Source organism: Phaseolus vulgaris, chromosome 8 (genome assembly GCF_051622355.1).
Source record: "Phaseolus vulgaris cultivar YP4 chromosome 8, ASM5162235v1, whole genome shotgun sequence".
Lineage (NCBI taxonomy): Eukaryota > Viridiplantae > Streptophyta > Magnoliopsida > Fabales > Fabaceae > Phaseolus > Phaseolus vulgaris.
This window is the reverse complement of record NC_143505.1, coordinates 54,322,842-54,394,930: the sequence shown is the minus strand read 5'-3', so window position 1 is coordinate 54,394,930 and position 72,089 is coordinate 54,322,842. Positions and strand designations below refer to the sequence as shown.

Sequence of the window (72,089 nt, the reverse complement as noted above, 5' to 3'; positions counted from 1 at the left end):
GACGCCGAAGAAGTGAATAATGCGACTGCGTTTGTGAAGATGAAGACAATGAACCAGTTATTGTTCTTGTCACCAGGAACAGTGAGAGCAGCTGCAAATGCTACGGTAGCAACAAGCGTTGCCACAATCATCCCAGAATCGGCTATTCCTTTGGCTGCTTCTTTGATATCTTTAGATAACTGATTGTGTGCATCATAAAATACATCAATTGGTCTCATCCCCTTCTTGTTTCTCACACTCCTTAATTCACGAGGAACGCTTTCCTCAGCTTTCTATTTATCAACAAAAAGTATTGTGAAGATTTGTGGAACTGATGTCTTAGAATACAATAGTAATAAAGAATGATTGAATAAGAATAGGGAAATGAATGAATTGACCTTGAACCATTTGAGCTCTCTTTGCATTTGAATGTATGGACTTAAACCTGAGAATGATTGGAATTGATTTGGAAAAAGCGCAGCAAAGTGTAGAACGTTGTTACCTTCATTGTCCACTGCTCGTAGTAACTGCTCTTTACTATTACGTACAAGCGTAATAAAGATTTGATAACGTCGATGTAGAAAAAGCAAGTGCAGTGCGTTCCGTCCATTAGGGTCCTTTACGGTCGTGAGTATTTCAGTACACTCCAAGAAAGTGTTTATTACTTCCTTATCGCTTTCTGAATTTATTGCATCAAACAACGCTACCGAGGGTTCAGTAGTCATTTTAATCAAAAGTAGTGTTGACAATTTTCGAAGTTCAGCCCATATCCTTCTCAGCAATACAATACCCGATCCTCTACTATCTTTGTCGTCCTCTGATTCGATGCCTAAAGAAAGAAAAAAGTTAAATTAAAAACCATTTTTTTGTATTTCTATTTGGAAACTTCTATATTTTACTCCTCACTTCAAATTAAAAGTGTAAATATTTGCTCATAAGTTGCTATACGTTTGTATTTATGAGACTAATAATTTAATAAATATCTAATCCATTACCATTATAACACTGAATATCGACAATTAAGGAGTAATTCTTGCTTCTTTATGCATAAATTTCTAAATGAATTAAGAACCAAAATGGAAATGAAGCTTACGTAGTAGAACTGTTGAAGGCTTCCGCGCCAGCATATGCAATGCTGTTAGCTTCTCTTCATTTCTTGAAAAGCAGAAGTCACTGGGACGGGTTTCAAATATTTTCATGGCCGCATCTGTCAAATGCACAAATTTAATAGCGATGATGAACATGTAAAAGGCTGTCATGTCAGAAATAGTAATTACAAAATGATGGTTACGAGAAAATGAAAAGATGAGATCAAGGGTATTTTACTTTGTGAGATACTTTACTTTGTTACCTAATGAATGAGAAAGAGAGTTTACCAAACATGTCGTTGCCAATGGTCATGTAAAAGAGTTTGTCAAGAATATCGGAATTCATTTTCTTAAGCAGATGCTGCTGAGAGCAGAAATGTTACACTATTCTGTGGTGGTCAGATAAAGCAGCCAAGTGAACTGGAAGCATCCCTTGGAAGTTTCGTATTAGCTGGTCTTCTGGCTTCATAAGCTTAGTCAACTCTTCAACAAAACTAGTATTCCCTGCACGTGCTGCTACATGAAGAGCTGTATCGCCTGTTTCAGCCACTGTAAAGCGTACACTATCTGGATTATTTCTAACAATGGCTTCCATTTCGCTCCAGTCACCCCGTAGTGCACACCGGTAGATATCTGCAATCCTTTCAAACTTAATTTTAGTCATTGTAATTTTAATCACTCTATATATATGTATATATATATATATATATATATATATATATATATATATATATATATATACAAATATTATTGTATGAAAAAACCTGGTCGTGTGAAATCATGTGAAGTAGCAACAGGGGGATGAGTTTGGTCATGGCTCAGATAATCTCGTGATATCATAATCTCAATGTTCGACTCATCAGAAACTTTCACATCAGGATTCATCATTTTCTAACCCAAAAGAAAGACTCAAACTTTAATTTACATCAGAGAATAGCACAAGTAATAGTAGAAGCTAAAGAGTAGAGAGAATAAAGAAGATGAAGGGAAAGTGATGAGAAGTATACGAGTGGTGATCGTTGAAGGAAGATAGATGTGTGTTGATGGAGAAGAAAATATTATTGTTGCAGTGCAAGAGACCCCTCTTTCTACCACTATTCTATTCTTTTCTGTTCTTCAAACTTCCTCTTGCTGTTTAAACATTGCTCCTGCATGCTCTTTTATTGTTGCACAAAATTGGTTATTTTTATGTATTTTGTTTGGCCTTAGGATTCTTTTCTTTTCTGTAAGTAAAAAAGTTTTTTTTTTTTGAAATATATTAAAACTGAAATTTTGAATGGTTAAATGTACCGAAAAAATTAGTGATAATATAAATGGAAGTTAGAAATTTAATGGTGAAGTAAAAAAATAAAAAAATGTAAAATAATAATAATTGATTGGTTAATTAATAATGTATAAACTTTTTTTCTGATATCAAAGGACCTATAATATTATATATATTTTTTCTCATTTATTGGAACCAAAAGTAACAAGGGAAAAGCAAGAGAATGGTATTCCAAAATTAAAACCGAAGGACTGTTAAATTCCTAAAGTAAAGGAGAGGGAGAGGTAGTTCCAAATGTAAAGGTACACAATTCTCTCAAAATTCTTAAATTCATCTATTTCCATATCTAGAAGCTGCTGGAAGGTAACAACAACAAAAGTACAACAAGGGTCAATTACAAGCATTTGAGAAAGAAACAACTTTCTTAAATTAACACAATAAATATATATCACTTGTTAAAATAAATTTAATTACAATCATATCATTATCTTAATAAATACAATATTTTATCTGTGGTAATACAATTGTTGTAATATATTTGGGAAAACTAAAGATATTAATCTTTTGTTGAATACATCAATTTTTTTAAAGACTAAATAAAATTCTAATAATTTAGAATAGGGAAAATATAATTTTGAGACATATTTAACGTTACCAACTGAAATAACCGTTTTTTTAAAAAATCTTAATGATTAGTTGATCAGGTTTTATAAAAGGGATCGCAGATGAGTATTTTGAAAATATATTGTTTTAACGACTGACTCTAGGAAATTATAGTTTTATGTTTTGATGTATTATTTGAATTGTTTAAATATTTTTAACAATAAAAACTATAACAAATATATGAAATTATTGGTAAGGGTTGGTTTATATTCAATTAAAATGACAAAGAAAAAGTCATCTAGAAAAATGAAATGCCAACCTATAATTATAAATTAAAAACATTTTCCTTATTTTGAAATGGATTCAAAATCTTTTACAACTTACTTAAGTTTATATACTAGTGAGAATGAGGTTGTTTTAATAAATAACATATATATATATATATATATATATATATATATTAAACTATCATTATTTTATATAAAACACACGTAAATAATCAATAATTAAATAATTCTCATGATCACATTATTATTTTTGTAGGAACAAACTTTGAAGTATATAATACTTCATATAAAACGCATGCAAATATACAATACTTTTTAGAATACCTCTCTTAATCCGGTTAAAATCTTTACAGTGACACAACTAAAATTTATTTTTTTTATCAAAAAAAATAATAAAACCAAAAGGAAACATTTTTCAACCCTTATACAAATACAACGTCCACCTAACCCTAATTTAGAAACGTCCACCTAACTTACATTCCTCTAGGACTAATATAGAGAAAAAAGCCTAGGCTTCCCATCAAAATATTACAACAAATCAAGCATGAACTCTGCAGAGGTACCTCACCACCACACCTTATAAAACTCAACTAAGCAGTTGCTACACTACACTAGATGCTTAACCCTTCTCATACATCAGCACCAGCCACTTAATTAAGATTTCTGCATTGGTTATTCTGCATAATACCATGCCAGTATCTGCTCTATACCTTCCCAGCATCATCAGAATTGTTCTTTTTCCTTGGTTTGCTCCCTCCCGCTTGTACATTTTCTTCACTGGGCTTTTTACCGATTCAAACTTCTTACCAACTCAGCCATCTAACTGATCCCAACACTCTGAACCCAAACTCCAATGCCTAGGCACCACAATTATGCTTCCTTTATGTAGCAAATAGTTTATGCATCAATAATATCTGGAATTACATACTGTCAAAATCTGTATGTAACTTTCTGGTGTATTATATACGGAAAAATTCGTATGTAACTTTCTGATGTATTATAAATTTAATTTAAAAAACACTCAACTTTACTAGAGTGAACTCGCTTAAACAAGCCTTGGACAAGTTTTTATGGAGTGATCTTGCTTGGACGAGGTTGGGTGAGCTTTCAATGCTCCAATTTTGTCTTTTCATCTTGTCTTTAACTTGTATATTCTCCTTTAACCCTTTTATCTCCATCTTTCCCTAAATTTATGAAATTAACACAAATTTGAGAATAAATTGTTTTTATTCATCTCTTAATCCAAAAATATGTAAAAATGTTCAAATTCCTAAATTAGGGGTTGAATTATAACTTTATTAAAAATTAAAGTCCATAAGTGCCTATCATATTTTAATGAAATGTTACTGAATTATGAAACTTATCAACTCCCTCAACCTAGAATCTAATCGTTCTTATTCATCTCATAATCCAAAAATATGTAAAAAATTTCAAATTCATAAATTAGAGGTTGAATTATAACTTTATTAAAAATTAAAGCCCATAAGTGCCTATCCTTTATTCTTTGCTGATAAAAAGAAAGTGTCTTGTTACAAAGTGAACTTTAAGCCTAACTCAACTCCATAAAACCGGCTTATGAGACGAGGTTTGCACCCACTTATATACAATGAAAGGCTCTAATCTCTAGTCGATGTGGAATCTCCAACATGCCTATCCTTTTTTCATGAAATGTTACTTGATTATGACATCAACTCCCCCAACATAGAATCTAAAAATAAAATAAAATTAGAAAATTATGGTGCTTTCAACTTCAAATACAACAAGATATAGATACAACCCATTTCCAGAATAACAACCGAGACAAAGAAATGATAATTTATCAAGTAATATCTTCGCACACTCTCATAGGTAAGTGTTTTTCTCAATTTCCATTGAATCCTAACAACTCATAGTTCATTTTCATTTCACCTTCATATCAATCACATTAGAAACATGAATCTTAAGGTCTTTTTCAGGTTTATAATGAGGTTAAGTCTCCAAAAAAAATATTGGTTTTTCAGATAACAAAATGCACACTTAAAAGAAGAAAAACATACCTACAATCGAAATACAATACATATGTGCTATCTAATCGCCAATTTTTTTCACTTATTCATGATTTCAACATGAACTTTTTTATTTTCTTTTCTTCTCTTCTTTCTTTTTCAATAAAAAATAAAAGAAATAGATTTTTCCTATTTCCAACTAAATAAATTATTTAAACTTAATTTATTCAAACAACTCAAATCAACCATTCCTTTTTTCTATGTATAAATTGAATTTATGTTCTCCTTCCTTAAACATACCAACAGGTAGGAAAATATATTAGTTAAGGTTTAGGGTGCAATAATTGTATTCATAATTTCTTCAAAATTTGTAAAATTAGAGTTTAAGTTTAAAGCCTATTTAAATATAAGGTCTAATTCGGTTGAAAATAAGGAAAAAAAATCATTTCACAACTTTTTAGTATTTTAGTTTCTCTTATTTTTTAATCTATTTTTATTTTTTTCTATTTTTTTATTCTTCTATTATGCACTACAAGAAAAATAAGTTTTAACGGAGGTTATTTAACGGATGTTGATGTAACTCTAAGAATTGATTTAATTAATGAAGGTTTTTTTAACCTTCGTTAAGTTCCAAAGGTTATTCAAAAACTTCAACAAAATAGCGGAGATGTTTTTAACCTTCGTTAAATTCAAAGGTTTATTTAAAAATCTCAGCAAAATAACGGAGGATTTTTAACTTTCGTTAAATTACGAAGATTTATCGTAAAACCTCAGCAAAATAACAGAGTTTTTTTAACCTTCGTTAAATTTCAAAGGTTTATTATAAAATCTTATCAAAATAATGGATGTTTTTTTAACCTTCATTAAATTTCAAAGGTTTTTTTCTTTTTTCTAAAAGATCAACAAAATAACAGAGTTTTTTTAAAGTTTGTTAAATTCCAAAGATTTATGGTAGAACCTCAATAAAACACTCCAAATTTTTTAAACTTCAATAAATAAATATAATTAAATCTATTTATAAATAAATAACTAAAAACTAAACAATTTAATATATTTTATAACTAAATTCTCTAAAATTTTAAAAGTATAACTTTATATTACAAATAAGTTTTCTAAAGTTTCAAAAATTTATTTTAAAAACTCAGCAAAATAACCTTGGATAATAAGTATTTCAACAACTAATCTTGGATAATAAGTATTTCAACAATATTTGCGTATTTTTTTATGATTGATGGTAGTTGGTTTATATAATTCCTAGTTTTTTTGTTATGAGCTCATACTTAAAAAAAAACTTGACTTATTTTGTTTTAACATGTACGTATATTTTATGTGCAATTTTAGTTATAATTGTTAATATTTAATTCTCATAATTTTGAAATATTTTAAATTAAGATATTTATTTTAAAATACATCTAATAATTAATTCACTGTGAAAGTGAGAAGTGATAAAGTTAATTTCTCCTCGCAATATGTTCTTCCAATCTTTAGCCAAGAACAATTGAAGCCCACATCTAAGAGATAATACAATTATTTAGGATATATAAAGCAGTGATAAACACTAGTTGTTGTTGAGTTAGGTAAGAGTGGTTTGTGACCCAAGTTGGGGCAGTAAGGTGATAAAAGAAGCAAGTAAGAAGAAGATAATGTCATATTTAGTGTTTCTTCTCTCTAGATATAATAGACATAAGTGTGGCTGAATTGCGATTTCTTGCTAGGACTGTCGTCGGCGGCTATTGAGCCTGTGCCGGAGAACAATGTGTCTACTCTTAATGAGAGAATGTATTATACGGAAGTTAATAATCGGGTTGAAGGTTATTTTGAAACTCATGGTATTTTCCAGAGGTTTTTAAACCCATGATATTTAACAGGGGTTCTGAAAGACTTTTCCTGAAAACCCCAAAAATGGTTTAGCGGGAAAAACTACAACCCTGAATAAATGACTTAATAGAAATTTTAATCCTAAATAATCTAAAAATAAATTCCGTTAAAATCATTTTTTCCTATAATAATTTATGTTATTTTTTAATAGAAAATTAAATATCCAACGATCATGTTATTGAATCAACATCAAGCAATACAGATTGAGTATTGTATTGATAGTTTGTTAAATTTTTTTTCTTCTCTAATTTTGGTTTTATTTTTAATATGAATTAAATTATAATTTAAATTAAAAATCGATTGAATTTTAATTTAATAATTAAATACAGATTAAATTAAATGATATTAATATTTAATTTGTATAAATGAGTTTTGTTGATTAATTGAATCGGTTAACTATTTAAATTTGAATATAATCTTTAGATAATTATATTTTTGGATTGTTTGATTGTTGAATACGGGAATTGATTTTTTTTTAATATCCTAATTTTTTGTTTTGATATTTATTTATTTTTACTATGTTTTGTGGTTTTAAATCCCTTAACCTTTAATTTCTATTTCACTCTATACATTCAATCCAATATTTGAAGATGCTATAAATATTCAACTCAATCTATCATGTCTTGTCTAAAAATCGACTTAGATAGTGTGAAATTTAGAAAAATCTCATATTTTTTCACCTAGTACATTAGAAATCAAATAGTCACACGTATAATTGTTCAAGTTCTTCCCTATTTTTCTTTTAGTTTTAATTTTATTTTATACTAAAATAAAAAAATTATTTAATTCAAAAATATTCATTCTTACAAGAAATACAAATTTTGAATTTGAAAAAAAATAAAAAAATAAAATTAATTTCGGTTTTAGTTTGAATTCTGTTTTTAGTTTTATAAATTTGAAAAAAACAGAATTCCAAAAAATATATAATATTATCATATCCTATTTTATTTCATTTCTTTATCTTATTTAATCGTTTTTTGATTAATCATATCTTATCTTCTTTTATTTAGTTTCTGTTTTAACTGATGATTCTGTTTTTTCAATTTTGCTATTTCTCTTTACAAATTTTTAATTTTGCTGTTTCTCTTTACTTTAAGTCATTAGGGAAGTTTACTAGTGGCTTATGAATGCAACTACATTTAGTCTTTAAAACCATCTGGAAAGTTATGGTGAAAAGTGTTGTTGTAATTGTGCAAACTATAGAATTGGCGCTAGCACCTTATGTGGAAGTTCTAGCTAAGAGACGCAGCATTCTAAAGAACAGCTGTTTGATGTTAAATGTTATCTGAATAATGATTTTTTTTTCATGATTTGAGCAGGCAGAGCCTGGACATACCAGGGGCAGAGGTAGGGGTCGTGGCCGTGGAATTAGAAATGTAGATCAAGAGATGAGTTCACATGCCAAGTGTGAGGAAGATTCTTCTGATGCATTGAAGCAAAATGAAAAGCAGACTCAAAGCAATGAAAGCATGGAGCATGTGTCATCACCTGAAGAAGTTAAGCAGACTTTTCCGGTGAGGAAGCCGCCTCAAGTGTCCATTCCGGTGATGGCAGGTTCGTTCTGGTGACTGGGAAATGGCGAATTCTTATCACATTGAAGAATGATGATCACAGGTACATCTATGATATTTTCTATGTACTTGATGCACATAGTTGAAAATAAATTCTCACTTTTTGATAAAAAAAGTAATTTGATTCTTAAAACCTTTTTATCAAAAAACCGCATGTTTTGTTTCCAGTAGATACTCATATAGGTGATTTCAAGTGCTTGAATGCAATAGTGAATAATGAATCGTGGTTATGGCATTTACGCTTTGGGCACTTAAATTTTCAGAGTTTGGAAAATCTTTCCAAAAGAAATTTAGTGAATTGTTTACCCATATTCATCACCCTGATCAATTGTGTGAGACTTGCATTTTTTTGAAAGAATCATAGGATATCATTTGTTAAGGAGCCTTGGCGTGCAAAATTTCCTTTGGAGCTTGTTCATACAGATGTTTGTAGCCCGATGAACATATCATCAGTTGGAGGTAATAAGTATTTTTTAACCTTTATTGATGATTTTTCAAGGAAAACCTGGATTTATGTGGATTTATGTATTGGAAAGCTAGGATGAGGTATTCCACTGTTTTAAAATATTTAAAGCATTTGTTGAAAGAGAGAGTGACAAACAAATTAAGATGGTGCGTAGTGATGGAGGACGTGAGTACAAGTCTAATCAATTCAAGAGGCACTGTGAAGAACTTGGGTGAACATAACATAACTTGCCCCTACACACCTCAACACAACGGAGTTGCTGAGAGAAAGAATAGAACAATCATGGACATGGTGAGGAACATGCTTAAAGAGAAAGGTATGCCAAATTATTTTTGGGCTGAGGCCGTAACATGTGCGGTATATTTGATAAACAGATCACCCACTCGGAGTGTTCCTAACACAACTCCGATTGAGGCATGGAGTGGATTCAAACACAATGTGCAACACTTGAAGGTATTTGGGTCAATTACTTATGCTCATGTTCCCAAGGCAGCAAGATCGAAGTTGGATGATAAGGCAGTGAAGACCATTTGCATTGGATATAAGCACGAGGGATACAAACTGTACAATCCAATGACAAAGAAGGTGATTGTTAGTCGTGATGTTACATTTGTCGAAGATGAGGAATGACAATGAAATGCAACAGTTGAAATGGATTCAAAAAAACGATATATTTACATTTTGAACGATGATGCGGAAGATTGAGTCACTTTTGAAGCACCTACAGTTCAACCTGAAGTTGTAATTCAACCTAAAGTTGCAACTCCAATTGTAACTATGATGGAGCGACCAAGAAGGCAACAACGACAACCTGTACATCTTCAAGATTGCGAAGTAAATCTTGATGATGAAGTTGATGACAATGGAGATTTGGTTCACTATGCTTTTCTTGCAGAATTAGAACCTGTGAGACTTGCCGATGTCATTCAACACCCTAAATGGCAAAAGGCTATGAACGAAGAATTCATGATTGAGAAAAACAATATCATGACTCAAATTGGGAAGGTTGTTCCAAATCATAATTAAGGGATGATGTTGGTTATTAATTCATATTTTATTATTATTAATTCTGATTTTATTACCCTTAAATTATTTTACCGTTATTATTACAGCCCGTTAGTATTCCTATTTTATTCCTATTCTTAAGATCAGTTTTGCAATTTTGTGCAATTACGTTCAATCAGTTGTCACAAACTTTTATCTTCTTTTATTTCCCTCCATTAGTTCTTACACTTCTCACCACCTAATGTCTTAGATTATATGATTTAGACCATCAATGAAGTTAATGATCTCTTTCATAAATTGTGATACTTAATAAACAATATCATATCATATCACAATTCACAATTCACAAATCTTTCCCAAGATATGTATACATCACAATTTAATTTAATTAAAAGAATAAACCATTCAAGCATAAAATTCAAATTTTTTTACATATAAACATACATATAAATAGTCTAAATATCCAAAAGAAAACTAGAAAATTCATTTGAATATGTACATCAAACGATATTTCTACTTGGACGAATATAATTTTATCTAGCGAGTGTATCATATAAACATTCAGAAGAACGATTCAAACGATAAACACTTCTGCTTTCCCTGAGGACATCATACAAAATACTTTCTGGATTGATTGATTAGTTTCATTCATGAAATCAAAGATACATTATTTCTCTATATTTTGCAATATAAAATATAAATAATAATACTAAAAATAATTTAATAATTTTATAAATATATAACTTTTTATTTTATTTATTATATCAATCAAATTGTTCAATAAAAATTTCAAACTTTTTTCTTTTAAATTTAAATCACATCATTTCTGACTTTTTTTTTTCTTAGTTCACTTCATAATCTAATCATGTCCTAATTGAAAAACTTTCTCAGTATCTCTCACTTATTCCACTTATCTTCACCCTTCTAATAAGGTCAACACCGACAGTTGTTGCTGGCATTCCTTTGTTTATCTTCTCTTCCTCATTCTCTCTCTTATCACTCTTCATACCAAATAATGTGTAAAACGTGTAATGAGTAGTACAAAATAAATGAAAGGCTGCAAGACTGTAGGCTGAAAGGTTGGGGTACCTTAGAGACGGTTTCGCTAAGGGATGCAAAGGCGCTGGAGCCTAGGACTTGTAATAGGGAGGAGCATCACCCACGAAGACTCAGAATTGGAGAAGAGCAATCCTGGAAAATCCTGCTGCTGGTGCATAATCAAGAGGAGGAATTTATCTCTTTTCATGTTGTATTGTCTTAGGAACAAATCTTTTGTCTTTGGTTGAGTAATTGAAAGTTTCTCTATGCTTTTTAGTTATATGTATATTCTTAAATATTCCGTTTTTTATTCATTAATTCATTGTTGATAAGAAAAAAAATAAAAGTGTAAGAGACAGACAGTTTGAATGCAAATAAATATGATTGTTGATTGGTTCAGTTCCATATGTCGTATTAATAACTTAGTAAATGTGCTTACTTGTAACAACATCTTAACATTATTTTCACAACCAATCTCGTACTTTGTGTAGGTGGCGGCCATGACTTCTCATTCATTTTTAATTCCAAGGACAAACAGAACAAATCAAAGTTATATATTTACAGGGTTGGGGGACCTTTACTTAGTGACCTTGACTTCTAATTAAACAAAAAATAATAATAAAAAATATAAATAAATCATGCTAAATGCTTTTTAAGCACTTGGAACACGTTTTTTCCATATACTTTTCAAGAAGATCATGTTTAGTATTGTGACTTTTTTTTAGTAAAGTGAAACTTTCAACTACAATCTATTATTTGTTTAATTCTTTTAAAAAAATTTACTATAAATTTGGATAAAAATTATAGCACTTTGATGTATTACTCCTCTGACCGATCAAATTATTCTTTTATTATTTAGGAGTGCTCGTGTTTTAGTTTAATTTTTTTAAATAAATGAATCATTTTAATTAAACCTAAACAATCATAACAGTACTTCTTTTTAACCTGTTTTTTTACCAGAAAAAAATTAATAAAATAGAAGGTTTCTCCAATCTATTTAAAAAAAAATTTGTTCAGTTCCATTTACATTTGGCCGTTACCCAATTTAATATTTACCCTGCTTTTTAATATGGACTGATACAAAATAAGATTTTGATATAAAATTATAGAGCTTTCTGGTCACTCCAAGTGCTTCCTAATAGCATAATATATCTAAGAATTAAGATATATTGTACATATAAATAACTCCCCAATAAAAGTAAAACTTATGTTGTAGAATTTGTGTGCCAAATAGACATATTTTAAGGTCAATCAATATATATCATTATAATGAAATAAATTTTCATTTTCTTTATTTTGGAGACTTCAAATATTTGGACACCTCTTCACAGTCATAAATTAAAAAAGGGGTAGCAAGCAAAAGTTAAAAAAATGTCTTTATAACCAAAGTATGGGTAAAGGATAGACCTCATTGGATATGTGAATACATTTTCGTTAATTTTTAAAACTATTGATAAACTAAAACGTTCAAGGATAGAATTTGCTTCACATTATGAAATCCCAATTGCTTCAACAAAGTAACTACTCTGGTTGCCATATATCCATATCCATATATCAAACAACGTTGAACTATGAGATCTTGGAATATTTAGAGACATAATTATTAAAAGATAAATATATGGTAGATAAGTCCGTTAAAAACTAGTTATAAAAAAATCATAACAATTAAGATTTCATGAATTTTAGTACAAAAGAGCATGATATAAGGAATACTATACTATAAAACTAATATTTCACTATCAAGTGGGACAAGAGAAATAGCAGCGTTTAAGTTCTTAAGGTTAATGCTTGAAATCATTATTTTTGGTATTCTACTGTTTGAACAAGTATTTTTTTTAACCATTAAAAATAGGGAGATTGTTGAGATCATGAACAATCTAAACGATTTATCTACACCGTTCTGTTAAGTTTTTTTTATCGGCAAAAATAAATAAATATATGAAAATCACTTTAGGAGTGGTTCAACCATTATATAAATCATAACACAATAAATCCCCACACCCCTTCCAAACAACCTAACCCTCACAACTAAAGGAGTAAACCTTACAAAAGCTCACTTAATTGAAAACATACAAGCCACTTATTTAAACCTTACACATGTGAAGTTTATGTTCTTATATTTTTATGAAACATAAACTAACAAAAAAGTTAAATCTAGTCCAGATAACATGTATTGCATTTGTTGAAACCTTGGACGGTCTAAAACTTTATAGATGATCTGATAAACACTAGACGACCTATGAGTTCATGTCTTTATGTTTGATGATAACAAAATTTGTTTGAATGACTTACTTGTATATTTGAAAGATATAAACAATGTTTCTACGGTGACAATATCTACAACATAAGTTCTTGATAAACGGTTTAAGCGTCTATTATATATCTTCATTAGTTATTTATGTTAGTAGTGATCTAGTGATGCTTTGTACAACTGCAGTAAGTAGTAAACACTCTAAGCAACTACAACTTTTTGTTCATGACAGACAATTTGATAGAATTGTTCATGATAGGCGATATGATAAGACTTATTGATTACATAACTCAATTTAGAATGAATGTTATATTTGTGCTATGAACGATATGTTTTATCTGTGATTTAAACGATCTAATAATGATTAGAGAAAGTTATAGTTTAGAAAAGGCCCTTCGACCATGTATAGTTTTATTCATCTAACGTGTTAGAATAAGTAATAGGTTTTGATTATAACTATTAATGAAATCTTCATAACTCATATATATATATATATATGAAAAACGTTAATCATGGTGGTGGAAGGATGTACGTATGGTATGCGGGAGAGATAAGGAGGGCGTTTGAGGAGAATAGGACTTGGAGGGTAGGATATAGAGGGCATAATGTGTCTTGTTGCAGCTAACTTCTTGTTGCAGCTAACTTCTTGTTGCTGATGTTGATCACTGTTATATTCACTTCTAAAGCCATAAGTTGACTAACTGCTACGAAAGGTCATGTAAAAATATATTTTTTGATATTTTTTGGTATTGGTGTTTGGTTCATTTGGGAGCTTTTTAGTTTTGAAGGTTTCTATACTAGTCCTGGAGTCATCTCTACAATACATATACCTTTGTAAGTTGTAGTTTCATTAGGAGAGGTATGTAAGCATTGTAAATTATTCCTGTAGAATCACCTGTATAAGCTCCCCCTTTTAATTTTTATTTATTTATTTATTTGATAAAAAAAAATAATGAGAGCATAGAGGGGAATATTTAGAGATATATAATTTGTTTTGAAAAGGGAAGGCGTTACCTTCAACACAACATTTTGCATAGAGGGTCAATGTTTTTTAGTTGTAAAATAGTAGAACTCGTGTGAAATGTCTGTAATAAATGGTCAGAGACAAGCTTTGCTCTTCACATTAAGCTAAGTTGAACTTCCAACAAGTTAGTCTAATGGAAATGAATACCAAAGAAAACTGAGCATGAAAGTGCATGCGGATAACAATAGTTAAGAACATATGGAACCACATAAATAGTGTTCTCTTTAAGAGTGGGAGGGTAGATACAAAAGATATTTATTTATTTTTTTTGTATATTTTGATGTTTTGGGTTGGTTGGGCTTGAGTTTATTTGGTTAAGTTTTAGTTTAGTACAATAGTTTTTTTCTTTCCACACATCATGTATCCTTATAAGGTTGTTATGCTACGTTACAATAATACACACAAATTGTTTTCTCTTACTATATGTCCTTCATTCATACCCACAACACAGTCTCTCTGCCACATCTTCTTCTTCCTTGAGCCTCTGGACTGTTCATGCTTATGGAGAAAGTCAATATGGTATCAGAGCGGGTCTAACCCGCTCTGCTCCGCTGCCACTGGTTCTCTTCTTCCCCTTCATTCCTTTAATTTTCCTATTTTGTTTCTTGATTTTCCTTGCCCCTTTTCATGGTTGCGACCCAACAGAAAGATCAATCCGCGACCCAACAAAATGATCAACAAAACCCTATCAGTGCCTACTACCTTCATCCAGGAGAAAACCCAGGTGTGGTTCTTGTTACGCCACAGCTTGACGGATCCAATTATCACTCCTGGAGTCGGTCTATGAAACGAGCCTTGCTTTCAAAGAACAAGTACAAGTTCGTCAATGGTGATATCTCGGAACCAACCCGTGATGATGAAAATTATGAAGCCTGGGAAAGATGCAACGTCATGGTGGTTTCATGGATCACACACACACACACTGACAACTCAGATAGTGCAAAGCACCGTGTATATTGATAATGCAAAGGAGTTGTGGGAAGATCTTAAAGAACGATTCTCAAAAAGAAATCATTTTCGTGCCTTAGATCTCTTACAAGAAATCAATTTTGTTAAGCAGGGTGAGAGGAACATCACAGATTACTTCACAGACTCGAAGATTTTATAGGAAGAATTGGATTCTTTGTGACCATTACCTGTTTGCACTTGCAAAGTTAAATGAAGTTGCGATGTGATGAAGGCAATGGCAAGCTACAGAGACTCGGAGCGGGTTATGTGTTTCTTGAAAGGATTGGGAGAAAATTATAACACTGTCAAAATACAAGTCCTTCTCATGGAACCCCTACAAATATCAATTGCGTCTTCTCACTTGTTATGCAACAAGAAACGGATCTGAATGAGAATATAGGCATGGATACAAAGATCTTGCTCAATAGAGTTAACCATCAGAGCCAAAGAACGAACAACAAGGTTAACCATGGATGGTGGAACCAAGGAAGAGGAAGAGGAAAGAACTATGGGAAGCAATGCTCTTTCTGTAACAAGATGAACCACACCGCTGAAACACGGTTTTCCACCATGGATGAAGCAGAAAACTAACTACACTGCGAATGCCATTGAGAGAAACAAGGATTGTGATGGTGAGAATGAAGAGCCTTCACAAGGTAAGACCCACAATGAGAAAATCTTTGAATCCCTCGGTCCTGAGCAACTGCAACAGCTCGTTGACATGATCCAAAATTCAAAATTCAAAGAAAGGGCAGTAAACAATACAATGGGTGAAACTTCAAAATGAAATCCAAGTAAAGAGGGTAAGTGTTTTTGGATTCTTGACACGGGTGCCACTGATCACGTAGCTTGTTCTATTTCTCTTTTCATAAGCTATCACAAAATAAAATCAGTAAGGGTCAAGCTACCTAACAATTAGTATGTGTGTGTTACTCATGCTGGAACTGTTTTTCTTTCCAAAAACATTACTTGTATAATGTCCTGTATATTCCAGATTTTACTCTAAATATCATATCTGTTCAACGCCTTATATATTCTTTAAAATGTCAACTTGTCTTTACTCACAATATTTGTCAAATTCAGGAGAAGAATTCCTTGAGGATGATTGGTCAAGATGAAATTCAAAATGGACTCTATCATTTGTATGCTGATGAAGAAAATAATTATGTTTACACTTTACATGTTGACTCTTTTGATACTGTACACAATCTGGATATTTGGCATTGTAGGATGGGTCATCCTTCAAATAGAATATTAGATTGTTTAGCTACACAATATTCTGATAGACATTACAATAATAAGAATATTTGTGCTCCCTGTCATCTTGCAAAACAACATAAATTGCCTTTTCCTCTTAGCAAAACCAATAGCCAAAACGTTTTTTTATCTTATTCATATAGACATATGGGGACCTCTAGGTATTCCTTCTTTGCACGGTCATAAATATTTTTTAACTATTGTGAATGATTTTAGCAGACATACTTGGGTTCATCTGATGAAAAATAAAAGTGAAACTAGAGACCTTTTACAAAGTTTTATTGTTTATATTAAAATCAGTTTTGCAAGAATGTGAAAATTATTAGAACTAACAATGGTAAAGAGTTCTATTGGAAAGATTTTTATGAAAAGCATGACATAATTCATCAAACCTCTTGTAATGAAACCCCTCAACAAAACTCCATTGTTGAAAGGAAACATCAACATATTCTTAATATCACTCGGTGCCTTATATTTCAGTCCAGATTGCCCAAAGTTTTTTGGTGTTATGCTGTTTTGCATTATGTTTTTTTTATTAATCGACTTCCTTCCCCTGTTATTCATAACAAATCTCCTTATGGGCTCTTATATAGTACTGCACCTTGTCTTTCTGATATTAAAGTTTTTGGTTGTCTCTGCTTTGCATCCACTCTTGAACAAAATAGACATAAGCTTGATCCTAAGGCACGTAAGTGTATTTTTCTTGGTTTTAAACAAGGTACAAAGGGTTATGTTGTTATGGATATTCAAACTAGAAAAGTTTTTATATCTAGAAATGTTATTTTCTATGAATCCTCTTTTTGCAAGCCTCATAATGAAATTGATCAAGCTGTCATACAAGAAAATGATGACTTCACAGGAATTGTATATGATGATACTCATATACAAAGGGAGACAGAAAATCGGACTGAACAAACGAAAACCATGATACATGATGATCTCTCTATACAAAATGAAGCTGAAAATTTCACATAACAAGAACAACTGAGGTCCACCAGAACCAGGAGAACTCCAACATTTCTTGAAGACTATCATCATCAGCTCATGATATCACCATGTGAAGAAAAATCGAAAGACAAGGTACGTTATCCTCTTGATTTGGTTATGTCCTATAAAAGATTATCTGAAAAATAACTAAAGTATACTTTGTCTATCTCCTCCAAAACTGAGCCAAAATGTTATGAGGAGGCAAAATTCTACCCTGAATGGATGGAGGCTATGAGAGCTGAAATAGAAGCACTTGAAGCAAATAAAACATGGGATATTGTAGACCTTCCTCACAACAAGATTCCCATTGGCTGGAAATGGGTGTATAAGACCAAACACAAAGCATATGGTCAAATCGAACGATACAAAGCAAGACTTGTAGCAAAAGGCTACACACAACGTGAAGGCATTGACTACATGGACACTTACTCACCCGTAGCAAGACTCACAATTATACGCACCATCTTGGTTGTAGTTGCTGTTATGGATTGGCACTTGGAACAACTGGATGTGAACAATGCCTTTCTGCATGGAGATCTATAAGAGGAAGTTTATATGAGCTTGCCTCCTGGTATCACCACAGTGAGAAGTAATCAGGTTTGCAAGTTAACCAAAGCTTTGTATGGTCTGAAACAGGCCAACAAACAATGGTATGATAAGTTAAGTTCTTTTCTTTACAGCATTAATTTTGTTCAATCCAAAGCTGATAATTCTCTTTTCATCAGAAAATCTAAGACTTCCTTTATTGCTTTACTTATATATGTGGATGATATATTGATTGCTGGAAATGATATAAAAGATATAGATATTGTCAAAAATTCTTTAAATTTTGTTTTCAAAATAAAAGACTTGGGTCATCTCAAGTTTTTCTTGGGTCTGGAAATCTCTAAAACACGTAAGGGTATACATATATGCCAAAGGAAATATGCTCTCGATATTTTGACTAATGCAAGTATGCTTGGTGCAAAACCTGCAAACACTCCTATGACAGAAAAGAATGACAAGCTTTTTTATCAAAGTTTGCCAGTACACAACATAACTCTATATCAAAGAATCATTGGAAGATTATTATATCTTGTGAACACCAGACCAGATATTAGCTTTTCTGTTCAATTCCTCAGCTAGTTTGTCCAGGCCCCATCAAAGTTTCACCATCAAGCCATTCAGAGAATTTTAAGATACATCAAATTCTCTCCAGCTTAAGGTATATTCTTTCCTAAAAATACTGATATTCAACTTAAAGCTTTTAGTGACTCTGATTAGGCTTCTTGTATAACCACACATCGCTCAACACACTGGTTTTTGCATCTTCCTTGGAGACTCTTTGATATCATGGAAAACCAAGAAGCAAAGCACCATTTCTAGATCATCCCCCGAAGTTGAATACTGTGCTCTAGCCACTACATGTTGTGAAATACAATGGCTTGTATATCTACTCAAAGACCTCTGCATCAAAGTCAACAATGCTACAAGCCTCTTTTGTGATAGTTAATCAGCAAGACATATAGCTCACAACAACGAATTTCATGAGAGAATCAAGCATCTTGACATTGACTGCAATGTTGTAAGAGAGAAATTGCAGCGTGGGCTCTTTCATCTTCTTCCCATAAGGTCTCAAGAACAACCAGCAAACATTCTTACAAAGTCCGTCAACTATGCAATTTTTCATAAACTTGTTACCAAGCTTGGTGTTCTGAATATACATCCACCAGCTTGAAGGGGGGGGTTGATGTTTTGGGTTGGTTGGGCTTGAGTTTATTTGGTTAAGTTTTAGTTCAACCCAATAGTTTTTTTTCTTTCCACACATCATGTATCCTTAAAAGGTTGTTATGTTACGTTACAATAATACACACAAATTATTTTATCTTACTATGTGTCCTTCATTTATACCCATAGCACAGTCTATCTGCCACATCTTCTTTTTCCTTGAGCCTCTGGACTATTCATGCTTACGGAGAAAGTCAATAGTATAGAACAAATAAAAGTTTGGACATGGTTGAGAAATATGTTTCCAAAGTCGAGCTTCACAAACTCATATGTGATAGGACAATTGCAAGTATGAGTGTTGTGACAATAAAGGTTCCGGGTGGTGGGGAGTGAGCTTGTACGCATAACGGTGAGATTCAAAATAGAGTAGTTATAGGTCTGCAACTATGAAATTGATCTTGTATGGGTTGGGAAGGTCTTTTTGCTACGGTGCGAATATTCTCTTATGCGTTTCTCCTATATGAATTTGGTCTTCGATCGTCTCTCCTAGGTCTCAGTCTTCGGTCTCTCCCAGGTCTCGATCTTCGGCCTTGGTCAAAGTGGATGGTACTTGTATCTAACACTTAAGTTAGGATTCAATATTGAATTGTTGGAGTAATAAATGGTATATAATGGGTACCTTTTCCTTGTCTTAAAGTAATAAAATAGTTTATTCCAATTTAATATGTTTTCATAAAAAAAATTCACAAAAAAATGGTGTTAACATAGGTTAAACTACTTACTCAATCCTTATAATCGAATGAACATTATAAGAAAAAGCATGGATTAGTCTCTTAAACTATTGAGATTCTAAAAAGTTCAAAGAGAAATCAGTCCAAAATAAATTGAATAGGTCATCGACTCGAGGTGGGACATTGCACTCTACTGGCCATAAATCACACCTTGACATTGCATTGGGCCTAGTAAGTATCTATATTTCGGTACATAAGCCTGAATTCAGTAAATCTAATGTTGATAACTTTTCCATTTATTTTAGGAACGTAAATTTGGTCGACCGGTTGAACCCGATGAGTTATCCATGGCCACACACTAAGAATGATGGACTTTGGGTAGATAGTCGTGCCCGACAGACTTATGTAAGCTATTGTTCTAATTTTGTGTACACGATTTATATTTCTAATTTAGTATTGTCCCACTTAGAATTTCCACAATGCACTAGGAAACCTACCATGAGCGGTTGAAATCCCTCCAATTTGACAACTCTAAAGGATCAATTTCTAACCTCCAAGAGATCAATCCAACAACAAAACTTCAATGCTAGAAGGATGTTGTCGGAGGCAAGAGTAGAGGTCGATGTTATGGCACTGCAGATTTGGCTACCAACATTCGCCCTGGAGTGTCTTCCTGACTCAACCTTCATTATGGGCTCCTTCCAGTGATTACTTATCTCATAATGAACAACTTCATCAACAAGTACTGCAAGCAAATGAAAGAGTTGATCAAGCAAATGAAAGAGCAAATCAAGCAAATCAAATAGCTGATCAAGCAAATCAAAAGTATGCAATGTTGGAAGATAAAATAAAGTCCATGGAGCAAAAATTAGTTATGATGATGGAGTGGCAACAGGGTGACACCTCAATAGACACGACTCATGTTCACCCTCACTATGCTCAGAACTTTGGTGATCAACTCCTGCCTTGAGTTCATCATTTTGTAATTAAAATTAACTAATATGCATGTCTTCAATTTAATTGACTAATTCAAAATTTTATGTTTCAATTTTAGTATACTTTTGGTATAGGTATTATTCTATTCATTAATCCCATACCAATACTCAATTCATTTTCATAGATTTTTCTATTTTACAATCCACTGTCATCTTTGTAGCAACCATTTTAGGTCATATTATCTTTATGTCCACTTACATTACATTTCCTATTACATTCCAGTTTGAGATGACATTTTCCTTTGATTTGGAACTTGAAACCAATTGCAGGTGTTATAATTGAACTTCCATATTGATTGCAAATTTAAATTTGGATTTCCTATTAAAAAGCATTGCAAGTGTTAGGAAATCAATTGTGCAAGTACATTGAAATTCAATTGTTTTTTATTTGGAACTTGAAACCAATTGCAGGTGTTATAATTAAACTTTCATATTGATTGCAAATTTAAACTTGGACTACCTATTAAAAAGCATTGCAGGTCTTAGGAAATTGTTCTCACCGAGAAGAGGTCGGTTGAAATCCGGATGGGCTTCGAGTGGTCTCCCTTCAAACTCTAGTGATTCAGCTCCCAAGGAATGAGGGGGCTTCACCTGCAGAAAATACTCAAACTCTCAAGTTAGTAAGAGCATTAAATTATGTGTATATAGTGAATATAGGGTCAAAATTCGAGTTGAGATTACTCCTCATGGGTTTGGATTTTTTTACGTTGGTTTCTCTAGTTTTAATGTGACATATCGTAGTATTCTTTCATAAAATCAGAATATCCTATATATAAATCGGGGTATTCTGTCATATAATCAAAACATTTTTATAATATAATAAGGGATATTACGCAAGTAAATCAGAACATTAAAAAAGATCGAGATATTGTATATCAAAATCACGTGCATTAATAAGATTAATTCTATATTATCTTTAGTAAGGCGTTAAGTGTCTTTTTTAATGTATGACATGTAGGACATTTAATTTTCCAGATTCTTTCTTTTCCTTGGATAATATTGGAAATATTGCCTAAACCCATCTCTTCTTGATTGGGCTTGCTCGGTTGGTACTGATCCGAGCAGAGCTTTTGCATCAGCGCGTTATATGATAATGCTGTCATCGGGCCATCTAATGGGTCGGTCTGTTCGGAACAGGACAATATAAAAATCAATTTTGCAAGTACATTGAAAATCAATTCTTATTCATTTTGATTTGTAACTTGTAAATTTAAATTTGGATTTCCTATTAAAAACATTGCAGGTGTTATACTTAAAATTCTAGTTTAATTGCAAATTGATATTTGGATTGACTGTTCAAAATAAATTGAAGTGTTATAATTGAAATTTGGATTGGAGGTTGAAAAAAATTTGAAATTGAGATTTTAATTGACTGTTGAAAAATATTGCATGTTTTGTAATTGAAATCACCTATTTTAAATTGAAAATGTTTTTTAATTAAAAAGTGGAATGTAACTTTAAAACAATTTACAAGTAGTATAATTCTTACCTAGTGATTTTATAAATTTAATTATAATTTCAATCTAGGTGATATGACTTTAATAATATTAAATTAAATAATAAAATATTTGTCTACAAAAATATAGATGCTAGCTGTGGGTTTATCAATGTGTGACCATATTTTGAAGAGAAAGAAAACGCTACAAAGATGGTCATTTTATTTATTACTTTAATATATGTGTGGGTTAAGTTGCCTTTAAATGTTTACTTTTTCATTATTCCGTTCATATAGTGTTCCCATATGCGACACTAAATTTAATAATTTAATTTTATATTTATTATAGTGTTAACAAATTGACACTAACTTTATTATTTTTAATTTTGTGTCTACTTTATGTTGGCTAAACTCACACTATAGTTTAAATAATAAATAATTTATTTTACTTTATGTAGGCTTAAGGGACACTAAGTTACAAATAATTATGTCCCCTCATAGTCCTCCCTAATGCATTAACCACCTTTAAATTAGAGTCAATTTCTAATGGGACACTAAATTCACGCTAATATTAATTATCATTTAGTGTCTTCCTTTAATTTTTGTGTGAAATTTTTAGGAAGGATAACACCACTATTTCCTGTAGTGGAATTTTACTTTTTAATGTGTAAACTTCATAGATATATTCATTTAATTATATAGTAAGGTCAAAAAAATAATTAAAAGTCATATGTGTATGGACTAAAATAAATAAAATAATATGCTAAAGGATTAAAAAATGGTGGAAAAAATTAAAATCAATCTATTTTTATAATTTTAAGTTTAATACAGAAGATGTTTTAGGTAATAAGCATGATATGTTTTAAATTTTTGTGTTTTCTCCAAATCACTTTCATCACATCTTATTTACTTAGAGACATCATAGTTTTGTAATTTTGATAAGCATAAAAGAAAATTTAGGCGAAATTATTTGGAAATGTATAATTTAGGCAAAGGCATGGAGGGTTTAAACAGGAAGCATAGTTGAAGCTAAAAAATATATAGAGAAGAAAGTGAATAATTGAATTTACCTGGGAAAATGAAGTGGCAAGTAGAGTATGGTGACTGTTGTATTGTAGGCGATGACAGAGACTTATAAGATGAGGCATAAAAATTTATATAGAATGAACAAGGTAATAAGGGAACCCTACGTGGTAGAACGCTTCAATTCTGATATGATGGAGAATGAAGAGTGAACACCACTCTTATATTCTATTCTATTTACAGATCTCTTTCTACTCACAAAACTTCTGTTCCTTTCCAACTTTTGCTTTCCTTTCTATTTTTGCACAAATACTTTTTTCTGTATTTTGCTAAGCCTTAATTAAAGTTGAAAATTTAACTGTAAATGTGTAATTACTATTTTTATTTTTCTAATATGAAAGGACCTGTGTTGATTTTGTCATTGATTGGAATCAATAGTAAGGGGAAGAAAAACGAAGGAGAATTAGATTCCAAAGCACCTTACTTGATGAGCTCGATTTGGTAAGTTAGTGTTGGATGGGAGAATATATAAAGTTGAAGCTTCACACTTTTTCAATGGCGTGGACACAATTTTCCCAACGTTTATCACCATCTGTTTGTGATTTGTCAATTTATGAAGGAATTTATGTGGATTATCACACAAAGTTGAATCGAAGCGGGTAAAACAACAAAGAGGGGACCGATACCACTTCATACAACAAATTGCTGAGAACCTAATGGTGTTGATCAAAACAACTCTAGACCCACACATTATATTCAAGAGAAGAAAACTGGAACAAGTAGGAGTAACAATGATAAACAACAAGAATAGTTCTTGAAAGCTTCACATACAACATCTATTACAAAAGCTAAACACCAAGGTCACTCGAGGTTAACAGATTCTGTCACCAGAGATGGGTATTTGGAATAATAATAATTGAGAATGACAAATGAAATGGAGGAGAGAATGTTTTGAGCGGAAATACCTATGATCACAACATTCTTAATATCAAAACACACACCAAAGCATGAGGGACTAGATTTCTGGGAGTGAAAAGGAGATATATCTAACCTGTTTACTATAAAGTCTGCAGATTATGTTATACAAGGTAACAATAGTACGGAACATAATGAATTTTTTGGTTCAATTTAGAAAGTAAAAGAATTTCCAAATGCACTGCAGTTTGTATATATAATGGGGATGAATGCAGTGGCCACAAAGGATAACCTAAAACTTAGAGTGAAATACAAATACCAAGCACTTGTGTGATACAGCTGAAGAATCAGTACAATATTTATTCTATGAATGTATGATGGTGAATCATGTATGGAACTTTTGTAATAAATTGTTAGGATTAGGTTCTGCTTTTTTTAAGGGTAGACATCCCAATTAATTCTTTTTTTTTTTAGAAAAAAAAATAACCAAAGCAAACAACATTATGATCAATTATTTATATTTAGTTTTAAAAAGAAAGAAAATAAGGATTTTGTCCATAAGTAAATCCGTTTTTTTTTACTGGTTATTGGGAGGGTGACGATCTTTTGTTTCCATGAATTTATGTATATGTTATTTGTGGTAAAAGTGGATAGGTCAAGGTTTTTTGTGGTGATGTACTAATTAAATATTAATATTTCTTCATATATAAATACAAAAAATAAGCATTTCTTACATAGAAGTAGGTATCATATAGGTTGGAACATCAAGTGTTCTATATATATAAATAAAAGACTTTTTGCTTCATAAAAAGAACTTTTCATGAATTGTGAGATGAAACAGTTAAGTTGTTGCGAGAACTCAATGCCCAGGGTTCCTTAAAATAAAGAAAATTTTACTCTTATGAATTATAAAAGAGAAATATAGAAATGAGTCTGTTCCAATGCTATCGTGTGAAAAAATGCGTATTTTGAAGCATGCATCAAATGTTGGAATGATTCTGTTCCACCAGCTTACTTGATGCTCACTATTTGTTTCATCCATGTTACGATCATTGAAGTTGATGCAGGTTAAATTTGAAGCGAAAGATTGCGATATTAACAGATTTGAGTTGTGTTGTGATGCATTTTTAATAATCTCATCAAATTCAACCACAAACTTTATTGTTTCACAAACAAATGATACAATGAGGTGGATACAGCAGCCATGGAGTAATTAAAACACGGATAAAAAACACTTAATGAAGGTAATGTAGGTGCCTAAGTAATAAGTTACTCAAGTTTGGGACGATAGTATCTGGACCAAAAGAGGTCGTCGCAGAACTTAGATTGAAAGAGAAGAAACAAAAGTAATGCGAAAACCCCCATTGGAGCCACTGTATAAGAAACCCACTTGGTTTTGTGAGCAAATATCAGAAAGGATGCTGCAATGAAAGCCAGAACCATAGCAGCAACGGAGATGATTAGTAACACAGGTCCAAAAGTCAAGCTGGGATGTAGTGATACGACAAATTCACTTTGTGCGAATCTTGAAGAAGTGAAATTTGACAAGAAAGAGAGTATGGACGCAGAAGAAGTGAATAATGCGACAGCGTTTGTGAAAATGAAGACAATGAACCAGGTATTGTTCTTGTCACCAGGAACAGTGAGAGCAGCTGCAAATGCTACGGTAGCAACAAGCGTTGCCACAATCATTCCAGAATCCGCTATTCCTTTGGCTGTTTCTTTGATATCTTTAGATAACTGATTGTGTTCATCATAAAATACATCAACTGGTCTCTTCCCCTCCTTGTTTCTGGAACTCCTGAATTCAACAGGAATGTTTCTCTCCACATTCTGTTTATGAACAAAAAGTATGTGAAGATTTGTGGAACTGATGTCTTACAATACAATACTGATAAAGAATGAGTGAATAAGAATATAGGAAAATGAATGAATTGACCTTGAACCATTTGACCTCAATCAGCATTTGGTTGCTTGCTTTTAAACCGGAGAATGATTGGAGTTGAGGTGGCAGATGCGCAGCCAAGTGTAGAACATTGTTACCTCCACTGTCTACTGCTCGTAACTGCTCTTTCCATTCATTTTCATGCCACTTAAAGATTTCATAACGTCGATGTAGAAAAAGCAAGTGCAGTGGGTTTCGTCCTTTAGGGTCCTTTACGGTCGTGAATATACCAATACGCTCCAAAAAAGTGTTTATTACTTGGTTATCGTTTTCTGAATTTATTGCATCAAACAACGCTACCGAGGGTTCAGTAATCAACGTAGAAATCTCTTCCCTTCTCAATTTTCCAACTTCAGCCCATATCTCTCTCAGCAATACAATACCCGATCCTCCACTAACTTTGTCGTCCTCTAATTCCATGCCTAAGGGCAAATATTTTCTCATCAGTTGCTATACGTTTGTATTTATGAGACTAATAATTTAATAAATACCTAATCCATTACCATTATAACACTCAATATCGACAATTAAGGAGTCATTCTTGCTTTTTTTATGCATAAATTTCTAAATTAATTAACAACCAAAATGGAAATGAAGCTTACTTAGAACTGTTGAAGGCTTCCGCGCCAGCATATGCAATGCTGTTAGCTGTTCTTCATCTCTTGCAGTTCTCAATTCAAGGGGACATGCTTTAAATACACAAAGGGCCACATCTGTCAAATGCACAAATTAAATAGTGATGATGAACATGTACAAGAATGATGAGTTTGAATGCATTAAGGGTATTTTACTTTGTGAGAAACTTTACTTTGTTACCTAATGAATGAGAAAGAGAGTTTACCAAAAATGAAGAAGCCTTAATAACCACTACTTATAACCATTAAGATTAGATGAGTTATGTTTGAGATAGTGTTGAATGCATCCACCTCCAAACAAGTTTGGGAGATTTTGAAGAACACCCTTAAAGGAATTAAGAAGGTAAAAAAGTTTGTGAAGACTTTGAATCTTGTGTGCTATGGATTACGAGTCAATTTTAGATTGACAGTGGAGTAATAATCATTGTGAATCAAATAATGAAGCTTTCTAAAATTGTCATGAAAAAATGTGGAAATTTATGTTGACACACAAGTTGCAAAATGTTTTCACTAATCCTTTAAATTTGAAGAATGTAGAAGATTGAGAGTAAGACATGCAAAATTTGTTTGAGAATTTTCTGATTAGGGAGAGAAGTTATAAATCATAAATAAAAAAAATAAGTAAGTCAATATGCATGAGTATTACTTTTATTCAAGTATTTGAAGACATACCTATTATGACTATTTAATTTGATAAATGAAAAGTCTCTATGAATTACTATAACATTTAATGTTAAACCAAATGATATAGAATCATATCAGTTGAATTAAGTAGTAAAAGATAATTAGATAAGAAGAAGGGGTAAAGAAGGATGTTTAATGAGTTGTAGATGCACTTACCAAACATGTCGTTGCCAATGGTCATGAAAAAGAGTTTTTGAATATCCTTGTAAGCCATTTTGTCAAGCAGATGTTGCTGAGAGCAGAAATGTTTGACTATTCTGTGGTGGCCAGATAAAGCAGCCAAGTGAACTGCAAGCATCTTCTTCAGTCACCCCATAATGCACACCAGTAGATATCTGCAATCCTTTCAAACTTAATTTTAGTCACTCTAATTTTAATCACTATATATATATCATCTTCTTCAGAACTCAAATCTATCTACCAATATTATTGTATGAAAAAACCTGATATTGGAATTTCGTCTCCTGATATTGGAATTTCGTCTCCTGGTATTGTAATCTCAATGTTGGACTCATCCGAAATTTCCACACCAGGATTCATCATTTTCTAACCAAAATGAAAGGGTCAAACTTTAATTTACATCAGAGAATGGCACAAGTAATAGTAGAAGGTAAAGAGTAGAGAGAATAAAGAAGTGATGAGAAGTTTACGAGTGGTGATCTTTGAAGGAAGATAGATGTGTGTTGATGGAGAATGAAATATTAGTGTTGCACTGCAAGAGAGAGAGAAAACTATTTCTACTCACAAAACATTTCTACCACTATTCTATTCTTTTCTTTTCTTCAAACTTCCTCTTGCTGTTTAAACTTTGCTCCACATGCCCTTTTATTGGTGCACAAAATTGTTTTTTTTTATGTATTTTGTTTGGCCTTAGATTCTTTTCTGTAAATAAAAGTAATTTTTTTTAAATATATGAAAACTCAAAATTTGAATGGTTAAATGTAGGGAAAAAATTAGTGATAATATAAATGGAAGTTGGAAATTTAATGGTAAAGTAAATAAAAAATTAAAAAATGTAAAATAATAATAATTGATTGGTTAGTAATGTATAAAAAAAAATTGATATCAAAGGACCTATAATATCATTTTTTTCTTATTTATTGGATCGAAAAGTAACGAGGGAAAAGCAAGAGAATAGTATTCCAAAAATTAAAACCGAAGGACTTGTTAAATTGCTAAAGTAAAATAGAATGAGAGTCGGGTTCCAAATGTAAAAGGTACACCATTAGTTAGTGCTTTGATGTTCCACTCACATCAAAATGAAGCATCCTTTATTGGCACCCCATTCATTCATGTAGGGTTTCTTTCAGTTGTCTTCTTTATTTTTCTGGTTTGGCTACCTTGACTGGCTACCTTGACTTACATGTGGATCTTGGATAAGGGTTGAGACATCTTTGAAATGTCTCTCTTAATTGATTATATTCTTTGTTGATAAAAAAAAAGAAAAAAAAAGTTAAATTAAAAATTGATCTTGTATTAAGCACCATTTTTTTTCCTATTTAGAAAGTTCTATATTTTACTCCTGACTTAATATTAAAAGTGTAAATATTTGCTCATCATTTTTATAACAGTGAATATCGACAATTGAGGAGTAATTCTTGCTTTTTGTATAAAGATATAGATGCATAAATTTCTAAATTAATTAAGAACCAAAATGGAAATGAAGCTTACGTAGAACTTCTGAAGGCTTTCGCGCCAGCATATGCAATGCTGTTAGGTTCTGTTCATCTCTTGCAGTGCTGAATTCACGGGGATGTTTTTCAAATATTTGCATGGCCACATCTGTCAAATGCACAAATTATATAGCGATGATGAACTGCATATGTAGAAGGCAAGGCAAATAGCGATGGTGAACATGTACAAGGTTGTCAGAAATAGTAATTACAAAATGATGGTTGCGAGAAAATGAAAAGACGAGTTTGTATGCATTAAGGGTATTATTCTAATTGTAGTTATATACATTATGTATTTGATGAGATGGTGAAAATAGATTTGGGATAGAATTGCGTCATCCATGTCCAAATGTTTCTTTGAGCGGTATAAAAAATATATATATATATATGTTGTATCCAGATTAGCATTATTGAAAACTACAACATTTCTTTGTTTGCATAACGCAAACCATACCCTTTCCAAACGAGATTGTTTTTCTTAGATAAACCAAAAAGATTGAAGTTGATAATTGATTATTGTGTATAACATTTCACATACCAGTCCAATTTTCACACAAGTGTCAAACTTTTTAGCAACCTTGCATAGGAAAAAAAAGATGTTACAAACGTGCACATGAGTCACGAGACATCATTAATTACTTTCTAAACTCACCTTAGTTGCAACTTTTGTTTAAAGAGGAGCCAAACAAATAACTTTGTAGACGGTAAAGCTTTTAACACCCCATATTTGTGAGTAACATCCCTCCCATTCTTCCAACCCCTTCTCTTTTATGATTTCATAAGCAGATTTGACAGTAAAATTATAATCCTCATATTTACACCATTTCCAATTATCATCCTTATGATTAAGGATTTTAGCTAATTCAATAAAGCTTATAACATTTTCTACCATATCTAATATATATATATATATATATATATATATATATATATATATTATTGCACTGAATAGACCATGAGCATATGAATTGATACTCTTTCTATTATCTATCCATAGGAAAGGTATTCTATGTGAATCTATTGGTTTAGTTTTCGATCCGTATGTATGTATATAGGTGCAAAATCCAGCATGTCTTTTTGTGAAGGAAAAAAACTATCCTCGATCAAGCCTCAAAAGGGTTGATAATCAATTATAGAAAATCAATGAATTCATGATAAAACCCTTCTGCATTTTTCCATTTACAAATTTTTTGGTTTTTCCCACTCAAACCAAAGTCTTCTGCATTCTAGCCTCCACACCCATATTCCATTGTTGATCCATTCATTTGGAAAAGCAATCTCATTTCCAACTTCCCAATATAAATTATCCCAAAACAGAATCCCATACGTAGATGTTCCTATCACTTTAATGTCTTTCCATCATCTAGATTCCTTACTAGATTTATAATCCACTACATTCCTCCAACTCTCGTATTTAGATTCTAAAATATCTTTCTACTTTTCAAAGATTCTAACCTCAAACACCATATCCATTTAGCTAACAAAGCTAGATTAAACATTTTCAAATCTTTATCACCCAACCCCCCTAAATTCTTTTTCTAACATATATCTGACCACTTTACCTAATATATTTTCCTACTTTCAGAAGCCCAATCCCAAAGGAATTTCAATTGTATTTTCCTAGAAGGACAAATAATTGAGGGGTATAACAGATAGAAAAGACTTAATCAGACATACCCTGCCAGCAAAAGATAGGAATTTTCCTCTCCATACATCTAACTTAATCTTAATCTTATTAATCACAAATTCTCAAAAAGCATATCTATATTGATTTCCCCCTACCTAAACACCCAAATACTTAAAGAGTAAGATCATGGATGCACAATTAAGCATCCTAGAGTAACTATTAAGCTCAAAATTCTGCACCCCAATACCACCAATTCTACTTTTCCTAAAATTCACTTCAACCCTGACATAAGTTGTAAGCATCTTAGAATGTTTTTTATTGCAACAACACACCCCATAAATGAACAACGTGCCATTTGATGAAAACCCAACTTCAATACCTTTAATGATATCATTTTCCATAGCTTGCCTAACAACCCTAGCCAGACCTTCTCTAATTATAAGAAACAAAAAAGGTGTCAGGGGATCACCTTGTCAGACCTTTTTGTGGTTTAAACTCCTTAGTTGGACTACCATTGACTAAAACCGAGATAGATGCAGATTTAAGGCAACTTATCATCCACCTTATCCAAGTACTATAGAAACCAAGTCTAGACATCATATATTCCAAAAAATCTCATCTCACCATGTCATAAGCCTTTTCGAAGTCAACCTTCACAATGATGCACTTCTTACCCTTACTTTTTACCTCATCAATTGTCTCATTTGCCACCAGAACACTAACAATATTCAGATTGGTGCTTCAATCCCATCCTTTATGTTAAAACTTTGGAATAGTTTATGAGCCACAACATATGACACTTTTGCATATTTAGTGTTGGTGCAAAGGAGGAATGTTATGCAGGATGTAGAGGTTTCTTATCTTGATAGGACTATAATTATATGTTATATCATGATGGCTGGAGAAGGTGGTATTTTTGTTTTGCTAATGCAAGTTTTTATCGAAAGGCACATGACTTACATGTGTTATGTGGACTCATAAAAGGGTGTTAGTGCTGAAAAGTTTTCGTAGAGGCTATTGCTAAGAAATTGTGCAACCATAAATCATACCATGTCTTAGAACAAGTGATGAAGTTGATGACGGACCAGCTTCACAGTATTACACTCCTAGCTCCCTTCCTTGTAATTCTATCCATAATCCACATCCCCCCTTACCATTGCTACATTTCAGAACCAACTACACCATGCTATAAATACTACTTCACATTAGCACACAAAATTGGCCTGTGCTGCATAAAAAAATGGCAGCAAAAGCATTGAATTGGCCCACATAGAGAAGCAATTATCTGCATAACATTGAAGGATTAACTCAAAATTCTACAATCACTACAAGAAAAACATGAAATAGAAACCAATTTTAGAAGAAAAAAAAATTAGTTGTTATAGTAATTAAATTAGAGACCATTTTAGAAACTAAAAAAAATTAGTTTCTAAATTAGTTTCTATTATTGTTAAATAGTTTCTAAATTGGTATCTAATTAGGAACCAATGTTTTAACTACCAATTATTTAGTTTTTAAATTTGGTAGTAAAAACTTTGGTTGCTAATTAGATGTCAATTTAGAAATCATTTAACAATAATAGAAACTAATTTAGAAACAAAAAAAATAGTTTCTAAAATGGTCTCTAATTTAGTCACTATAACAACTAATTATTTTTTGTCACTAACAAATTAGTTTCTATTTCATAATTTTTCTTGTAGTGAATGACTCTGACTCGGCACAGAAGCCAAAACCATGATTCCATTATTGGAGCTCCATAAGCTATATAACAACAACTCCCACACCTGCTGCTCCTCACCAAAACTGCAACGCCCTTTGTAAATATGCCGCATCAGTTTTGCAGTGGCTCGGCAACTATTATGCAGCATAGTTACCTTGAAAGACCACCTGTTCTTACAAGGTCGGGTACCTCTCAGAATGACTCATGTAGCTTTCGTCTTCTCTTTGCAACTCCTGTATTCGGCATCTCCGTCTGACAAGTCCTTCCAAAACGGCGGGTTGGGGTACCTGCGAAGGTGCTTCGATGCTCAAGTCAGTCCGGGTATAATATGTGGGTATGCTAGGGATTAGAAGATTACCTTTGGCACAAGGTCCCTTATGATATTTATAGCCTTGTGTTGGGCTTCAGCTCTTATGGGCCTTCTTTTTTAGCTCAGGCGAAGGTCTATTTGTGTTTTAATCTTGGTTTATGATTAAACTGACTTAATTATGGTTAATCGCGGTTTATCATCTGTTTTCACGATCGTTCGGTTTTATCGACTATTCGACCTTTCGGCCTCCCGGTAGTACACCACCTACAGTATGCTACAACATGCTCTAGCTTCCATAAGCACCCAGAAATGGCACAATCATGACCTGTGTTGCACCAAACATAGGCATAAAAGACACTGGAATGGTAAGGTCAATTGAGCAAATAAGGAGCTGCACTTGGAACTCAAAAAGATGGATTCATCACTGAGTCTAACTAAGCACATAATCCAAAACCCTTTGTGAATTTGCAACAACATCTGCGGCTTCAAAAATTCATTGACTAGGCAAGAATTCTGCAACATATCCAGAACCAACATATTCCCCAACTCACCACTTACAAATTGCTCTGCATTTGCAATTCTTGAGATTTCCTCTGCCAATACTAGAGTCCTGTGTGTGCTCAATAATATGGGTCACTCACATCTTCAATCAGAAGACTTGGATTTGCCACCATCATCTCATAGACTAGAGAGCCAAGACACCACAAAGCCTTACGGACACATCAGTCCAATTAGCATCACCCCCCTCCATGCCTGCTGCAGTAGACTTACCAGCTATAGGTTGTGCATAAATACTAATCCACAAGACACAGATTACATCAGCTAAACAGATTCCTTGCTTACCCTGCATCTTCTCGCTCAGGTTCCTTGAACACCAGCATTTCTTACACCAACTGAGACTGCTACTGCACATCTCAACTTAGTGATTGTCTAAACCATGACTCCTCCCCAATGAGAAACTGTGCTAGGGTATTAGGGTATATGGAATAAAGGGACCATGAGCTAAAGAACAAGAGTGTGGGGAGGGAGATACAAGTTTTAATTAATTTAGAATTATAAGTATTAACATTAGAGGTTTAGGGGATACTAAAATGAGATACCTGAAAGGGTTCATAAGTAGAGAGGATGCAAATATAATGTGTATCCAGGACATGAAAACTAAGGAATTGTCTTAGTCTAAATGATTTTCCTTTTGGGGGATAATCAAATAGGATGGATTCATAATGAAACCGAAAATGGAAGGGGACGGGTTCTATTTATGTGGCACAACAAGTCTTCAACTATGAAAGGTATACACAAGAAAAAGGTTTTATTGTGATCTTTGGACAATATACAAAGTTAAATATTCATGTAGTTGTGGTTAATGTTTACTCATCATGTGAATTAGGAGAAAAAATAGAAATATGGAGGAAAATTAGAACAGTAAAAGAGACAAAATCACTAAGTGGTGCAATTATTGGAGATTTTAATGCGGTAACAGAAGTAAGTGACAACAAAAGGAGACTCAAGAGATTAGAGGGTTTAATGAGTTTATTGAAAATAATAATCTGTTAGATATTTCAATTGTAGGAAGAATGTTCACATAGTATAGACCGAATGGTAAAGCGAAAAGTAGAATAGATTGGGTTAGTGTTGATTTTAAGGATATGATTAAAAGGTGATGGGATTCGTATAATGTAAGTGGGAATGGTTTGGTAAGGTTTACAAGGAAAATGAAAAATCTGAAAAATAGACATTAAAGTTTGGAATAAAAGTCTTTGGGCGTATGAATACTGCGAAATTGGAAATAAAAATAGAGTTAGAAAAGCTGTATAATAAAGATGATGATAGGGACATAAAAGACAATTTGAGAATGAATAGAATAGAATTACTAAGCCAGCTAAAAGTTCTCAATAGAAAACTAGACTCAATGTTAAAGACAAAAAGTGAGGGTGAATTAGACAATGTTAGGAGATAAAAATTCCAAGTGTTATCACTCTGTCATAAGATGGAGGAAGTTGAGGAATGAGGTTAAAGGGGTTACAATTAATGAAAATTGGATTGAGGAGCCAGAGCTAGTTAGGAAATAGGCAAATGCGGTATTTCAAAGGAGATTTACATCAACAGTAGACTATGGGGTCAGACATGGGAATGTAGAATTCAAAGCAATAATGATGTATGATAACTTAAGTTATCCAGTAAAATCAATGAGCAAGAAGTTAAAAATGTTGTATGGCAGTGTGAGGGTCAAGGAGCCCAGGACCAGGTGGGCTTAATTTTAGCTTTATTAAGAATAACCGGAAGATCTAAAGGAAGAGGTTTTATAGATTCTGTTCTGTTTTGAGGCAACAAGAAAAATTCCTTTGGTCTGTAACACATCCTTTATAGTCTTAGTTCCCAAAGTTAGGGACCTAATAAAACCGGAATAATACGTGCCAATTTCTCTCGTGGGTACAATATATAAGATAATCTCTAAAATTAAAGTTAGTATTGTCTTCTGTTATTGATTTTGCATAATCTGATTTCTTTATAAAGGGAAGAGGCCTCTTAGATAGTGTGTTGATTGTTAATGAGGTGGTTGAGGATGTCAGGAGGAAAAAAATACATTAAGATTGATTATGAGAAAGTCTATGATTCAGTAAGTTAGTAAGTTGGGAGTTCTTGTATCATATGATAATAGACTCGGGTTTAAGGAGAGATAGATTAATTGGATAATTAAGGTTTTGAAATCTTGCCTATATTAGTAAATTGAAGCCTAGCATTGAAAGTTAGAACATCTAGAGGGTTAAGACAAAGGAATCCCTTGGTACTTATATAGTGGCTAAAGGTTTGATGAGGCTAGCTAGACAAGTAATAAAGGAAAATGTGTTACTACAAGTAAACCAAGAAATAGAAACTAATTTTAAAGACAAAAAATAATAATTGTTATAGTTACTAAATTAGATATCATTTTAAAAACTAAAAAGAAAGGTTTCTAAATTAGTTTATATTATTGTTAAATAGTTTCTAAATTAGTATCTAATTAGCTACTAAGGTTTTAACTACCAATTATTTAGATCCTAAATTAGAAAGAATATATTTTGCTTCAAGACAGTAATGTTATTTTTTCTTAAAAAAAAGACAATTTTACTCTTACCAGTTATAAAAGAGAAATATAGAAATGAGTCCGTTCCAATGCTATAGTGTGAAAAAATGAATGTCTTGAAGTATGTATCAAATGTTGGAATGATTCTGTTCCACCAGTTTACTTGATCCTCACTGTCTATTTCCTCCATGTTACGATCATTGAGGATGATGCAACAATAATTTTGATTACAAGTAAATGGTCTAAAAAAAATACATCTGCAGGTTAAATTTGTAGCGAAAGATTGCGATATTAACGGATTTGAGTTGTGTTGTGATGCATTTTTAATAATCTCTTCAAATTCAAACACAAACTTTACTGTTTCACAAACAAATGATACAATGAGGTGGTGACAGCTACATGGAGTAATTAAAACACAGAAAAATTGGATAAAAAATGTAGGTGCGTAAGTAACAAGTTACTCAAGTTTGGGACGATAGTATCTGGACCAAAAGTGGTCGTCACAGAACTTAGATTGAAAGAGAAGAAACAAAAGTAATGCGAAAACCCCCAGTGGAGCCACTATATAAGAAACCCACTTGGTTGTGTGAGCAAATACGAGAAAGGATGCTGCAATGAAAGCCAGAACCATAGCAGCAACGGAGATGATTAGTAACACACGTCCAAAAGTCAAGCTGGGATGTAATGATATGACAAATTCACTTTGTGCGAATCTTGAAGAAGTGAAATTTGACAAGAAAGAGAGTATGGACGCGGAAGAAGTGAATAATGCGACTGCGTTTGTGAAGATGAAGACAATGAACCAGGTATTGTTCTTGTCACCAGGAACAGTGAGAGCAGCTGCAAATGCTACGGTAGCAACAAGCGTTGCCACAATCATCCCAGAATCCGCTATTCCTTTGGCTGTTTCTTTGATATCTTTAGATAACTGATTGTGTTCATCATAAAATACATCAATGGGTGTCATCCCCTTCTCGTTTTTCACACTCCTTAATTCACGAGGAACGCTTTCCTGAGCTTTCTATTTATGAACAAAAAGTATGTGAAGAGTGGTGGAACTGATGTCTTAGAATACAATAGTAATAAAGAATGATTGAATAATAATAGGGAAATGAATGAACTCACCTTGAACCAGGCGACCTCTCTTTGCATTTGGATGTATGGACTTAAACCTGAGAATGATTGGAATTGAATTGGAAAAAGCGCAGCCAAGTGTAGAACGTTGTTACCTTCATCGTCCCCTACTAGTAGTAAGTTCTCTATCCTATTACTTAGAAACTTAATAAAGATTTCATTAAAGATTTGATAACGTCGATGTAGAAAAAGCAAGTGCAGTAGGTTCCGTCCATTAGGGCTCCGTTCTTTAAGCTTCGGTCCATAGGGAATCCATGCATCACGGGGATCTATGTTCATGACCATCTCCAAAAAAGTGTTTATTACTTCGTGGTGATAGCTTTCTGATTTTATTGCATCAGACAACAATACCGAGGGTCGAGTAATAAACGCAAAAAGATCTTCTATTTCTAATCTTTCAACTTCACTCCATATCCTTTCCAGCAATGCAATACCCCTACCCTTGTTCACCCCTAAAAGAAAAAAATTTAAATTAAAAACCATTTTTTTTATTTCTATTTAGAAAGTTCTATATTTTACTCTTGAGTTAAAATTAAAAGCGCAAATATTTGCTCGTCAGTTGCTATACGTTTGTATTTATGAGACTAACAATTTAATAAATATCTAATCCATTATCACTATAACACTGAATATCGACAATTAAGAAGTAATTGCTGTTTTCCATTTTCTGGTTTGGTTGCCTTCATATACATGTGCTTATAGCTACATGTGGTGAATGATTCTTAATTTAATTTTATTCCTTACTGATAAAAAAAATGTAAAATTCTTGCTTATGGTATGGATAAATTTCTAAATGAATTAAGAACCAAAATGGAAATGAAGCTTACTTAGAACTTCTGAAGGCTTCCGCGCCAGCATATGCAATGCTGTTAGCTCCTCTTCATTTCTTGCAGTGCTCAACCTGGGATATTCTCCAATAATTTCAGAGGCCAAATCTGTCAAATTACAAGGCTGTCTGTCAGAAATAGTTATTTATGTACACACAGAAGTTGCAAAATGTTTTCACTAATCCTTAAAATTTGAAGAATGTAGAAGATTGAGAGTAAGACATGCAAATTTGTTTGAGAATTTTCTAATTAGGGAGAGAAGTTATAAATCATAATTAAAAACAAATAAGTTAATATGCATGAGTATTACTTTTATTCAAGTATTTGAAGACATTTATTTAATTTGATAACTGAAAAATCTCTATGAATTACTAAATTACTTAATGGTATCCTTTTGTGGTAAAGTTGTCTCGTAAATAGAAGTTTATGACTTCAAATCTAGAACAAAATGTATCATTTTTAATTTTCTCTAGTCTCCTCTCTATTTTTCTAATAAAGGAAAGCAAAAGTCTAACTAAATTCAAAATTATATATTGAATATGATCAGGGTTTCGATCAAAATAATTTGAACTGATCATTAAATTTGTTATTGTGTTCTAGTTAATTAAACCGAATAGCTGAATTGGTTAAGTTTAACAAGTAAAAGATAATTAGATAAGAAGAAGGGGTAAACAAGGATGTTTAATTAGTTGTAGATGCACTTACCAAACATGTCGTTGTCAATGGTCATGAAAAAGAGTTTTTCAACATCCTTGTAAGCCATTCCGTGAAGCAGACGATATGAGCAGAAATGTTTGACTATTGTGTGGTGGCGAGATAAAGCAGCCAAGTGAACTGCAAGCATCCCTTCGGAGTTTGGTATTAGCTGCTCTTCTGTCTTCATAAGATTAGTCAACTCTTTAACAAAATTAGTGTTCCCTGCACCTGCTGCTACATGAAGAGCTGTGTCCCCTGTTTCAGTCAATTTAATGCGTACACTATCTGGATCATTTCTAACAATGGCTTCCATTTCACTCCAGTCACCCCGTAATGCACACCGGTAGATATCTGCAATCCTTTCAAACTTAATTTTAATCACTCTCTATATATGTATATATATCTTCAAATATTATTGTATGAAAAAACCTGATGATGGTGTGACAGCATGTGAAGTAGCAACAGGGGGATGAGTTTGGTCATGGCTCAGATCATCTCGTGGTATTATAATCTCAATGTTAGACTCATCCCTAGCTTCCACATCAGGATTCATCATTTTCTAACCAAAATGAAAGGCTCAAACTTTAATTTACCTAAGAGAATAGCACAAGTAATAGTAGAAGCTAAAGAGTAGAGAGAATAAAGAAGATGAAGTGAAAGTGATGAGAAGTTTACGAGTGGTGATCCTGGAAGGAAAATAGATGTGGATGTGTGTTGATGGAGAATCAAATATTATTGTTGAAGTGCAAGAGAGACCTCTTTCTACTCACAAAACATTTCTACCACATTCTATTCTTTTATGTTCTGCTCTTCAAACTTCCTGTTGCACAAAATTGTTTTTTTTTATGTATTTTGTTTGGCCTTAGATTCTTTTCTGTAAATAAAAGTAACTTTTTTTTAAATATATGAAAACTGAATATTTGAATGGTTAAATGTACCGAAAAAATTAGTGATAATATAAATGGAAGTTAGAAATGTAAAATAATAATAATTGATTGGTTAATAATGTATAATAATGTATAATGTCAAGCAGATGTTGCTGAGAGCAGAAATGTTTGACTATTCTGTGGTGGCCAGATAAAGCAGCCAAGTGAACTGCAAGCATCTTCTTCAGTCACCCCATAATGCACACCAGTAGATATCTGCAATCCTTTCAAACTTAATTTTAGTCACTCTAATTTTAATCACTATATATATATCATCTTCTTTAGAACTCAAATCTATCTACCCATATTATTGTATGAAAAAACCTGATATTGGTGTGACAGCATGTGAAGTAGCAACAGGGGGATCAGTTTGTTCATAGCTCAGATAATCTCGTGATATTATAATCTCAATGTTAGAATCATCCGAAACTTCCACATCAGGATTCATCATTTCTAACCAAAATGAAAGACTCAAACTTTAATTTACATCAGAGAATACCACAAGTAATAGTAGAACCTAAAGAGTTAAAGAATATGAAGTGAAAGTGGTGATCGTTGAAGGAAGATAGATGAGTGTTGATGGAGAATGAAATATTATTGATGGAGTGCAAGAGAGACAGAGAGAACTATTTCTACTCACAAAACATTTCTACCACTATTCTATTTTTTTTCTGTTCTTCAAACTTCCTCTTGCTGTTTAAACCTTGCTCCGCATGCCCTTTTATTGTTGCACAAAATTGGTTTTCTTTATGTATTTTGTTAGGCCTTAGGATTCTTTTCTGTAATAAAAGTAATTTTTTTTAAATATATGAAAACTGAAAATTTGAATTGTTAAATGTACGGAAAAAATTAGTGATAATAAAAATGGAAGTTGGAAATTTAATGGTAAAGTAAAAAAAAATTAAAAAAATGTAAAATAATAATAATTGATTGGTTAATAATGTATAAATTCTTTTTCTGATATCAAAGGACCTATAATATTTTTTTTTTCTCATTTATTGGAACCAAAAGTAACAAGGGAAAAGCAAGAGAATGGTATTCCAAAATTAAAACCGAAGGACTATTAAATTCCTAAAGTAAAGGAGAGGGAGAGGTGGTTCCAAATGTAAAGGTACACCATTCTCTCCAAATTCTTAAATTCATCTATTTCCATATCTAGAAGCTCGTGGAAGGTAACAAGGGTCAATTACAAGCATATGAGAAAAACTAGGGAAAAAAAAACAACTTTCTTGAATTAAAAATTTACTACAAACATTGAAAATTATGCATCCAAGCTCATCGCCAAACTTTTACATTATGATGATGGCCAACACTACGAGAAAAGTAACAATTAGCTTCCAAAATCTTGCGTGGGTCAATAGCGGACGCTACTCTCGTCGGTCAAAATGGGTAAAAGCCCACACAAGAATCACATTGGACGCATAATGAAGAATTAGCTTCCAAATTCTTGCGTGGGCCACTTGCAGACGCTACTCTTGTCGACCAAAATGACTAAAAGCCCACGCAAGAATGACCTTGGACGCAAAAGGGATGCACAAATGGATTTAATTTATTTTTTTTAAGAAAAAATCAGTTTGCGTCGGCCGCGGCCCACGCATATGCGTCGGCCAAAAGCCCACGCATATGCGTCCGCAATGGCCCACGCATTTTTAGGATTTTAAAATTTAAATTTATTTAATGTCTAATAAATATTTTAATATTTAATTCTTTATTATATTTATTTTAAAATTATTTCTTTAATATTATAATAAATTATTTAATTTATCAATTTTGAATATAAATTAGTTAAATTAAATTTATTAAATTAAATAAGTGTTTGATTTAAAATTAATTGAGTAAAAGAAAATATATATTTAAATTATGTAAATGTTATATAAAATATTTTATTATTTCAAAAATTATTTATTTTAAATTTATTTTATTTATATATTGTTATAACTATTTTATTTTTGAAATTATGATATAAATTAGTTAAATTACATTTATTAAATTGATGAAGTGTTTAATTTTAAAATTATTTAAAAGAAGTTATCTTAAAAAGTTTATAAAGATTTGAAAACATGTAGAAAAATAATAATTAATTAAAAATTAGTAAAAAAAATAAAAATAAAATGCTTATTTAAATTTTGTAAATATTATATAAAATATACATAAACTTAAAGAATATAAATTCAAGATGAAGTAATTAATTAATGCAAAATGGTAATGGATGTATTTAAAAATAGAGAATAAATTTGATCTAAAAATGTTTTATTTAGTTTAAGAAAAAAAAAGTTAGATAAAACTTTTGATTAGTAACTTAAATAAATTTAAATGTTATATGTGTGCAATGGATGAATGAATTAGGATTTTTGTTTTGATATCCATTATAGTTTTGAAGATGTTATTTCTCATAAATGAATCATAAGATCGTCTTAATGAATTAGCGAAAATGTATATGATACAAACATATTAAGATTAAGTGCGTGAGTAAGTAACTTATTCTTAATTGTTAGATTGATACAATATCCAAAGTGTTCCAAAGTTGACTATATGCTCTATAAATGTCATTGTTATAGTTATTGAGTATGATTTCGAAAAGAAATTAATGTTTTCCAACTGAAGCACATAATAATGTAGTAAGTAACAAGATGATACATATGCAATATTCCTTATAAGTGTGTTAATATAGTTTCCCAACATACTAAATAATAGGTCTTTGACATAGTAAATTTAGTAGACTTAGTTTTTAATAAATGTAACATAAATAAGTAAGTTTCGATTGGGTGTGATATAAAATGAACTTTAAATCATGGAATAGAGTTTATGATTACATTTTGGATTATAAGTTATGTGCCGGTATGGGCAAGACCGACACTTGGTCTCCTTGACCGAGACCCACCTGGCTGTCCGAGACCTGGTGTACCTGACCGAGACCAAGGGGAACCTGGCTGAGACCTGAGAGACTTGACTGAGGCAACCGAGACCTAAGAGACTTGGTCGAGACCATGGAAGGTTGGCCGAGACGAGTGGAATCATCACGGTTGGCCGACCCATACTACCGTTAACGCTGAAACTAAGGTCACTGAAGCTAATTCGTCATTTCGTGATAGTTATAGAATTAAGTTAGAATCATGGAATATAGTTGATTATTAAATTTTGGATTATAAGTTAGAGGGGATTATAAATTAGATTTAACCACTACAAATTCTTTAGTATTATTATGATTCTAATTATACTTATTATTATTAACAATACTAATAATATTAACAATATTAATTTTAATAATATGAATATAATATTAATTATAATATTAATAATAATGTTAATTATAATATTAATTATAATATTAATTATAATGTTAATTATAACGTTAATTATAATGTTAATTATAACGTTAATTATAATGTTAATTATAACGTTAATTATAATGTTAATTATAACGTTAATAATAATATTAATAATAATATTATTAATAATATTAGTATAATTTATTTTATTATTATTATTAATAATAATTATATTAATATGTATAAATTATATTAATAATAATAAGTATAATAAAAATGATAATATGACCAAAGAACTTGTCTGGTCTAGTGGTTAATGCTTTCCTGGTCACGGGAAGGACTTGAGTTCGAGTAATCCACAAAATTTGATAATTATGCGTCGGATAGGCCCACGCAAAAGCTGCCACATGTGGCATGTTGCGTTCGTTTTGCCTGGGCTTGGTCCACGCAAGATGCGTCCAATTTTCTGGCCCACGCTAATTTGTATTTGCTTCCATGCTTTTTTCGTCGGATGCGGAACGGACGATACTCCGACGCATAAGCGTCCGTTTTTGGCTCACGCAAAATGGTTGTTTTCTTGTAATGCAAGTAAATCGTTAGCCTAAAAAACTTGTTGTAATTCTTTGATATAATTTATTTGAGGTTGTAATATTAATTGTACATGTATTTCTATCTCATCAAACTATATCTATATTTGGATTTCTATTTCATCAATGATATGTATGTAGGACTAAACCTTAAATCCTAAACTCTTAATCATAAACCCAAACATTGAAAATTATCCATCCAAGCTCGTTGCCAAACTTTTACATTATGATAATGACCAGGTAATTCGTTAGCCTAAAAAGCTTGTTATAATTTGTTTGAGGTTGTAACATTAATTGTACATGTATTTCTATCTCATCAAACTATATGTATATTTGGATTTCTATTACATCAATGATGTGTTGAAAAAGATTGCGAATCTTTAGAGGAATTTCTTATGGGGTTGGGGTTCGGAAGGGAGAAAGATCGTGTGGGTCTCTTGGGACAAGGTGTATGAGCCTCGGGAAGCAGGGTTGGTATTATTAGCATCAAACTTTTTAATTTGGCCTTGTTAAGTGAATGGATTTGGCGGTTGGGTTCTAACAAAAGTGGTTTGTGGAAGGAGATATTAGAGTCTAAATACGGAAGGTGGAGAAGCTTGAAAAAGGTTGGGTTAAACAACAAAGACTCCCTTTGATGGAGAGATTTGAAGGTGATCTGGAAGTTGGAGGGATGGGGTAGGAGTTTCGAAGACCGCTTTGTTTGGGAAGTTGGTAATGGGAAGTCTATTAAGTTTTGGGAGGACATATGAGTGGGTAATGAAGACCTAAAGAATAAATTCCGAAGACTTTTCTCTCTTAGTGTTTCTAAAGAAGCTTCGTTGGATTGTTGCGAAACCTGGGTTAATAGTGGGTGGGAGTGAGATTTGGTTTGGAGAATGAGCCTTTTTGTCTGGGAGAAGAATCAGGTCAATCAAGTCTTGGAGGTGGTGCAAGACTCTTTGCTTGATTTGGAAAAAGTTGATATCTGGGCTTGAAAAGATGTCACAAGTTTAGAGTTTTCAGTTAAGTCTGCCTATGTTGTTTTAAAAGAAGTATCTTAAGGAGAACATCTGCAATTATTTAAGGCTTTTTGGAGGATTAAAGCTCTGCCTTCAGCCCATTTTGTTGCTTGAAGGGTATTGGAAGACAAGATCGCATCCAAAGTTAATTGGTCTGACGAGGGATTGTGGTTGAAAATATTATGTGTAGCTTGTGCGGGAAAAAATGGGAGACTTCTTTTCATCTGTTTTTTGGTTTTCGATTCGTTTGGTTAATGTGGAGTCTCTGTTATGCATGGCTAGGGTTGAAATCAGTTGATTCTTTTAACCTTAATTCCCATTGCAGTTTAACCTGTGTAATGCACCTTATTATGTTAATTTGGTCTAGGGGAATGTCAGGATTGCGGTGGCTACTGAGTTTTGGTGTGTTAGGAACAAGGTCATCTTTCAGAGACTTTCTCCTTGATTCAATTGAAGGTGGTCTTGGATTTTCTCTAAAATTTCATCTACTTGTTTTTCTTATTCAGATTAATGTCTTGAACCTTTGGTTTGCCTAAATTCGATTTAGATTTGGTTCAAGCTTGTTGGTTTTCTGGTTTTAGGGATTCTTTCTTTAGAGTAGTTTGGTTGGTGTTAGAGTAGTATAGTTAGTATTTTGTTGGTTGGTTGTATTTGGTGTGTTGTATAAGGGTTGGTTTACCCCTGAAGTGATCCATATTTATTTATTTATTATTGCTGATAAAAAAAAGGACTCTGATAAGTGGATTTTTGAAGTTGTGCAAAGTAAACTTATCTTTATGCCCTAAGTTCCATTCTAATGCATTTTGTATGGACTAGTCATAATTAGTTGTAGAAATTTAAGATAGGGTGGAAATTTTGTAAAAGATAAAGATAAGGAAGATTAATAAGATATAAGTAGTGTTAATCACGAGCATTGACAGAGCATTGCGAGTCAAAAGTGCATTTTTTGAGTTTTAAGATTAGTGGGATGAATAAAAGCATTAATCAGATTTGGGGTTGCGTGTGGGTAGCGGTGGTAGCTAAGTTGTGGAAACATAGGAATAAGAAGATTTTTAAAAGCGGTAGGATAAATCATATTGAAATTTTTACCATGGTGCAAGTGAATGTATGGTCGTGGGTGAATTCCAAAGCCTGGGAGGTAAGTTTTTCGTATTCTGACTGATGTCTTGAACTTTTGGTATGCATGAGATCTCTTAGAAAATGGTAGGGGTTTATGTTGAATTGTGGGGTTGTTTACGTTTGTCAGCTATGATCCTCTGTTTCATGCGTTTTAGTATGTGTAAGGATTTTTTAAGATTGGTTCTGGTTGGTTTTGTATAAGGGTTGAGATATCTTTGAAATACCTCAATTTAATTTATTTGTTTTTTGTCGATAAAAAAATAATATTCAAGTAAAAAAAATTTAAATTTATTTATTATCTTAAGATTTTGAGTTAAAAATATTTATTTATTATTTATTGATGTTAAATCTTTTGCTTTTTTATATATCATATTTGTTTAAGTAATTTTAAACGATAAAAAAATTATCTAAAAAAATACCAAGTTGCATAATAATACCTAACATGAAAATTTTTATTGAAAAAATAAATAAAAATATCTCAAGACCCATTTAATATTTGTTATTGGAGAAAAGAAATAAAAAAAATTTAAGCTCGAAAAGAATATATATATATATATATATATATATATATATATATATGAAAGAAGTACTTTTTTTGCCAAAGTAAATGTAAATTAACACAATAAATATATCACTTGTTAAAATAAAAATAAATTTATTTACAATAATATCATTATCTTAATAAATACAATATTTTATCTGTGTTGAAATTATTATTTGGAATAACTAACATACAATATTAATCTTTTGTTTTGAATACATCAATTTTTTTAAAGACTAAATACAATTCTAATAATTTAGAATAGAGAAAATATAATTTTGAGACATATTTAACGTTACCAACTGAAAATAACCGTTTTTTTTATTTTAATAATTAGTTGATCAGGTGTTAGGATTAAGGTTTAGAGTTAAAATTAATTAAAAATCTCTTACAACTTACTTAGATTTATATACTCGACAGAAGGAGGTTATTTTAATAAATAATATATGTATTTTTAATATACATCTTAAATTATAATTATTTTATACAAAACACACATACATAATGAGAAATTAAATTATTCTCATGATAACGTTATGATAACGTTATTGTTCTTGTAGGAACAAACTTTTAATTATATAATATTTCATATAGAACACATGCAAATACACAATTAATTACATAGTTTTTAATGACACCTCTTTTTTATCCAGTTGAAATCTTTACACTTGACACAATTTAGTTATGGATAACATGTAAAATCAAAATATCAATTTCTCTTATATCGAATGATGTATTGATCCAGTAACTTGTTTAAAATTTGTTAAAAATTATAGATGTAGGATGCCCAATCCACAATGTTTTTTTTTTATAATATTTACATGACAATTCTCACTTAATTTTGATGCATTTTTTTATATAAGGTGTTATTTGACTGCATAGTGGGACAGAACGTTTTGAATGAAGCCAAAAAGAGGACAACACTTTAATGAGATAGTTGTTCGGATGGAGTTGATGTCAAATATCAGATAACAAGTTTAAAGCTTCTCCGAATGGAATCGTAAACAATAATGTAACATTTTTACAAAGACCTCATATAAGTTTCTATTTATTCATGTGCATATAGAATGTGTTTCATTAACATATTTTACAAAAATATATTAATGGTCAATGTACTAGCTCGACTAAGGTTATTATGAGCCTTTCTGATGTAATGATTTTGTTTTAGATGAACTTTTTGACTCTTAAAGTTGATATGTGGAGGAGGTCCACATTTAAACTAGGTAGTAGAATTTTATTAATTTTTTTTAAAAGGGTTAGAGTGTCCTTAACACTCTAATTTATTTAATTTTTCTTACCCATAAAAACAATCAATTACAATTATATGTAATAGTTATGCTGAAATAGGATTCATTAACCTCCACACCCTTTTGAAAAACAATCACATATTGAATACATATGGACAATCTTGTGGCCAAGCTAAGAACATACAATGTTCTGTAACCTGAAAAAACATGAAAAACATATCCAAGAAATCTAACATACAATAAAACTAGGCATATATAAAAAGGCTTATAATATTTGAAATCAAGAAATTAATCCATTTTTGTGATGTATAATCCACCAAAACAATTTAGTAAAATAGTAGTTGTTGTACTAGTGTAATAAAAAAATTATCTTCACAACTATCTTATTTTATACAACTATTTTATAATTGATGTTATATTTTAATTAAATATCTTACTTTAACATTTTACTATTAAATAGAGTTTTCAACTGGTTGTGAAAAAAAATTTATTAAATAATCTTTTGAACCGTTACAGTTTGTACGACCAATCAAATTAGACAACTTTAATATATACAAGTTTGAAAAATGTTAATCCGACAACACAGTGAAATACATTAGTGTACAGGTCACGCAATTTCAAAATTATTTCATCTATTTACATAGGTTCACATTTTAACAAAATACTATTTCTCTTTTAAATTCATATTTTAACAAAATATTATTTTTATTTGGTGTAAAATTCTCAACATATAAGTACTTATAAAATTTAAGATGCAATAAACGTATTTTTACTATTTCGTTGACCAATATTAATTCATAAGATCTATATTTTGTTCCAATGAAATTACCAAATTATTCAATAGTTACTATGTAGCATAAACACTCAAATGCACACTTATACGACACGGATATAGACACAAAAATACATATAATCTTTAAAATGTAGGATACGGGGATACGAATCTATATATTATATAATTATGAATTATATAAATTGACAATAAAAATTTATGTGCACAAGTATGTTTTACATTTTTTTTTGAAGCAAAAAGATATTTTTTCATGGCTAGTTCAAAAGGATTTGTTCCTTATTTCTATAATCATAATAAAAAATTATATAATAAATTTGAATTTTTAGAAAATTAGTGTATTTCTCCTTTTTAAAATTGTGTTAGAACCGTGCTAGAATTATCATAAATTTAATAAATATTTTTTGAATTGGACACTTAACCGATACGTGTCATACGATTGTCTTACGAGTATCGGTGTCTGATACGAGTGTCCAACACGGACACAACATTTGAGAGGAGTGTCTGAGTATGTTAAAGATGAAAGAAACTGAGGGTGAAAGAAAAAGATCGGAAGAAACTATGAAAGAAATATTGTTTGGTGAGAAAAAACTTAATGGAAAGTGATATTCTTTGATGGGAAACAAAATGTCTACGTATACGAATTCAAACTAATATAACATTATAAACGAAAATTTAAAAATGGTTTTAGATTATATTATTTTTCATATGATAATTTATTTCTTTCTATCAACACCATGTGTTTTTACAAGGGTCTAGAAACAAACTTCTTTCTTACTTGGAACTCGTTAACTTCTAGGTCTTCACTTTCGGACTTCCTTCTCAACTTAAGCTTTTGGACTGCTATTCCTTTACTTGGACTTGGTTTGTGAACTCCCTGTAAGTTTGATCAATTGGATTTCACGGTATATGGTCTCGGTCTCCTCTCTCGATTGGGTGTGTGTACTTACATGATGCTCCGATGTCAAAGTCAAATTTAGTATCGGTTAATTATCAGATAAATTTACTATACTTACCTCTTAAGTCGACCTTCTATTTATACTACTCTTTTATTGGGTCCTTTGCACTTGATATTTTCTACACACACCTCTACATTTGAGCTTTGTTTCATGGGCCTTTTCTTTTCTTTTTTATTTAATTCCTTCGACTTACCTTTTTGGTTCGATCTCATGGCTCAACCTTTGGGTTAAGCTTTCGGTCTTGTTGTTGGACCTTTCCGCTCAATCAGTACACCATGTGTTTTATGAAATTTCTAAAACCAATTTACTTTTATAATTTTATAATTTTTTTTAAAATATTTTAGCTTATAACACACTTGAAATGTTTTAAATTTTCATAAATAGTTGAATGGCTTTGTTTCACTGTGTGATGTTAGAATAGAAGGGTTAGGATTTTGATTGTGAATATGTGAAAAGGTTGGGCGAAACTAAATCAAAATAATTTATTTTTAAAAAAGAAAAAGAAAAAACTACTAGACACAGTCAAAAGGTGTAAGAAAAGTTTGTTGGAGCAGCGCGAAGCTTGGAGCAGTGGTTCTCATGGCGGTTCCACTATCGGAAACCGAATCCACCGAAAACACAACTTTTCTTTCACAGTTTTATTCTCATTATATTCGAAATCGAATGCACTCTCTCTATCCTTTCTTCCCTAAAAACTTTATCTCTAATTTCGCAATCCGCTTCAGATCAACACCGCGTCGGGAATGTCTTGTAAATTTAAACATGAATGAACGTAAATTGAACACATACAATTATGTTCACATATAGATCTTATTATATTATGATTCTCACACAATCATACAATCAAGAAGGAATAAATACTTACCTTAATCCATGAGAGTGATCCGTACTTGTCACACACTTTCTTGATGGTTAACCGTGAGACAACTATTATTTGTAGAGACAGAACCCTATAACCTTTAGTTCCCAATCTCCATCAGATGTAAGTTTTCATTAGGTATATTGTCATATATATATATTTCTCACGTTAACCAATGGGCCCGTTATTCTATTATTATTATTAAATCATATTTGGGCCCAAAGCCCAAACTCTAAGTCATGTGAGTCACTTTATAGAAATTAATTTACATAATTTCTTACATTCTCCCACTTGACTCATATGAGTTATAATACTTTCATGATTTAATAATTACATAAATGCACATTTAAAAGGCCTTACATAAATTGGTTGTATCATTAATCAAAATCAAGGATACAGAAATAATAAGAGTCATGGCGGTTACATGTCATTTTAATCAACACATTTCCTTCCATGTACTACTATATCATCCTTTCTCCTTAATATGACTTTATAATGAGAAATCCATAATAGGTTCAAACATAATGTCATTTTCATCAATAACAACATAATTTGTTTTCCACAACATAATTTACATGCATATACATAAAGTAGAAAACATAAATTTCAGAAACTTTATTTATTCAATGAGCTCAGAGTGTCAAATAAGCATTAATAACAACATTAATCATTCACTAGTAGACATAATGCCCATATTTACAACATGACCAGTAAATTTTTTGGGCGGTAACCCTTTTGTTAAAGGGTCAACAATCATAAGATCAGTGCTAATATGTTCTATTGACACTCTATGTTTCTGAACTTCTTCTTTAACGGAAAAATATTTCAATTCCATATGTTTAGCACCTTTGGAATACTTGTCATTTTTAGAAAAGAAGACAGCTGCGGAGTTATCACAATAAATTCTCAGCGGCTTGGCAATACTGTCAACTATTCCAAGTCCTGAAACAAAATTCCGCAACCAATTAGCCTGAACTGTGGCTTCAAAGCATGCCACAAATTCAGCCTCCATGGTGGATGCAACAATGACTGTCTGCTTCGCACTTTTCAATGAAATCGCTCCTCCGGCTAAAAGATACACATAACCAAAAGTAGACTTTCGTGTATCCACACAGCCAGCAAAATCTGAATCTATATATCCAATCACCTCAAGATGATCAGATCTTTTATACGTAAGCATGTGATCCTTCGTTCCTTGCAAGTATCTTAAAACTTTCTTTGCAGCTTTCCAATGATCCAATCCTGGATTACTCTGAATGAGACTAAATTTGTCTCCTTTCTGTATTAGAATAGGAGATGTCGAACATTTATCCATTCTGAATCTCTCTAAAACTTTATTAATATATATTTTCTAAGACAAACCTAACCGTCCTTGTGATCTGTCACAGAATATTTCAATTCCTATCACATAGTATGCCTCGCCCATATCTTTCATCTCAAAGTTATTAGAGAGAAACTTCTTAGTCTCACTTAATAGACCAAGATCATTAGTTGCAAGCAAGATATCATCAACATACAAAATCAAGAATATAAACTTGCTCCCACTGACCTTCAGGTATATACACCGATCAACGATGTTTTCCTTAAACCCAAAGGACACAATAGTATCATTGAACTTAAGATACCATTGCCTAGAAGCCTGTTTAAGCCCGTATATTGATTTCTTAAGTTTACACACCATGTGTTCCTTTCCTTCTTCAATGAACCCCACTGGTTGGTCCATATAAACATCCTCTTCTAAATCCCCATTCAGAAAGGCAGTTTTGACATCCATCTGATGCAACTCAAGATCATAATGAGCTACTAATGCCATGATAATTCTAAAGGAATCTTTCTTAGAAACAGGTGAAAATGTTTCCTTATAATCAATGCCATCCTTTTGAGTAAAACCTTTGGCAACTAGTCGGGTCTTGTAACGTTCGATATTGCCACGAGAGTCACGTTTAGTCTTAAAAACCCATTTACACTCGACTCTCTTACATCCTTCTGGCAATTCTATAAGGTCCCATACATCATTCTGTGCCATTGATTTAAGCTCATCTTTCATGGCATCTAACCACTTATCAGAATTATCATCATTGATGGCGTCTGAAAATGAAACTGGATCATTATCAATACCTAAGTCATTTTATGACTCTTGTAGATAAACCACATAATCATTCGAAATAACAGACTATCTTTCTCTTTGAGATCTTCTTAATACTATTTCTTGTGGTTGTTCTACTACAGGTTCATTGTTAACTTCATGATCATTAATTTGTTCTTCTTCTTCATTGTTGAGTGACTCAACTACATTAGGAACAACAATACTTGAAGTAAAGGTACTAGTTAAAGGAACTTGTACTCTAACTTCCTTAATCTCCACATTTTGTGAAGTATCACTCCCACTGGTTTCACCATTTTCAATGAACCGTGCATTTCCAGATTCAACAATTCTTGTGCTGTGGGTAGGACAGTAAAACATATACCCTTTTGACTTTGCTGGATAACCAATGAAGTATCCACTGATTGTTCTTGCATCCAATTTCTTCTCTTGCGGATTGTATATTCTAACTTTTGTCTGACATCCCCAAACATGCAGGTGTCTCAAACTGGGTTTCCTTCCTGTCCACAATTCAAAAGGTGTCTTTTGAACTGCCTTACTAGGCATCCTGTTCAACAGATACATGGCAGTTTTTAAAGCATACATCCACAATGAAACAGGTACAGTTGACTTACTTAACATGCTCCTAACCATATCCATTAAGGTTCGATTACGCCTTTCTGAAACACCATTTTGTTGTGGTGTACCTGGCATTTGTGTATTGAGCACAAATACCACATCTCTCAAGGAACTTAGCAAACAGACCAGGGTGTTGTCCACTTTCATCATACTTTCCATAATATTCACCACCTCTATCTGACCTGACAATTTTCACCTTTCTGTCTAATTGCCTTTCCACTTCATTTATATAAACTTCCAAGGCATTCACCGCTTGCGAATTTTCATGCAGTAAATAGACATAACCATAACGTGAAAAATCATCAATAAAGGTGATAAAATACCTTTCTTTATTGAAAGAACTTGCATCAAAAGGTCCACATATATCAATGTGTATAATTTCAAGAAGTTGAGTACTTCTTGTGGCTCCCTTCTTTGTGTGTTTGGTTTGTTTACCTTTAATACAATCCACAAATACATTCAGATCAGTAAAATCCAATCTTAGAAGTATTTCATTCTTTACCAATCTCTCCATCCTTTCTTTGGAAATATGTCCCAAACGTTTGTGCCACAAGAAAGCAGAACATTCATTCACCAAACTACGTTTAATGCCAACATTATGATGCGAGGTCATAAGAGTTTCAGCATATAAATTATCAAGATTCAATCTATATAATCCATCATAAAGAGTACCAGATCCAATCAAATTGGCATGCTGATATAAACTGAAACAACCATTCCCAAATTTAAAAGAGTATCCGACAACATCAAGTTTAGACAATGAAACTAAATTCCTAGATATACTAGGTACGTAAAAAGTATCCATTAAGTCTAAATAAAATCCAGTGTCGAGGATTAAACGATAAGTCCCGACTGCTTCCACTGGAACCTTCTCTCTATTTCCCATGAAGACAAACTTTTCATTTGGCTTTATGGTTCAGGTTGAAAGGAATCCCTGCATCATATTCAAAACATGAGTTGTGCATCCAGAATCAATCCACCAAGAATTATGTGGAACTTCAGTTAAGTTTGATTCAAAACATACATAATAAATATTATGCTTACCCTTCTTTTCAAACCAAGCCTTACATTTCAGACAATCCTTTTGGAAATGTCCAGCTTTCTTGCAGAAATGACATTTGTCATTCTTCTTCTGGAGCTTAGTAGAGGACTCATTTATCTTTAGTGGTCCTTTACCCTTTCCATGTTTCTTGAAGACTTTCTTTCCAGCTCCCTGATTGTTCACATAATGTATGGAGTGGTTTCCTCGATTCTTCAATCTAGTCTCTTCCTGAACTAGCATGCTATGCAATTCATGCATATTCCACTTATCTTTCATAGTGTTATAGTTCATCTGGAAAGGACCATACTCAGACGGTAAAGAGTTCAAAATGAATTGTACGAGAACATTATCATCCACTGCCATTCCCAGAGACTTAAGTCTTGCCGCAATATTAGTCATTTCAATGACATGTTCGTGCATAGTACGAGAACCATCAAATTTCATGGTGATTAACGTACTCATTAATGTCCCAGCAAGAGACTTATCAGCTGTTTGAGAGCGCTCTTCCACAAACTTCATGAATTCTTTTGCATTCTCAGTTTCGGGAAGAGCAGACTTAATATTGTTTGCTATGCTCATCCGCATAAACACCAAGCTAAGTCTGTTTGACTTTTCCCAATCCCTATAATGAGTTTTCTCCTCATTACAACTTTCATCAGTAATAGCAGCAGGTTTCTCGATTCGAATGGCCAAATCAAGATCCAATACACCTAAGTGAAATTGGACTTTTTCACTCCAGTCAGAAAAATTTAGACCATTAAAGACTGGAACAGATACTGCAATCACACATGCTTAACATTAATACTTCGAGTCATAAACTAAACATACAATACAGATTCAGAAACATCCTATGTATACTAATGTTCTCCTTTGGGAGATTCATTAATACACAAAACATAATGATGCTAATAGTATTAACTTTATTTGGCAAGATATATGCATCAACTAGAAACACTTGTTATCTTTGGATATACAAGCAAAACTAATAACACATACTCACTACCAACAATCATATCCATTAATTATAAGGACAATTAATCAACCTTTGGGCGATCCAAAAATGTCTTATAATAACAAATTTTCATTTACCCATATTTAAATAATTTTTAGCATCCATTCTATAGGTAATTGAAATAAAATTTATCAATAATCTGGAATTAAATAAAACTTAAAGATTTGATCACTTTGGTGATTACAAATCTATCATACAAATAATTCCATAAATAATATCATTAATTGAAATAAAATTTCATCCATAATTTGGAATTAAATAAAACATAAAGATTTGATCATTGGTGATTACAAATCTATCATACAAATAATTCCAAAATTTTAATTTTAAAAAATTAATACATAAAGCAGAAAAAAAATGATTTTCCATTCCTCACTTTCAATTAATCAATTAAACTTTAATTTAATGCAAATAAAATTACATTAAAACATAATAAATAAAAAATCATACATGATACTATTTTATTTTCCCATAACACAAATGCAACCAAATTAGTTGATACTATTCACAATAATAGGTGCATCCAAAAGGGACGTAAGGTGCAGGGAAGAATATAACAAACACTTGAATTAAATTTTGATGAATAATGGGCCATTCCATACGGGTCAACTATTATTGTGAATTCAATAGGTGCAGGAACGAAATTCACACGTGCAGTTTCATCCCTTACACAAAAACTCAGCGAACCCAGGCACCAAACGGTAGTTGATGTAAACCTTAATACATAAATCCTAATTTTAAAATTAGGGTTTTTCAATTGAGATTATTTTAAAATTAGGGTTCTTTGGTTTTGATGGTTTAAGACAATTAGGGATCTATTATAGAGGAATGAAAATCTTAATCTATAAATCCTAATTTATTTTTTTTAAATTAGGGTTCTTAAAATTGGGAATATTTTAAAATTAGGGTTCTTCAATTTTTGGAAAAACATTAATGGAGAATCACAAAAATAAGCAACGAGGCTCTGATACCACATGTAACATGAATGAACGTAAATTGAACACATACAATTATGTTCACATATAGATCTTATCATATCATGATTCTCACACAATCATACAATCAAGAAGGAATAGACACCTACCTTGATCCGTGAGTGATCCTAATTGAACAGTTACTTTATCTCATTTGTCCCAATCTATCTCCAATTCTGTACTTGTCACACACTTTTCTTTATGGTTAACAGTGAGACAACTATTATTTGCAGAGACATAACCCTATAACCTTTAGTTCTCAATCTCCATCAGATGTAGGTTTTTCATTAGGTATATTATCATATATATATATATATATATATATATATATATATATATTTCTCACGTTAACCAATGGACCATTTATTCTATTATTACTATTAAATCATATTTGGGCCTAAAGCCCAAACTCTAAGTCATGTGAGTCACTTTATACAAATTAATTTACATAATTTCTTACATGTCTTCCTCTTCCTTTACCCTCCTCTTCGCTCGACTCTCCCGTGTACGCTCATTTTCCTATTCACTTCTTCAAAATCAACCCTAAATTGATGAATCTTGTTTTGTTATCTCTGTATTATAAAAATTTCCAAAAAGAATTAAGAAGAAAAAATAATCTAACTGAGTTACTACAAAAGCCAATTTTAACTAATGCATAGATTAAAAATAAGCTTACCTAGAAGTATGTGAAGATTTCTGGAACAGATGTCTTACAATACGATACTAATAAAAAATGATTGAATAAGAATAGGGAAATGAATGAATTCACCTCAAACCATAATAGCTCTCTTTGCATTTGAATGCTTGCTGTTAAACCGGAGAATGATTGGCGTTGAGGTGGCAGATGCGCAGGTAAGTGTAGAACGTTGTTACCTTCATTGTCCACTGCTCGTAACTGCTCTTCCCAATTATTTTCAGCCCAAGAAAAGTTATCATAACGCCGATGTAAAAAAAGCAAGTACAGTGGGTTCCGTCCATTAGGGTCTTTTACGGCCGTGAGTATTACTCTCCAAGCAGTGTTGCCATTTCTCTTCTCTTCACCCTCTCTTCTATCACTCTTTATGCACAAAAATATATCAAACTTTTCTTGTTTTCAATGAATTTTGAGTGGTAGAGAAATAATACAAACTAAATGAGCTGAGATGCAAAAAAATAACAAAATGAATGTATGTATCTCGTTTTCATGTCTTGGTGCGAGATTTTATTTTTGGAGGTATTCTTATACCGACAAGAATTTTGAATCATACCTTGTATTATGCCATGAATAATCATTTTTTTAGTTATAGCATTATTTTTTTTAAAATTATTGCGTAAGTTGGTCACGGTGAAAGATGATTAGTAGTTATATATAAGAGAAGAGAAAGTGGAAAGGCTGACTGTAGAAAAACTTAACACAGAAAGTTTTAGTTTATTACAACCTTTACAAGTTTCCAAGTGGATTTTAAAATGTTTAATTGATTATGACTATAAAAGGATATATAGTTTTTCTTACAGTATTTTTTTTCTTTCATAATAACAATAATAATATTAATAATAAATAGCTACCATTTCATTTTATTTTTTAATTAAACTATTATTTTTTATTTATTTCTTTTCAATCAAATAATCTTTTTTGTGGTGTTTTCCAATTTTTTTTTTCTTTTTTCATTTTCTTTATCCTTTTCTTCTTTATTGAACAGAGGCCTAAAAACCTTTATGCAGGGAAAGGAGTTTGTGTTTTGCAGAAAAGTGCAAGTTAGAACCAAGACTAAGGGAGAGTGATAAAAAACAAGCAAATAAGTAGATGGAGGAGGAGACACATAATGTGGACCCTGACACAAATAACATATACATAAATTCATGGAAACAAAAGATCGTCACCCTCCCAACAACGATGTAAGCTGAAGCCTTCTGCATAATGTTTTGGTAAACTGCAGAAGTAAATAGAGAACTGAAGTAAAGCTTAAATTCAGTGTATATTATAAACTAACTTTTGTATGAAGATGCCTAGAAGTATTCTGAGTTACTTTTGTGCAAAAGTGTATTGTAGGAATTTGAGGAAAGAGTTGGAATCCTACGTGTAAAAGTGCCTTAATATAATCTCTGACCCTTTAGTATAGATTGTGGGATATGATAAGGTTTTTTTGTGGTGATGTAGTAGTAATGAAATATTTATAATTCTTCATACATAAATACAAAATAACCATTTCTTATATAGAAGTAGGTATCATATAGGTTGGAACATCAAGTGTTTTATACATATAAATAAAATACTTTTTTCTTGATAAAATGAACTTTTCATGGATTTTGAGATGAAACGGTTAAGTTGTTGCGAACTTGGGAGAACTCAATGCCCAAGGTTCCTTCACAGATCTGTACCAATCTGATATTTGAGTTCCTTAAGATATTCACTTGCCTCATTTTCTGCTCAGGTTTTTGTTGTCTGATTCGTTATTGTATCCTAATGTTTGAATCACAACAGTCTTTCATAATTAGAAAGAATATAATTTGCCTCCTCTCCAGACTTTGTTGCTTCAAGACAGCCTTAGTTGATCAGTAATGTTATTTTTCCTTTAAAAAAACACAATTTTACTCTTACTAATTATAATAGAGAAATATAGAAAAATGAGTCTGTTCCAATGCTATAGTGTGAAAAAATGCCTGTTTTGAAGCATGCATTGTTGATATTTCTCGGCAAGTGTACCGAATCAACTGTAATATAGTACTCTTTAAAGTACGAATGTCGAATCCACAGGGAACAATTCTAATTAAGATGTTCTTTTTTAAAACTCATTAAGTATAGAAAATAATTTTGAGACTTTGTTCATAACCAAATTAAAGATTTCACAAATAACTCAGAGATTAGGGTTTGATTCAGGGCGTAACAAAACCAACTTATCAAATATAGAGAAAGATACTTGGGATTGAATTGCGTTTATCTCAAATCATCTGTATTTTGAATAATACAATATATAATACTCAAAACTACTTATTCTTGATGCTTAATTTAAAGTCATTCATCTTGATTTCTCACAGATGAAATTCATAAGATAATTTCTTAAACATTGATTTCCTCACATTTAACAAATCATCCAGCTTTAGGAACAGAATTATCATGCAATCAATAACCTGGAATCTATTCCTAGCATTACAAGTTATCAAGCATTTTCGTCTATTTCAGATCCTTAAAGGTACTTTCCAGTTAAATTTAAGGATCAAAATCAAGACTCTATTGATCAGACAGAATCAAGCAATAAGCATAAAACGAAAATACCAAGAACAAGTAGAAAAGAGAATTTTATATATATATATATATATATATATATATATATATATATATATCACCAAGAATACATTTGATCAAGATAAATTACATTCAATCCCAAGTTAGAAAGAACTTAGCCACTCATGATAGCTCCTTCAATCTTCATTCTTGATCTGGATTGCATAAGAAGGGCTGATCAGAGCAAGTTCTTCTCCTAAGAACAGAGGTTTCTTCCCTTTCTCTCACTAGTCTCTCTCTCTAAAAAACCTAATATGTTTTTCCACCCTGTTTTGAGTTATGTTTCAGAATTTATATAATCAACTTTAGCTTGAGCTAGCGATTCTAGCCTGAGCTAGATCAGTACTGCACCTTTAATCAACTCTGGACAATTTTAGCTCGAGCTAGCAATTCTAGCTTGGGCTATAATTGTACTGCACCTTTAATCAATTCTGGACAGTTTTAGTTTGAGCTAAATCCTCTAGCTTGAGCTAAATCTTCTTGTGATCCAATTAAGTTTTTACTTTTTTTTTCTCTTTCAATGCCAGCTTGAATACATTCTTTCAATGCTTCGTATTCATCTGCAATTTACACAAAAATTGAGATTAAATTTCTTCATTTGTTTCTTGGTTCAAAAAATATATAATCAAATTCAATAATTCTTAGATTAGGGTAATTTTCTTACATTAAGCAACCATTAAGTTCCAAAGTGTTCAATTTTCTCAATCATAAAAACTACACATTGATACTTATCATGCATGCATCAAATGTTGGAATGATTCTGTTCCACCAGTTTACTTGATCCTCACTATTTGTTTCCTCCATGTTACTAGCATTGAAGTTGATGCAAAAATGGTTTTGCTTACAAATAAATGATATAAAAAAATACATCTGCAGGTTAAATTTGAAGCAAAATATTGCCATATTAACAGAGTTGGGACTTAAAAGGGATAATTTAGAGATGTCTCAACTCTTTTAAAAAAAGTTGAAGTTTACCTCCTATATTTCAACAACAACAACCAAAATAAGGCCTAGATTCTTTAGCACTCCCTCCCCTGCTTTCTCATAACTAACACTAGAACAGCTATTGCAAAAGAATCTAACCAACATAGCAGCTCAAAAAACCAATACAGTCTCTACAATTACAAACCCAAACTTTCAAATCAGCAGCAAGGTTTCTTAGACACTGTGATTTAACACTTCACTCACCTTTCATGACAAGACAACTCCTTCCTACACAGATTTGTTGGGTGACAGGAAATGCAGCTGAAATGGCAATGAGCGGCTTACAATGAAATTTGCTTTCGGAATGCCATTCTGAATTATGCAGCATTACTCTACTTCCCTGAACCAGACCAGCATGCCCTTGGCCTCTTCCATCCTTTCTGATTTTCTGCTCAGTGTCTTGACTGCCAAATTCTGCTTCCTTTTCCTGGAGCAAGAAACAAACCCTTTCGCGTCCTTGGTTGAGAATTATTTCAAAAATTTACAAATAACCATGTTGAGCACCACACTATTAATAATCCGATAATTAACAGTACACAAATTTTCACCACTATCCTCATAGTGCTTCTTCCCTTCACGTAGGTCTCCCTCCATCCTATATGAGAGTTGTGATGCATTTTTAATAATCTCCTCAAATTCAAACACAGACTTTATTCTTTCACAAACAAATGATACAATGAGGTGGAGACAGTAACCATGGAGTAATTAAAACACAGAAAAATTGGATAAAAAACACTTAATGATGGTAACGTAGGTGCGTAAGTAATAAGTTACTCAAATTTATAGTATCTGGACCAAAAGCGTCGCAGAACTTAGGTTGAAAGAGAAGAAACAAAAGTAATGCGAAAACTCCCATTGGAGCCACTGTATAAGAAACTCACTTGGTTGAGTGAGCAAATATCAGAAAGTATGCTGCAGTAAAAGCCAGAACCATAGCAGCAAACGGAGATGATTAGTAACACAGGTCCAAAAGTCAAGCTGCTGGAATGTAGTGATATGACAAATTCACTTTCTGCGAACCTTGAAGAAGTGAAATTTGACAAGAAAGAGAGTATGGACTCAGAAGAAGTGAATAATGCGACTGCGTTTGTGAAGATGAAGACAATGAACCAGTTATTGTTCTTGTCACCTGGAACAGTGAGAGCTGCTGCTGCAAATGCTACGGTAGCAACAAGCGTTGCCACAATCATCCCATAATCTGCTATTCCTTTGGCTGTTTCTTTGATATCTTTAGATAACTGATAGTGTTAATCATAAAATACATCAATTGGTGTCTTAGAACTTACTTAGAACTTTTGAAGCTTACTTAGAACCAAAATGGAAATGAAGCTTACTTAGAACTTTTGAAGGCTTTCTCGCCAGCATATGCAATGCTGTTAGCTGCTCTTCATCTCTTGCGTGCTCAATTCAAGAGGACATTTTTCAAATATTGTGATGGCCACATCTGTCAAATGCACAAATTATATAGCGGTGATGAACATGTACAAGGCTGTCAGAAATAGTAATTACAAAATGATGGTTGCGAGAAAATGAAAAGATGAGTTTGTATGCATTAAGGGTATTTTACTCTGTGAGATACTTTACTTTGTTACCTAATGAATGAGAAAGAGAGTTTACTAAAAATGAAGAAGCCTCAATAACGACTACCTATATCCATTAAGATTTAGATGAGTTATGTTTGAGATAGTATTGAATGCATCCACCTCCAAACAAGTTTAGGAGATTTTGAAGAACACCCATAAAGGAAATAACAAGGTAAAAAAGTTTGTTAAGAGTTTGAATCTTGTGTGATACGGATAACGAGTCAATTTTAGATTTGACAGTGGAGTCATAATCATTGTGAATCAAATAATGAAGCTTTCTAAAACTGTCATGACAAGACGTGGAGCTAAATTTATGTTCGCACACAAGTTGCAAAATGTTTTCACTAATCCTTTAAATTTGAAGAATTTAGAAGATTGAGAGTAAGACATGTAGGCTTTGTTTGAGAATTTTTTGATTAGGGAGAGAATTTATAAATAATAAAAAAATAAAAAAAATAAGTAAGTTAATATGATGCATGAGTATTACTTTTATTGAAGTATTTGAAGACATGCCTATTATATTAAAATATATGGATACAAACAATATAAAAAAATGTTAATATTAATTTGTGTTCTTTCTAATTCTTAGTTGTTTATCTTTATAGACATTTATCCATTGGTAAAGTTGTTGATCCTCACAAGATCTTAGTTCACCTTACTGTGTTAGTTCATCAGATAATCTTTCCTTTCTTATTGTCCCTATTATTCCAAATTATCATCATTGGTCTCGTTCATTTCAAATGAACCTAATTTCAAAGAACAAAATAGGTTTCATTGGTGGAACTATGCTGGTTGTTTCTTGAATTCTCAAGGTTGTTTCTCAATCCACCGCATAGAGCATCATCTCTGTATGGACAATGCCTTTGACATATGGAATGATGTAAAGAAAAGGTTCTAACAAGGAGATATGATTTGTACTTTTGATATCTAGGAGACGATTTCTTCTTTTAAACAAGGTTAGTTGACTGTTACAAACTATTTCACTTAGTTAAAAATTCTTTGGGATGAGCTTGATCTTTTCCGCCCGTTATCTACTTGTTCATGTGCCTCTAAATGCATCTGCATGCTCTTGTGAATGTTTCTAAATATAAAGCACAAGACTAGATTATCAAATTTATATGGGGGCTAAATGATAATTATTCAACTATGAGAACTCAAATTCTATTGATGGACCCTTTGCCATCCTTGAATAGAGTTTACTCTCTTGTTACACAACAAAAGAGGCAATTTTTTGGTGATCAATCCAAGACAATGATTGCTATTAGCAAAGGAGGTTATAAAAACAATGCTACAACCTATGGCAGAGGTGTTGGATACTAAAGAGGAAGCTATGGAAGAGGATATACTTCCAAAATTTGCAGTCATTGTGGAAAGATAGGGCATACCATTGATACATGCTATAAAAAGCATGGCTTTCCACCCCATTTCAAGTTTAAAAATCAGAACCATTGATGATGCAGTTTTTTTAGAATACGGATTTTAATAATAATAAACAGATCATGAAGGATCAAAGTCAGAATTGGATTCTCAACAAATTGGTTTTACTCCCGAACAGTATCAAATATTGTTAGTTTTTTTACAACAGAACCAAATCTAGTGGCAATGTTTCTAATCAAGTCTATGTTATTCCTTCCAACATGACAACACAAACTGGTAATAATTTTATTTCTTCCTTCAGTTCTTGGTTATTGATAGTGGTGCTACCGCTCACATTTGTTCATCCTTAACTTATTTCACTTCATATTATCAAACTAATCCTATTTATGTCAAATTACCAAATGGAAATCAAGTCATTGCCAATTATTCTGTAAGTGTTTTTCTCAATCAAAATCATGTCATAGACAATGTTTTGTACATTCCTTACTTCAATTTTAATCTTCTTTCAGTAGCAAAATTGATTGATAAACTATCTTGCGTTCTTACCTTTGACTCTAATGGTTGTCACATTCAGGACAAGGAATCATTGGAGATGATTGGATCCGTTAAGATGCAAGATAGACTTTATATACTCAAGATTCATTCTTACCAGAAACTTCAAATCAAACCCATCAAATCTACACACACCATCAATACTATTAATGTTAGTGCTAGTGATCTAGAAACCCTTTGGCATTTTCGATTAGGTCATATTTCAAATAAATGTATTGATGTTGTTAAGAATAAATTTCTTTTTGTTAAAGATAACAAATCTTTTGTTTGTGATGTTTGTTATTTTGCAAAGCAAAACATACTTTCATTTTCTATTAGTACATATAAATCAAAAAAATGTTTTGATTTGATTCATGTAGATGTTTGAGGAACTCAATACCATCAATTCATGGTCATAAATATTTCTTGACCATAGTTGATGACTATTCGAGGTACACATGAATTTTTCTTTTAAAACAAAAATCTGAAGTTGTCAAGGCTTCAAAAAAATTTGTTGTTTTTGTTCAAACACAATTTGAGATAGCAATAAAAATAATAAGGAGTGATAATGAGACTGGAATTTTCATGACTAATTTTTTTATCAATAAAGGAATAGTACATCAAACATCATGTGTCAATACTCTACAACAAAATAGTATAGTTGAAAGGAAACATGGTCATTTATTAGATGTAGCAAGAGCTCTTATGATACAATCTCATTTACCCAAAATTTATTGGTCATATTCTATGATACATGTTGCGCATATTATAGACATGCTTTTATACTTGTTTTAAACTATTCTTCTCCTCATGAAATACTTTACAAAACTTACGCAAATTTTAATGAAATAAATGTGTTTGATTCTTTATGTTATACTAGCACTTTGTCAACAAATAGAAGAAAATTTGATCCAAGGGCATCAAAATGATATATTTTGTTGAATGTTCAATCAAGAAAAAATTGTGTGTCTAGGGATGTTGTCTTTTATGAACATGTTTTTCCATATCAAATGGTTCAAGATACTAGCAATGAAACTAATGGTCCTAACATTTATGATCAAAATTTTCTTACTGAAGGTCAAACTGTTTTGAGTCAGGTATCACAAGTCATTCTTGCACCTTGTGATAATGCTGAAAATTACAGTAATAATAATTGTGAGTCACACGTTGAGGTTCCAGAAGAAGTTTGTTTCCATATAGACCAAAACCTCAATGAAGATCATGATATAAAACAAAATTCTGAATCATATCAATCTGTTTGAATGCGACAAGAATAAAAAGACCACCTGAGTATTTAAAGGATTATCATTGTAATCTTAATGTTTCCAATACATCTTTAGAAGTTAAATATCCTTTGAATTTTGTTTTGTCTTATAACAATATATCACTTTCTTACAAATCTTTTGTTATGTCTCTTTCTTCACATGTTGAGCCAAACACTTATTCTGAAGTTGTGAAACACGACTGTTGGAGAAAAGTTATACAATGTGAGATATTTGCTAGTCAAATCAAACTTGGGAGACTGCTCTTTTGCCTAAGGACAAAGCTGCCATAGGTTGCAAATGGGTATTCAAAATAAAATATAAGGTTGATGGGACAATTGAAAGGCATAAAACAAGGTTAGTGACAAAGGGATACACACAAATAGAAGGCATTGACTACCTTGATACTTTCTCTCCAGTAGCAAAGATGACCACCATAAGGTTGCTTCTTTCTCTAGCTTCTATCTATAATTGAAAATTGAAACAATTAGACATAAACAATGCCTTTTTACATGGAGATTTGAAAGAAGATGTATACATGGTTGCTCCTCCTGGATTGACTTCTATTCCACCAGGAAAAGTTTGTAAACTAAAAAAGGATGTATATGGCCTTAAGCAAGCTAAGAGAGAGTGATTTGCCAAATTGCCATCCTTTTTGCTTTCTATGGGATATACTCAATCTATGAATGATCATTCCTTGTTCATTAATTCTTCTGAAGGATCTTTTACAACATTATTGGTGTATGTGGATGATATAATATTGACAGAAAATGATAAAGAAGAGATTGCTCGAATTCAGCAAGCCTTGAATCAGACATTCAAGATTAAGGATCTTCGGGATTTAAGATATTTTCTTGGTCTAGAAGTAACAAGAGGTAAGAAAGGAATAATGGTGAATCAAAGAAAATATGCATTGAAATTGTTAACAGATGTAGGTCTTTTAGCTTGCAAACCTGCACCCACTCCTATTGATAATCATGAAAAATTCTTTTTTACTGTAGGTGTTCATTTCACAGATATTCAAGCCTACAAAAGATTGATTGGAAGGCTTATGTATCTCACTAATACCCGACCTGACATAACATTTTTTGTGCAACAACTTTTTCAACAATTGCTCACTATACTGCAGCGATTAGAATTCTCAGGTCTATTAAAGGAGTTCTAAGTCTTGGTTTATTTTTCTCTTCCAACACTTCTGCTAATCTAAAAGCCTTTTGTGACAGTGATTGGGGCACCTGTAGTGAGATTTGAGACAATCAGTGATTGATTTTAGTGTGTATATTGAGAATTCTCTCATATCCTGAAAATCAAAGAAGTAAGACACGATATTAAAGAGTTTTTGTGAAGCTAAATACATGTGAAATTCAATGGCTAACTTATCTTCTTCAAGATTTCAAAGTTCCTTTTGAGCAACCATCTCTTTTATATTGTGACAATGACTCTGCAAGATACATTGCAGCAAATCTAGTGTTTCACGAGCGTACGAAACATATAGAAATAGATTGTCATGTTGTTAAGGAAAATTTAAAGAAGGGTCTCATCCATTTACTTCCCATTTTCACCACAGAGCAACTGACTGACATTTATACCTAAATTTTAAGTCCTCAATCTTTTAAGAGTATTTGTTCCAAGCTGGGTCTCATCAATATTTGCTCCCCAGCTTGAGGGGTATTAAAGGATATGGGTACAAGCGTTATAGAAAAAATGTTAAAAATGTTAATATTAATTATGTCCTTTCTAATTCTGTGTTATTTTTCTTTATAGAGGTGAATAACCTTTATTTTGTCTTTGTCTGTTATGATTCTAGTATTTATTGATTGATTATTTTTCTTTTTGGCTAGATCTAGAATGAGTGTACAACTTGTATATATTCAGACTATTTTTTCTAATTTCAATTTAAGAAATATTCATTCTCATATCCTTTGTCTTCTTTTACTCTTTTGTTCATTGTTCATCTTTGTTCTATTTTATAATATATTATGATTATTTAATTTGATAAATGAAAATTCTCTATGAATTACTAAATTACTTAATGGTATCCTTTTGTGGTAAAGTTGTCTCATACATAAAAGTTGATGGATTCAAATCTAAAAGAACAAAATGTATATATCATTTTTAATTTTTTCTAGTCTCCTCTCTATTTTTCTAATAAAGGAAAGCAAAAGTCCAACTAAATTCAAAATTATATATTGAATCTGATCAAGGTTTCGATCAAAATAATTTGAACTGATCATTAAATTTGTTCTTGTGTTCTACTGAATTAAACTGAATGATATAGAATCATATCAATTGAATTGGTGGAGTTGATAAACATGATAATATAACAAGTAGTAAAAGATAATTAGATAAGAAGAAGGGGTAAACAAGGATGTTTAATTGTTGTAGATGCACTTACCAAACATGTTGATGCTAATGGTGACGAAAAAGAGTTTTTGAATATCCTTGTAAGCCATTTTGTCAAGCAGACGCTGCTGAGAGCATAAATCTTTCACTATTCTGCGGTGGTCAGATAAAGTAGCCAAGTGAACTGGAAGCATCCCTTGGAAGTTTGGTATTAGCTCGTCTTCTGGCTTCATAAAATTAGGGAAGGGAGATAAGGTGAGATTCTGGAAAGATGTGTGGGTTGGTGAGTCAAATCTCAAAACATCATTCCAGAGGTTATTTTCATTATCGGTCAACCAAGATATAAGAAAATGATAAAAAATGGTAAGAAGAAAATTCATTATCTTCTTACCATTTTCTATCATTTTCTTATATGGTATCAGAGCACCGATCTTGGTGCCCTGACAGCCTCTCTATTTTTATCCCCTAAATAAAAAATCATGTCTGGCAAAGAAGGCACCAGTAACGAGTCCGATAGAAACCTCGTACAACACTTCAGTGCCGAACAAATTCAGCAATTGGCAAGGGCTATTTACTCGCTCAACAATAACGGTAAAAGTGACACGTTTGTTAGCTCTGCAGGTCTGCTTGCCCATAACTCCTCTTCTAATTCTGCTTTTACGAAACCATGGATTTTGGATAGCGGAGCAACCCATCACATTGCATCTGATTCACAATTTTTCACACACAGTTCATCATCATTTATTTCAAATGTTAATCTGCCCACAGGCTCAATTGCGCCCATCTCATCTACAGGCACAATTAAATTCAATGACAAAATCACTCTCAAAGATGTTCTTTGTGTTCCTTCTTTTAATTTAAATCTCATGTCCATTAGTAAGATAACCAGTTCACTAAATTGTTGTGTCGTTTTTACTCCACATGGTTGCGTTTTACAGGACTTGGCTACGGGGAGGATGATTGGCTCGGGTAAACAACACGCAGGCTTATGTCCCCTCTTCCAAACCAAGCCCACGCATCTCAAATATCGACCGATCCTGATTTATGGCATAAGCGCCTTGGACATCCTTCTCCTGCGTGTCTACAACTTGTATCTTCCCTACTACCTATCCCTATCAGTAAAATTCTCATTCTCATTCATAATCATTGTAGTATTTGTCCCAAAGCTAAACAAACAAGGCTACCCTTTCCTTTAAGCACAATAAAATCTCATTCTCCATTTAATCTATTGCATTGTGACATTTGGGGTCCTCATAAAACCCCAACTCATTTTGGAAAACGTTTTTTTCTCACTATAGTCGATGACTATACTAGATGTACTTGGCTATTTCTTATGAATCAAAAATCTGAAACCCAACATCTCTTAGAGTCATTCATTACATTTGCACAAAATCAATTTCAGGCATCTATTAAAACCATCCGCGTTGACAACGGACTGGAATTTATTTCAATGTATGATTTTTTTCTCAAAAAAGGTATTGAATGTCAACGCACTTGCGTTTACACTCCTCAACAAAATGGGGTAGTAGAACGCAAACATAGACATGTTTTAAACACAGCACGAGCCCTCCTATTTCAGTCCAATTTACCATTAGAATTTTGGGGAGAATGCGTTTTAACCACCACATATATCATTAATCGCTTGCCATCACCTTTACTAAAAAATAAATCACCTTTTGAGCTACTATATAATCAACCACCTTCACTTTCTCACCTAAAAACTTTTGGTTGCCTTTGTTACGCAACTGTTGTTTCACCTAAGCAAAAATTTGATCCGCGTGCCCGACAATGCATCTTCATTGGTTATCCTCACAGTCAAAAAGCATACAAATTATTTGATATAGATGCAGACACTTTTTTTACAAGTCGGGATGTCATCTTCCATGAAAGTGTTTTCCCATTCTGCCAACAGTTACAGACACAATCCTCACCTCCATTACAAGGTATTTTGCCCACTATTGACATTGACTTACCCACTCCTGTCCAACATTCACTCGATCAACCTTCTTCTCTTACTCATCACAATGCACCTGAACCTCCATCAAACCAACCTTTTTCTCCTACTCGTCACAATACACCTGAACCTCCATCAAACCAACCCTCTTCTCCTACTCGTCACAATGCACCTGAACCTCCATCAAACCAACCTTCTTCTCCTACTCGTCATAATACACCTGAACCTCCAGTAGACCAACCTTCTTCTCCCATGCCAAGAAGTTTAGCACCCATTACCAAACCTTCTCCAACCGACCTTCCTGTTCGACGATCCAGTCGCACATCAACCCAACCTTCCTGGCTTCAAGACTACGTAACGGGATCCCAAGCCAATCATTCGACCACTACCCAAGACCGACCGAATGGAACCAGGTATCCTATGCATCATTTTTTTTCTAATTCACGATTTTCTTCTACACATAGTGCATATCTTGCTAACATCACAACCACCAAAGAACCTCACACTTATGCTCAAGCTATCCTTGATCCAAATTGGCAAAAAGCAATGGACGAAGAGCTTTCCGCCTTGCAGCTAAATCAAACGTGGACCTTGACATCGTTACCCGCTGTACAGAAACCCATCGGATGCAAATGGGTCTATAAAATAAAGTACAACTCAGATGGTAGCATCGACAGATATAAGGCGCGCCTTGTCGCAAAGGGGTACACTCAAATTGAAGGTGTCGACTATTCTGAAACTTTTTCACCAACAGCAAAATTAACAACTTTGAGGTGTCTCCTCACCATTGCAGCATCCAGAAATTGGTTTACTCACCAGCTAGATGTGCAAAATGCCTTCTTACATGGCACATTGCATGAAATTATTTACATGGACTTGCCACCCGGACATCATCGACAGGGGGAGAACATTGTATGTCGACTCAACAAATCCCTTTATGGTCTCAAACAAGCATCTCGAACATGGTTTTCAACATTTTCTCGTGTGATTAAATCTGTAGGATTTCAACAGTCCAAGACAGATTACTCTCTATTCACAAGACAGAATAACTCATCATTTACTGCCCTTTTGATTTATGTGGATGATATTCTTCTGACAGGAAATGATTTGACAGAAATTCAGCGTGTTATTGTTTATTACAACAATTTCGCATTAAAGATCTTGGAGACCTAAAATATTTTCTAGGGATTGAATTTTCCCGTTCCAAAGCTGGTATTTACATGTCCCAAAGAAAATATGCGCTTGATATTTTGCAGGATACGGGACTCACAGGTGCTCGTCCAGACAAATTTCCAATGGAACAATACCTAAAACTCACACCAGACGATGGAGAGTTATTAAAGGATCCAGTCAAATACAGGCAACTCGTGGGACGACTGATATACCTCACGGTTACTCGGCCTGACATAGCATTTTCGGTTCGGACCCTAAGTCAATATATACAGGATCCACGGAAACCTCATTGGGATGCCGCAATTCGAGTCCTAAAGTACATCAAAGGATCACCAGGACAAGGATTGTTATTGCCATCCGAAAACAATCTGACATTGACAGCTTATTGCGACTCAGACTGGGGAGGTTGTCAGACAACTCGGAAATCAGTATCTGGATATTGCATTTTTCTTGGTTCATCTATTATCTCATGGAAGTCAAAAAAACAGACAAACATATCAAGATCATCAGCGGAAGCAGGATACCGCGCAATGGCCAATACTTGTTTGGAGATAGTTTGGTTGCGATATTTGTTGCATGATTTAAAGGTGCCATGCAACTTGCCAGCTCAACTTTTGTGTGACAATCAAGCGGCATTACATATAGCAGCAAACCCAGTATTTCATGAACGCACAAAACACATTGAGATAGACTGTCACATTTTGCGAGAAAAATTACAAGCTGGGATAATCAGTCCTTCATATGTACCGACACAGTATGAGCTCGCAGTTTTACGAAGGCATTGGGTTTTTGACACTACGACACAAGTTGGGGGTTCTTGATCTTCTCCTACCAACTTGAGGGGGAGTATTAAGGAAATAATAATTATAAAATTATATGCAATTATTGTATGCAATATTTGACGATATTGTACCCAATTATATGCAATTAATTTAATAATTATAGAATCTCATGATTAGTATCCTACCTAATTAGATTGTAATTTGGGGGAGAGAAACTCCTTATATATTTCCTATACATGACTGATGTAATATACACATAAGAGAATAAGAAACATATTTTCTTCTTACCATTTTTTATCATTTTCTTATACAAGAGCAAAAGGTGGAAGAAGTTGGTGAGTGGGAAGGTATAGATTGGAGGTGGAGGCTTCAATGGAGGAGGGATAGATTTGAGTGGGAAGCTGAATGGAAGAAAATCTTATGGAATGCATAGAAAAGGCTCTTTTGAAGAGAGAAACAATTGATATCCAAGTGTGGGGGGTTGAGGCTGCCGAGAAGTACACAGTAAATTCAGCATACGAATGCTTAGCTAAACAAACGAGAGGTACGCAGTAGGCTGCTTTGGAGCTTGTTTGGAAAGCTAAAGCATTCCCTAATGTGTTGACAACAGCTTGGAGAATTCTTATAGATAGACTGCCAACTAGAGGGACTAAGTAGAAGAGGTGCGCTGATGGATAAAACAATATGTGTGTTGTGTAAGATCAAGGAGAATTCGTGTCAACATCTGTTTATAGATTGCAAATATGCTCAACTCGTATGGTCTCTTTGTCTTAAGTGGTTGGGATTCGAGCTTGTACAACACAATGAGCTAAAAACCCATTTTGTGAGTTTTCATTGTGCTCAGGCTAGTAGTAAGCAAAATTTGGTGTGGAAAGGTATATGGGCAGCTATTGTAAGGAGTATCTGGACCAGAGAAACTCTATCTTGTTTAATCAAGGAGTAGCAGATGCAAATGAAATTTTCCAGATGACCCAACTTAAAGTGTGGTTATGGCTAAAATATAGGTCAAGTGCTCTTGATTACGCTTTTGCAGATTGGATT

At 32.3% G+C, this 72,089-nt stretch overlaps 3 protein-coding genes across 3 annotated transcripts in view; all 3 read right to left on the bottom strand.

Annotated features, from left to right (window-relative positions):
• Window positions 1-2,207, bottom strand: part of LOC137826263 (uncharacterized) — a 2,569-nt gene extending 362 nt beyond the window's left edge. The window contains 6 exon segments of the mRNA XM_068632161.2: window positions 1-272; window positions 378-808; window positions 1,073-1,186; window positions 1,356-1,700; window positions 1,832-1,958; window positions 2,075-2,207. The exon segment at window positions 1-272 is cut by the window's left edge and continues 362 nt beyond it. Coding sequence (XP_068488262.2) covers window positions 1-272; window positions 378-808; window positions 1,073-1,186; window positions 1,356-1,700; window positions 1,832-1,955 — 1,286 coding nt within the window. The 5' untranslated portion in view covers window positions 1,956-1,958; window positions 2,075-2,207.
• A 23,336-nt stretch (window positions 2,208-25,543) lies between these two features.
• LOC137826673 (uncharacterized) lies at window positions 25,544-28,489 on the bottom strand. Its single transcript, XM_068632743.2, has 6 exons — window positions 28,352-28,489; window positions 28,145-28,247; window positions 27,858-28,036; window positions 26,985-27,095; window positions 26,377-26,804; window positions 25,544-26,270 (listed from the first exon to the last, which is right to left on the bottom strand). Exons 3-6 carry the CDS (start codon window positions 27,997-27,999, stop codon window positions 25,707-25,709), a joined length of 1,245 nt encoding a protein of 414 aa, XP_068488844.1. The 5' UTR covers window positions 28,000-28,036; window positions 28,145-28,247; window positions 28,352-28,489; the 3' UTR covers window positions 25,544-25,706.
• Window positions 28,490-36,435: 7,946 nt separating this feature from the next.
• LOC150025664 (uncharacterized) lies at window positions 36,436-61,423 on the bottom strand. Its single transcript, XM_090294159.1, has 7 exons — window positions 61,378-61,423; window positions 60,925-61,271; window positions 60,248-60,470; window positions 57,658-57,707; window positions 56,512-56,854; window positions 47,597-47,611; window positions 36,436-37,112 (listed from the first exon to the last, which is right to left on the bottom strand). The coding sequence occupies exons 1-7, from the start codon at window positions 61,406-61,408 to the stop codon at window positions 36,553-36,555; spliced, it is 1,569 nt and encodes a 522-aa protein (XP_090150285.1). The 5' UTR covers window positions 61,409-61,423; the 3' UTR covers window positions 36,436-36,552.
• Window positions 61,424-72,089: the final 10,666 nt, after the last annotated feature.

Excerpts from the sequence above, each read along its gene's own strand:
- LOC137826673 (XM_068632743.2), bottom strand. The coding sequence starts at position 27,999 with ATGCTTGCAGTTCACTTGGCTGCTTTATCTGGCCACCACAGAATAGTC. Across the intron at positions 26,805-26,984 it reads GAAGCCTTCAACAGTTCTAA|GCATGGAATTAGAGGACGAC; the intron begins GTAAGCTTCATT and ends ATTTGCCCTTAG. Across the intron at positions 26,271-26,376 it reads TTGAGGTCAAATGGTTCAAG|AATGTGGAGAGAAACATTCC; the intron begins GTCAATTCATTC and ends GTTCATAAACAG.
- LOC150025664 (XM_090294159.1), bottom strand. The coding sequence starts at position 61,408 with ATGCTGGCGAGAAAGCCTTCAAAAGTTCTAA. Across the intron at positions 61,272-61,377 it reads AAAGCCTTCAAAAGTTCTAA|ATATCAAAGAAACAGCCAAA; the intron begins GTAAGCTTCATT and ends AGTTATCTAAAG. Across the intron at positions 60,471-60,924 it reads ATATTTGCTCACTCAACCAA|GAAAAGGAAGCAGAATTTGG; the intron begins GTGAGTTTCTTA and ends TTCTTGCTCCAG.